Raw genomic sequence first — 72,089 nt, 5'->3', positions numbered from 1 at the left:
GTGGGTCAGGTGGTCTGGTATTCCCATCTCTTCGAGAATTTTCCACAGTTTGTTGTGATCCACACAGTCAAAGACTTTGGCAAAGTCAATAAAGCAGAAGTAGATGTTTTTCTGGAATTCTCTTGCTTTTTCAATGATCCAATGGATGTTGGCCATTTGATCTCTGGTTCCTCTGCCTTTTCTAAATCCAGCTTGAACATCTGGAAGTTCATAGTTCACATACTCTTGAAGCCTGGCTTGGAGAATTTTGAGCATTACTTTGCTGGCATGTGAGATGAGTGCATTTGTATGGTAGTTTGCATTCTTTGGCATTGCCTTTCTTTGGGATTGGAATGAAAACAGCTCTTTTCCAGTCCTACGGTCATTGCTGAGTTTTCCAAATTTGCTGGCATATTGAGTTCAGCACTTTCACAGCATCATCTTTTAGGATTTGAAATAGCTCAACTGGAATTCCACTGCCTCCACTAACTTTGCTCATAGTGATGCTTCCTAAGGCCCACTTGACTTCACGTTCCGGGATGTCTGGCTGAAGGTGAGTGATCACACCACCATGATTATCTGGGTCATCTTCTTCCTGGTAGAGGAAGCAAAGATAAGAAGGTAGGCCATGGTATGAAATAGAATCCTGTCTTACAGTGGGGCTACCTGACCTCTGCTCCACTTTGGATTTTTCCAGCTTCAGGTAACAATAAGTTTTATAGGCATCAGCATAGACATTAGCCCAAGGCATTCTTGTTATAGCACTGGGTCCAACACATTCGTTCCTTCTTCCATTTATTCAACAAAGGTTTATTGGGCATTAACCAGGAGTCAAGCAATGAGCTAAAAACATAAAAACAAATATAGGTTCTCTCAAAAAAAAAAAAAACAAACAGAACAGAAATAGGTTCTGACCCGAAGGAGGTAAACATCTAGTGGGGAGACAGAGTCATATCATAAATAGACAAGTAGGGTCCAATATTAAAAATAAAATCATAGCTCCATGCAGTAACAATTATGAGAGTGTGATCAAGATTGAGGCACCTAATTTAGCCAGGATTACTTTCAGGGAATGATTCCTAAATTGAACTATTAATATTAATGAGAAGAGCTTGGAGCATAAAAGGACCCCATAAGCAAATTGACTACTCACAAATTGACAACTCACATTATGTGTTTAGAGAACTTTATGCAGTGCAGCATTTCTGTCTCATAAAATATTGGGCAAAGAAAATCATGATGAAGAAAAGCAGCCAGTAAGCAACACGGAGGACTTGACATTTAATTGCTCCAAGTATACTCTACCATGAAGTCACATGTGGCTGTTGAAATTTAAATAATATTTCAAAAAACAAACATTTAGTTCTTCTGAAGCACTAGTCACATTTCATGTGCTCATGGTAGTTAGTGGCTCCCATGGAGAGTGCAGATTACAGGACATCAGTGCAGGAAGTTTGGTTGGGCTGTGCTGGCATAGACAGTCCTGAACCCACAAAGTGTTTTATATAGAGAAGTTAGATTTAGATCTTAGATTCACACCGGAAACTTTGGAAGACACATTTGAAAAGACACACACACAAGATGAAGATGGGAGCTCCTTTAGATGGAATGTTTAATGGTCCATGCTTCTGTTCTGGTGGTACAAAAGACAAAAAGTAACACGTAGTAAGAAAAATACATAGAAGTTTTAGAGACTAAAATAAGGAAGGGATAATAGCAGGGGCTGATGATGGGCTCAATTGTAAATAAAGTGATTACAGAAGGGCTCACCAAGAAGGTGACTTTGGACCAAAGACCTGGAAGAGAAAAGAGCATGGTTTAGGTATCTGTGGATGAGGTGCATGAATAGCCTGTCTATTTAAGACACATGTGCATCATGATTTAATTTTTTTATTTACCTCATTGAATCAGTCTGGGTTCTTCAGAAAAATAGAACCAATTCTTGTGTGTGTGTGTGTGGCAGGGGGATGGGGAAGTTGGGGCCACGGGGAGAGAAACTTCCTTGGTGGTCCACTGGCTAAGACTCAGTAACTCTGCGCTCCCAATGCAAGGGGTCCAGATTTGATCCCTGGTTGGAAAATTAAGGTTCTGTATGCCTCACAGTGTGGCCCAAAATGTGTGTGTGTGTGTGTGTGTGTGTGTGTGTGAGTGTGTGTAAAGTATGTATGTACATATAAAGAGATTTGCTAAAAGAATAGTGGTCCATGGGGTCCACTGCAGTCCATGGGGTCGCAAAGAGTCAGACACTACTGAGCAAATGAACTGAATGCAACTGTGCAATTGTGAAGGCTAGAAAGTCTATAGTCTGTTGGGCAAGCTGGAAACTCAGCCAGGAATTGATCTTGCAGCTTTAAAAAAAAAAATTTATTGGAGTATAGTTGGTTTGATCCTGCAGTTTTGAGACAGAATTTCTTCTTTTCTGGTAAACCTCAATTTTTGCTCTTAAGGCCTTTAACTGATAGGATAAGATCCATCCACATGTCTAAATATCATTTTTTTATGGAAAGTCATATATATGTTACATTATATATGATAATCATAGCTACAAAATAGCCTTCAGCAATATCTAGCCGAACCATTACACTTACCTAACCCCCATGTTTCAGATGAGAGAATTGAGGTTCATAAAGACTGAAAACTTGACCAAACTAATTCAAGGAGAACCTAATGCTCATTTAAGTCTCCTGACACTAAATCCAGTTCTCTTTTTCTCTACCCAGTCTAAGTTAACCAGACAAAGAAACCGGAATTAGATCACATAGGGAGCTCCAGATTAAAGGAGAATAGGTTCAGACATGCCTTTATATTTTATGACCTTCACTATTGAACTCTGTTTTTGAATGGAAAATTCTTATCTTTATCTCTTTGAATATTTTCCCATTCTGCAATTTTTTTCTAGTTTGACTCTTTGGTACTTCTGAATATATGTTGGAAATCAGTTTCCCAAGCCCATAATCTCTCTTTCTTATTTTTTTAGCTCTTTGTCTCTCTATACTGCATCCTTAGTAGTTTCCTTACAACTATCTTTCAGTTATGAACAACATTTCCCCTCAGTTGTGTTAATATGCCTTTAAGCCAAACATCCAGTGTTTTCATAACAATTCTTACGGTTTTCATCTCTAGACAGTCTTTTTGGTTTTATCCCATGTTCCGTTTCTTGTTTTCTTTTCTTTTTGATTCTATCTTGGATGCACTGGGTCTTGGTGGTTGTGTTCCGGCTTTCTCTAGTTGCTGAAAGCAGGCGTCACTCTCTAGTTGTGATGCATGGGCTTCTCATGGTGCTGGCTTTTCTTGGTGTGGAGCACAGACTCTAGGGTGTGCAGGCTTCAGGAGTTGTGGTGCGTGGGCTCCGCAGTTGTAGCTCATGGACTCTAGAGCACAGGTTCAGTAGTTGTGGCACACAGGTTTGGTTGCCTCTCGGAAAGTGGGATCTTTCTGGACCAGAGATCAAACCGGTATTTCCTGCATTGTAAGGCAGATTCTTAATAACTGGACCATTAAGGAAGGCCCGGTTGTTGTTCAGTCACGCAGCCGTATCCGACTCTTTGTGACCCCATGGACAGCAGCACGCCAGGCTTCCCATCTTGCCTTCACCATCTCCTGGAGCTTGCTCAAACTCATGTCCATTGAGTCAGTGATGCCATCCACCCATCTTGCCCTCTATCATCCTCTTCTCCTGCCTTCAATGTTTCCCAGCATCAGGGTCTTTTCTAATGAGCTGGCTCTTCGCATCAGGTGGTCAAAGTATTGGAGCTTCAGCTTCAGCATCAGTCCCTCTAATGAACATTCAGGACCGATTTCCTTTAGGATTGACTGGTTTAATCTCCTTGCAGTCCAAAGGACTCTGAAGAATCTTCTACAACACCACAGCTCAAAAGCATCGATTCTTCAGTGTTCAGCCTTCTTTATGGTTCAACTCTCACATCCATATATGACTACTGGAAAAACCAAAACTTTGACTCTAAGGACCTTTGTCAGCAAAGCAATGCCTCTGCTTTTTAATATTGCTGTCTTGGTTTGTCATAGCTTAAGGTCTCTGCTTTTTAATACTGCCTTCTAGGTTTGTCATAGCTTTTCTTCCAAGGAGCATGGGTCTTTTAATTTCATGGCTGCAGTCACCATCTGCAGTGATTTTGGAGCCCAAGAAATTTGTCACTGTTTCATTGTTTCCCCATATATTTGCCACAAAGTAGTGGGACCAGATGCCATGATCTTAGATTTTTGAATGTTGAGTTTTAAACCAGCTTTTTCACTCTCCTCTTTCACTTTCATCAAGAGATTCTTTAATTCCTTTTTGTTTTCTGCCATAAGGGTGGTGTCATCTGCATATCTGAGGTTATTGATATTTCTCCCAGCAATCTTGATTCCAGCTTGTTCTTCCTCCAGCCCAGCATTTCTCATGATGTACTCTGCATAGAGTTTAAATAAACAGGGTGACAATATACAGCTTTGATGTACTGTATATATATATATAAAACGTATAACCCAGTTTTTTTTTTCCAATTTTGAAGCAGTCCATTGTTCCATGTCCAGTCCTAACTTTTGCTTCTTGACCTGCATACAGGTTTCTCAGAAAGCAGGAAAGGTGGTCTCATATGCCCATCTCTTGAAGAATTTTCCACAGTTTATTGTGATCCACACAGTCAAAGGCTTTAGTGTAGTCGATGAAGCAGAAATAGATGTTTTTCTGGAATTCTCTTGCTTTTTCTATGATCCAGTAGATGTTGGTCATTTGATCTCTGGTTCCTCTGCCCTTCCTAAATCCTTCTTGAACATCTGGATGTTCTCAGTTCACGTACTGTTCAATCCTGGCTTGGAGAATTTTGAAGCATTACTTTGCTAGCATGTGAAATGAGTACAATTGTGAAGTAGTTTGCACATTCTTTGGCATTGGCCTTCTTTGGGACTGGAATGAAAACTGACCTTTTCCAGTCCTGTGCCCACTGCTGTGTTTTCTGTATTTGCTGGCATATTGAGTTCAGCACTTTCACAGCATCATATTTAGGATTTCAAATAGCTCAGCTGGAATCCCATCACCTCCACTAGCTTTGTTCGTAGTGATGCTTCCTAAGGTCCACTTGACTTGGCATTCCAAGATGTCTGACTGAAGGTGAGTGATCACACCATCCTGGTTATCTGAGTCATGAATATCTTTTTTGTATCGTTCTTCTGTGTATTCTGTACTTATTTTAGAAAACACTGCTAATTTTATTTTCTGAAGCTTTGGAGAATTTAATCCTACATGTGCCCTCCAATTGTTGCTTACAGTAATGGAGTTTTCCTCATATATTTTATACTTTGAGATTGTGAGCTCATCTTCAGTGGCACTCCACTGGCAGAATCCCTGACGCTTGGGTTAAGGGCATATCCCTCCAGAATTATTTCGCATTTGCTTCCTCCAGGCAACCCAAAGACATGTCCAGCTTGGAACTCACATTAGCATTAATTCTTCTGCTTTATAGGCACAAATTATGCAAGTGATATAATTTGAACATCAAGCCCAAGTGTGACATAAGCCCATGGGAATGAATTTTCAAGAGAGACTTGTCTGTAGCAATAACAGTCAGAAACAAACAAGTTTCCTTGCAATGTCCTTCTGCCAATGGAAGGATTTTTATAACCCAGTTTTTTTTTTACTGAGGGTTCAGATTTTGAGTATTCAGGTGTTTGTATGAGGAGCCTAAGTTCCAAGTCCTTGCTTTACCAGGGCTTGAGGTAAATGAACTCATATTACCTAGACTGACTACCTCACTTTAACCCCTAGGATAGCTAGCTTGATTATACTCTCATTTTCAATTCCCTCTTTGTTTCTGACAGATAAATTAGACTGATACATGCTATGCTAGAAAATATAGTATTTTTAAATATAACTGCCTATATTTTTAATATACCTGACTAGACACATACACAGACATCCCCAACATATGCAAAGGCATGTCATATGCAAATAGTTATAATAATAAAAGTTACAATTCATTGAGCCCTTGGAATGTGACAGGAGTTTTGCACACTCTGTGTGCTTTGTCTCAATACCATTCTAAGTAGTACTGTTATTAGGCTTGTTTTACAGGTAAGTAAACAGAATTAAAGGTCTTGGAAAACTGCTTAAAAGTGACAAACTAGCATGGAAACCCCAAGTTATCTGAGTCAGTGGAAATATTTTTAATTATCATAGTGTGTGGCTTGGGGGCTTCCCTGGTGCCTCAGTGGTAAAGAATCCATCTGCCAAAGCAGGAGAGGTAGGTTTGATCCCTGGGTGGGGAAGATCCCTTGGAGAAGGGAATAACTACTCACCCCAGTATTCTTGCTTGGAGAATTCCATGGACAGAGGATCCTGGTGGGCTGCTGTCCATGGGGTTGCAAAAGAATTGAACACCACTTAGCAAGTAAATAGCAACAACAACACATTGTAGTCTCTGGTAATGGAAAAATATATTTGGGCTTCCCTGGTGACTCAGCAGTAAAGCGACAATCCAGAAGCCGTGGGTACGATCCCCGGGTCAGGAAGATTCCCTGGAGAAGGAAATGGCAACCCACTCTCTCAGGAAATCCCATGGACGGAAGAGCCTAGGAGGCTACAGTCCATGGGGTTGCAAAGAGTCTGAAGTGATTTAGCAACTGAGCACACACAGACAGCATATAGCTTGCATTTATGAGAGAAACAGTCTCAGTGTATATATGTTTTTGTTTTAAAAACTTTTAGTTTAACAAAATATTCATTTTTTAATAAATTGTTGGTGATTACGTAAATATATTCATATTTGTAAACCAAATGACATTTTTGTATTTAAAGTCAGGTTAAAATTTATCATGGTAAAGATACAAGTTAATTTGCTTTTGCAAACTGGATTTTGAAGCTTTCTAACTGTGGTGCTGGAAAAGAGACAGTAAGGAGATCAAACCAGTCAATCCTAAAGGAAATCAACCCTGAATATTCATTGGAAGGACTGATGCTGAAGCTGAAGCTCCAATACTTTGGCCACCTGATGCAAAGAGCCGATTCATTGGAAAAGACCCTGGGAAAGATTGAAGGCAGGAGGAGAAGGGGGCCACAGATGGTTGAATGGCATGACCGCCTCAATGGACATGTGTCTAAGCAAATTCTGGGAGATAGTGAAAGACTGGTGTGCTGCAGTCCATGGGGTCAAAGAGAGTTGGGCACGACTGCGCGACTGGACAACAACAACATTTATGATAACCTTACGTTTACTCTTCATGCTAGGGAATTATCTATCCACCTAAATAACCTCGCAAATTGCCCGATTAACCTTTCATATATGGAATTTTAATAATTTTAGTAGAAATGTTGCTTCCTTCCTTTTATACTGTTACAATTTTTATAAGTGTAGTCACCAACCCAGACTCTTAATTGAGTCCCCTGAGGTTCCCAACAATCATGACTCTTTGGACATTTTTAAAACAAGGCAACCTCAGTGGAACCATTTTGGCTCTATAAACACATTTATATCTTTGAACCAAAATAGGGAGCAATTAGGATATTGTTCTTTTTTCTCCTGGAAGATTCTTCTGCTTGGCTAAATTCGCAGTTAAAGAAAGATTTATGAAGGAGGGCTATTGTCTTATAGCATCAAGAACAAAAGAAATGTGTATATCAGCTTAAGAATGACACCAAACTCCTCAATTTTAATATATGTTTGCTATTGTACATAGAAGAGCAATGGGTACTAAACCACATGAAATATGAACATTTCCCTAATTAATCCATATTACTTGAAAGTGAAAGTGTTAGTTGCTCAGTTATGTTTGACTCTTTGAGACCCCATGGACTGTACCCCGCCAGGCTCCTCTATGCCTGGAATTCTCAAGGCAAGAATACTGGAATGAGTTGCCATTTCCTTCTCCAGGGGGTCTTCCCAACCTAGGGATCAAACCTGAGTCTCCTGCATGCAGGCAGATTCTTTACTGCCTGAGCCACCAGGGAAGTCCTCATATTGCTTCAGTTCAGTTCAGTTCAATCGCTCAGTCGTGTCCGACTCTTTGTGACCCCATGAATCACAGCACGCCAGGCTTCCCTGTCCATCACCAAACCCCGGAGTTTACTCAAACTCATGCCTGTCGAGTCGGCGATGCCATCCAGACATCTCATCCTCTGCCGTCCCCTTCTCCTCCTGCCCTTAATCTTTCCCAGCATCGGGGTCTTTTCCAATGAGTCAACTCTTCGCATGAGGTGGCCAAAGTACTGGAGTTTATATTGCTTAGTTGATACTTATTTCAAGCATTTTACTACACTCTCATAGACATTGAATGTGCTTTTTTGCTAATATAATTTTATTTAGTGAGGTTAAATATTTTTTAAAATGTTCAATAGTGCTGGTATTTCTTCTACTGTGAAATAATTGTCTCTATTCATTCTTCATACAATTCTTTGGGTCTGAATTTTTTCCCTCTACATGTTTTATGTCATGATATTTAATTATTGGTTCCAATTATAAGTCCTTTTATATAGGGTTTTTGGACACACAAAGTCTTCAAATTTTTAGGTATTTTTATAAAATGTATAATATTCTATTTTTTATAATAGTTTGAATACTTTTAATTCCTCTCCCCACTAGAGATTAAATAGATTTCTACTTTCTTTCAGTTTTCATGGTTCTCTTTGTTGACCTTAACATCCACTCTTACTGATCTGGAATTCATTTTAACATTTAGATGCAGTAAGAATCTAAATTGATTTCTTTAAAAAAAAAATAGGTAACCAGTCTTCTGCAGATTAATATTCTTGCATTTATTCTAAATGGATTTATTCTAAATGGATTTCACATGCCTTTTTAAAAAAAAATATTAACCTCTTATGTATTATAGGATGTATCTAGTTTTCCTGTTATTTACTCTAAACAGTTTTTGAGCCAGTTCTACACAGATTTAATTATCAGAGCTTTGTAATATATTTACTTATCCAGTAGACATATTTACCAACCATACACTCAAATGTCCTGCCTTATGATTATTCTCCTCCTCCCCAAATAATTCTGAGTTCTTTTTAACAATTTAGCTCACCATCACATAAAGCCAATTTCATGTGAAAATGATTTTTTCAATATAGTCACAGTTCTTACTGTGAGCATCAAATGTTATGTTATATTGTGATACAATGGTACCCTCTGGACATCACCACTTAAACAAATATTGTGATGTGTTGCACCTAAAAGAATTCTATGAAAAGAACTTTTGGAAAAGAGTGCCTGTTTGACCCTCCTCTTGGAGATTCACAATAAATATGGGCATATAGAAGAGAGAGAAATTTTCTTAAAAATTGCACCATAAAGAAACATGTTTAATCCAGTGTTTTCCAAATTTTCACTTTATTTTGCTTAATACTTACTATCAAAGCATCAAAATGGCTCCTCTGTTTTGTATGTTCTAAGAATGATCTTTCTTTTGGCTATTCCTAGTCTTTTTTTTTTTTTTATTCCTAGTCTTTTTATCATCCTTTTTGCCTGAGATGCTGACCAGTCCCTTAGATACGGAGCCTGTTTCTACACAGGCTTGCCTCGAGCAGGCGGAGATGGCAGGGGCGCTGAATGTGAGCTGTATCAGTCCCTCCAAGACGTCTGCATTGCTTCATCTTGTGGGAGGTCATGGGAGTGACTTCAGTCAAGGAACAGAGGAACCAGACCATGTTGCCTAAGTCTCCTGAAGAGAGGCAGAGTCTCCAGCTAGCCTGCAGCCCAGCGGAAAGTGGGTCACTTCACCACCGAGGCATGGCACTGGGTGGAACTTCAGACCCACTGCGGTGAGGGAACAGACCCTCATTCATCCCGGGGGAGATAGTGTTTTTCCTCCCCTGTGATAGACGCACGCTGGCCCGGCAGCCTTTATGGTTAGGCGTGACTTCCTGAGGGATTTTCTCTGGATTCACAGAAGGTTCCCTGAGTACCAGGGAAAGCCTGACTCACCCACAGGCCTGTCAGGGTGGGACTGGCATGACTTGGATGCAACTTCTACTTGGCCGAACTCCCACGACGGTCATTTTCAGCCTAAAATCAGCTGCCCCAAGGAGAAATGGAAGCACAGGATGAGGAAGAGGCCCCACGGAGGTGCTGACAGGAGCAGTAAAATCTCTCACAGGCTTCTCCCAGTGCCCCAGGGTGACATATGAGGGAGCTTGGAAAATATTTTTTTTCTCTACAACTTCCTTTTCCCCTCCAGCAGCTTCTCCAGCAAGTTCATGTCCCTGCTTCCTACTAGCGGATACATGTCCTAAGAGCTGCTCCTTACATGCTTTGGGTAATTGGATCTAAACTTGGAGCCAGCTTCCCAACTTTGCGTCTTCATCCTTAGCTCCTGTACAAAAAGGGTCAAGATTCCTGGCAATACCCTATCTTGTGTTCTCTATCACTGAAGTTACAAGAGCTACCTTGTTCTGTCCACGGCCACCCCTGGAATCAGTCCTTAAATTCTCACAGGCGGTCACTCAGGTGTCAACACGAGCTCATATCTGATTCCTGTAAACAAGCAGGGTGATGGAGCTGCCTGGTCGCTGAGTCCCTCCAAGTCGAGGGTTTGTTTGCCGTTATTCAAAGCCCACAGTAGCCAGATGCCAGATGAAGAAACCATATCAGGTTCGTGGGGGAAATAGGTTAACAAGTCACAGAGAGAAGAAAAAGAGATGCCTGGAAGGCAATTTACCAAGATCTTTGAATCCCAGGTCTGACTCTTACTAGTTGAGTGACTTCAGGCAATCTGCTTTATCGGGTTTTTAGCTCCCTGTGAAATAGGGATGGTCATGGTATTTGCTTCACAGAAAGGTCATGACAATTAAATGAGATTGTGTGTATATAAACATATCAGTAAAATACATCTGATCTACAAGTATGCCCAGGAAATGTTGAGAATTGTGATGACAACAATGGCCTTTGAGCGGTCAAAGTTGAAACCTTGAAAGTTCAGTGCCATGAGTAACTTTCTGGGGAAAAAAAAGGGTCTATGACTTTCACTACCAGTTACCCCAAACTATTAAAAAAAAGAACTCCTGAAATTATGGAAAACACTCTGAAAACATGAAACAAGCTGAGTTTCACTGAAATAGGACAGTCGTTCCAGACAAAAGGGTCTTTACAACATAAAAATTACCAAATTGTTATCCTTGACTAAAATGCCCTCATTGCTTTTCTTTACTTATTGAAATATCATCTTTCCTCTGAAACTCAGGTCAGCTAACCCCTTGCTGAATACCTGACTGGACTACTTGGCTGGCTCTTGCACAGTTCCCTCTGGACACATTGGTCTTGTTTCTCCAACATGATCCCAATCACTGAAAAGCAAGGATCAAATGTTATATCTCCTTTCCATGCCCAGGGCCATCCTTTGCAGTGGTTACTAACAGCAATTTTAGATCACTGATCATGATATTTGTCAAAGTGTGTTTTTGTATGTAAAGTATAATGAATTTCCTTTAGGTAAGTTCACGTAAAGGACTATCCCCTCTGTATAACACAGCATCCAACATATAAGTGCTTCATGAGTGAAGGGTGAATAAATATTTTTTAAACTGGGTAGCTATGAGAAACATACATTAGAGTGGATACATTAGGCAGGTGAGTTCATGAGGAAGTAACTTGTTCTAACAGATCACTGTATGGAGGATATAACCAATGCTTTCGGCATTTATTTTACATTTTTCAAACATTTGGGGCTTCCCAGGTATTGCTAGTGGTAAAGAATCTGCCTGTCAGTGCAGGAGATACAAGAGACATGGGTTCAATCCCTGAGTCAGAAAGATCTCCTGGAGAAGGAAATGGCACCCTGCTCCGGTATTCTTGCCTGGAAAATCCCATGGACAGAAGAGTCTGGTGGGCTACAGTCCACGGAGTCGCAAAGAATCGGACACAATACCATGCTATATGACTTGTGTACCAAAAATCCACTGGAACACTATTTTCATCAGGAGACCACATTTTAAATTTTAAGAGTCAACCACCCTTCCATTCTGCTTGTGAATGAAGTCCAAACCATCGTTCCATCAGTTTTCCTCTTATGGTCCTCACATGAATTGTTAGGACCCATCCTTGAATTGTACATGTATAGAAATTTCCTAGCACCACCTAGGATAAACAAAGCAGGAAAGGGAAGATATTTAAAGTCAAAAGGAAAACAGCCAACATGGCCACAGTCAGTTATCTTCTGTGGTGATACGGTTAGGAGAGAAAGGCGAGATGTTTGTGCAAAGCAACCACAAAGTGCCATCAGAGCTATTGATGGATAAACTGTTTCTGAAACCCCTGTTTTTAAAGAAACCATATCAGCAGCACCAAACAACTCCTTTGCTGCAGATTTGTCTTCTGTTTTTTGCAAAATGCTGATAAGTGCAACTTAACTTGAGAGAGTAACTATATACATTTTTCATTTAAACAGAGCAAATGGGAAACCACAGAACACATGCAACTATGGAAACAGGACAAATATATGCTTATGAGAGGGCAAACAAAGATACTGGCTGGCTGGGTGGACAGAACTCTAGGCAGGGTATGAAGTTAAAGAAAAAATGGCTGCTGTGAGTGGAGGCGAATCCTTCCTAGAAATTCAGACTGTTGCTATATTTTTTCCAACAAAGGAGCATGTCTGCTCAAATTTCCTTAGGAATCCTAAACTGAAATTTTACAGAGTATTGATTCAATAGGTTCTTTTCTGGCCAATGTATTTTATGAAGCCTAAAGATAGAATTAGAAAAATAAGTTAAACAATGGGGGTCATACTGTGTCTTTAATAAAGCAAACAGTGATGCCAGACTGAATACACAATTAAGTACAGAAGCAGGTCATGGGATGAATAAGGAACATGGAGTCCCGAATTGTTATTTGTGACATCAGGGAACCCTGAAGAACCGCATTTCTCAACGTATGTTGCACAGAATATTCATTCCATTAGATGTGAGCAGGTATTATGTCGATTAATTTTATTTTTATTTACTTTTGAACTTTTTATTTTGTCCTGGGGTATAGCCAGTTAACAAACAATGTTGTGATAGGTGAACAGCATACATATACATGTATCCATTCTCCCCCAACCCCCTTCCCATCCGGGCTGCCACACAATATTGAGTAGAATTCCCGGTGCAGTACGGTAGATGCCTGTATTGGTTATCCGTCTTAAATATAGAGCTGTGTGCATGCCCATCCCAAACTCCCTAACTATCCCTTCCCCCTACCCTTATGGTTGCAGGGTGGCGGGAAGGACAAGGGGAAGGGATAGTCAATTAATTTTATATAGTCAAATCTCTCACTCCCTTGCTATAAAGAAGGTCGTATATACAGACACACATAAAAAACAAGCTCAAAGCCAGAATTTTCTCTTAAGCCTACTTTTTAGATTATAGTTGATTTACAATATTGTGTTAGCTTCAAGTGTACAGCATAGTGATTCATATATTTGCAGATTTTACTCTGTTATGGGTCATTACAAGATAATGTGCATAATTCCCTGTGCTATGCAATATATTGTTGTTGCTTATCTATTTTATATATCATAGTTGCTATCGCTAATCACATACCCCTAATTCATCCCTCCCCTCTTTCTTCTCCCCTTCAGTAACCACATGTTTGCTTTTTATATCTGTGAGCCTGCTTCTTTTTGCATAAATATATATTCTTTTGTGTTCTTTTTGAGATTCCACATATAAGTGATATCATACAGTATTTGTCTTTCTTCGACTTATTTCACTTAGCAAAATATTCTCTAGCTGCATCTACATTGCTGTAAGTGGTAGTATTTCATTCTTTGGATGATTAACTAATATTCCATTATATATACACCACATCTTCTTAATAATCCCTTCCTCTGTTGATGTGCTCTTGGGTTGCTTCTATATCTCAGCTATCGTAAATTGTGCTGCCATTAACATTGGGTTGTGTGTTTCTTTTTGATAATGTTTTCATTTTTTCTGGATATATACTCAGGAGTAGAACCTCTGGATCACATGATAGTTCTATTCTATGATTTTTAAGGAAACTCCATACTATCTTCCACAGTGGCTGCACTGATTTCTATTCTCAGCAATGAAGGTTCCCTTTTCTCCACACTCTCAAGCATTTGTCATTTGTAAACTTTTTGATGATGACCATTCTGATCAGTGTGAGGTGATTCGTCATTGTGGTTTTGATTTTCAAAGCAGGCCTTTTTAATAACATGTTTTCATAAATTTTCCAGGTCATGTCCTATGATTGGTCATAGCAGGTCTATGATGTATTTCTTCTTCTATTCCCATGAACATTTGTTCCACAAAAACTACATAAATACATGCACACTTAATACATAAATAATGTAGTTGGTAAACTAATTTAGAGAATTTCTATACTATATCCTTTTCTTAAAGAATCACAATGTTCACTAGTTCAATAAAAGCTCTAAAAAGTCCTATAACAGTAAAACCCTATTTAACTCAGCATTGCCAAAATTTATTTCATTGTGGAACTCTCTTCTTTTCTTAATATGTTTTATTAATAACTCCTATAACACAGACTCACTTTGGAATATTCTGGCATAGAAAAACATTTAATGACATAAATAAAAATGTACAAATAAAAGTCAAAAAAACAAAGCTATGTACACACTATGATCCTGTCTTTGTAAGACAATTACATATTTGTTTTTCCTATTTTTCTAGAACATATATTTTTGCTAGAAAAAAAGCATGTTATTAATTACATATTTTAAACACTTTATACTGTTTCATTTGGCATGGGAGAAACCTACCAGAGTAGGGACCCATTTTCTAAAGTTTCTAAGCATTCTACTCTCTTGTAGGGTTACAACCAGAGCCAAACACCTTCAGTGAGTGCCGACCCTGTCTTGCTCTGCTGGGTGTTGAATGTTGAATACTGAATGTCATGGGAAGTGCCCCAGGCTCCTATATCTACTCCTAGTTGATTCACCTGAAAAATATCCATTCAACTGAGCTTTGAATGGCCTGCATAGTTAGTATCATATATAACAAGGAGGCCAAATGCAAAGACAAAGTATTCCCATGCTTTTTCCCCCCAAACACCAACTTGAGGCACCTGACAAAATAATATTCCATTTTATCTAGATGTCACTTTTCCTCCTTGAGTGAACACATGACCTGGGTTTCTCCCTGCCTTCAGCAGGTGGGCCAGGGAAGGACTCTGTTCAGCCCAACCAGGGACAGATGGACGATGGGAGACAGAAAAGCTGCGTGGCCCTCCACTTCACATAAAGAAACCCGAAGTTACGGAAAGTTTGCCATAGCAGAGAAGTGTACTACAAAGGAAATGGACCATCTGGAAACTCTGGTATTGTAGAAAAGGAGCTGTGGGGATTAAGAAGGCAGGGGATATCACTTCTGCCTTGAAGGAGCTGATAACCAAATGCTTAGCACGGGAGGAATGAAGTAACAAGATGCCTACATTTGGGCTCTGCTGGGAAGTGGCTCTAAGTTCTGAGCAGTTAAGGAAGTGGGAAGGATTAGAGAGCTAGAGTATAACAGAGTACACAAGAGACCCATCTGGAAAGACAAGGTAAATAGATCAACCAAAAAGTGTGCACACGCCTGCCTGTGTGAAGGTCTCCTGAGGCTCCCTGCTAGAGGTGAGACCAGGTCTGTACCCACAGGAAGCAGGCTCTCTGGTTGGCTAGAGGGCATCCTTAGAGAAGCATTTAAAATCAATCAATAAATACAGACAATACATAATTTGGTTTTTAATGAAGGGGTAGAGCCTGGCACAAAGCCTGGAAAATAGGAACTTACTATGTGTTTATTGAGTTTAATTAAACTTACAAGCTGTTAGAGGGCTAGAGAGGAGATCTTCGCAGAGTTACACAGGAAATAAGGATTCTTATATGAGCAATAGGGCTTCCCAGGTTGCTCGGCGGTAAAGAACCACTTGCAATGCAGGAGACGCAGGTTCGATCCCTGGGTCAGGAAGATTCCCTGGAGGAGGGCACGACAACACATTCATTCCAGTATTCTTGCCTGGAGAATCCCGTGGACAGGAGAGCCTGGCAGGCTACAATCCATAGGGTCACAAAGAGATGGACATGTATATAAGCAATAACAGACAGAAACAATGGCATAAATGGTGAGATGCACCTTTGGAACAAGGTGGAGAGAAGGCAATTAGAAAAGTCTTTAATTCTAAAAATCCACAGATTAACTTTGATCAGAAGTAGACCCTAGAACCACATTTATGCTCTAAGAAAGTATATGACAATGGAAGTGAGTCCTGAGGACCGGAGTTGCTGGTGAGAATGACTGACAAAGGTGCGCAACAACGTCTATTTCTAGGTCTGTGCTACAGCCGTCAGGACAGTATCACTTGAGAACGATCGTCTGGAACTGATGTTAGACTCAGTGCAGTGGATGCAAGAACACATGTGGGGCTCAGCAAACACAGTTCATTTATTCTCAGGTATACTACAGTGGCTACCCATATTTATAATAAAAGATGTAAGATGTTTCATTATTTAATACATTTTGGACTATTAATTCTAGCACAATAAAAACATGTGTGCAAACACATGTGTGTTTGGCAACGTGAGAATCCTGACATGTACAGAATCCAGGAAAATCAAACAAGTATTAATATAGGCTTGAATAGCAATAGTCTGTGGAGAAGGAAATGGCAACCCACTCCAGTGTTCTTGCCTGGAGAATCCCAGGGACAGAGGAGCCTGGTGGGCTGCCGTCTATGGGGTAGCACAGAGTCAGACACGACTGAAGCGACTTAGCAGCAGCAGCAATAGGCTGAATAGACAAAAAGATATCCATCACACTGGGATCATATTTTTATTTTTAATTTATTTTATTTAAGTACAGTTGACTTAAAATGTTGTGTTAATTTCCTGCTGTACTATAAAGTAGTTCAGGTATATATACATTCTTTTTCATATTCTTTTCCTTTATGGTTTATCATAGGATATTGAATCTAGTTCCCTGCACTACACAATAGGACCTTGTTGTCTTGGCATCATCTTAGCAAGGACAAGGACAAGGCTGAAGCTTCTGTTCTTGGTACATTTTCTAAGTGATCTGCATCCACATGGGAGGTGAGCCTTCGCAAAATGAATTCTCTTTCCTGGTGCCTACAAAACAAACTGCCATGAAGCCTGACTTAGGACAGTTGGGACCACATGGTCGGGTCTTGTAGGCATTAACCTATTGCTTAAATACAAATGCCCTATGTAGCTCTCTTGGCTGTCAATGCCAAAGACCATGCAGCATGCACATCAGAGATGAGTAGAAGAGATGGTTGCCTATCTTGTAACTCACATCCTTACTTCCTCACAAGCAGAGCCACAAATATTTCCAAACCACAAAACAAAATTCACTTATCTAAGCTATAAACACTTTAGTTGTGTGCATTTACATGTGTTAGGCATAATTGGATGTGTTTGTTCTTTCACATATCTGTTCCCTTCAGCTCAATGTCAAAAAGTATATGGTTATGGCTTTTTGCCTCAGGTTATTGTTTAGAGTGAAGATGTGAAGTACATTCTGAACCAAAGGCTTTGTGTAAGTTGAGTTATCAACTAACTACCTAGTGCTAAAATCTCAAAGAACAATGTGCAGTTAGAGGAGTGGAGAAAGGCAAAAATTGCTTCTGTTTTCTATGATATTTGTTATTTAGCTAAGAAGCTGCCCATCATCTCTTTCAACCTAGAAATTTTGAAAAAGGAGAAGAATATAGGACCTTCTACTTTCAGAATGATTTCCATGCATTAAGTTTTACCACTCGTTTAATTTCATAAAGGCATTTTTGTTCTTGAAATAAATGCTTATTCCAGATAAGAAAATCTCCCATCACAACTATGTAAAATCAGACCCAAAGAACACATTTTGGCCGTGTCTCTTGACCAAAGAGTGGGGCTCAGTATCAGGACTTGTTTTTCTCCCCAAGACAGATACCACCAATGTTAGACTGCATTCGCAATGGAAATCATTGCTTGGGCACTGAATCCAGCCACAGAGGATTTGGCAAAAAGGCTGTAACCTCTTCTTTCTCCTCACCAGTGAGAATCCCACCACAGTTTTCCATCCGTTGGTGACCTCCATCCTGGATTACCTCAATGCCCTTTGCTCAGGGCTATGGTTAGAGACCTCCCAGAAGCACCAGCTGTTGGTAGAGAATGCATCAGTTGTCTAGCTGCTAACGGTCATACGCTGACGTGACTGGAGTGGTTCTGAATCCCCAGGGCCCATCTGGCTTAGGCTGATGGCCCCAAGCCCTTTCATCAGCCTGAGTCACTGGGTTTTTCAAGAAGTATATTGGGCTCGTTGACATTTCGCGACTTCTAAACCTCCATGGACGTTCACCACTTCTTGGCAAGGAGATGGACTGAATATAAGTAATGATAGTTGATTGAGCAGTTTCTTAGTCTAATTAACAAATATCATGTAAAATAGAAGCAATTTTTGCCTTCCTTCACTCCTTCGACTTGCACATTTTTCTTTGGAATTTTAGCCCTAGATGAACAATTGATAACTCACACAAAACCTGATTCAGAATGTATTTCAGAGTTTCACTCTAAGCAATAATCTGCAGCAAAAAGTCTTACCATATACTTATGGATAGATGTAAAAGGAGACACTGATGTTTAACTAACTAACCCTTACCTATGCACAGTGAATTAGGCAAGAAGTTGGCAGTAAAGAAAGTATGACTCTTTTGAAAGGATGCCACGGAATGCATATGCTTATTAACTGGAGGCTACAGATTTACAGCCAGATGGCCTTCCTACCCAGGTCCTAAACCACCACACCACCTAATTAAGATTTTGAAGAAAAATGAATATGAAATAACAATTTTCATCAGGGAATACATACTTGATTCTGCTTCCTCTGGTCTTCAATGAAATCCCAGATTATTAGATAGTATCCCAGGTCTGTTGACTATGGAAATATGATTTGACCAAAAAAAAAAAAAAAAGCAAGGCAAAATGTCATTGGTTTTAAATGCTTCACTTTCAAAAGTTTGCTTTTATAAAACACTCACCTAGAAATCAGAATTGGAAATCGTTGCACCAATTATATGAAAGTCTCTGATATACTCAGTTGTTATTTAGGTTCTATTATTTAGGGTTTTGGACTAATCAGTTTATTTAAAACTGGGCATTAGGAACCAATCTTAAAACAGTAATTGAGGTTAACTAAAATAACACTGTGTATACACTATATGAAGGTTTACTAAAATAGCTGTCAGGCAACTGTTATTTAGAGAACTTCTGTTCCACTCAGAGGGATAAGTTTTGATGGTGACGGTAAAACTTGACTTGGGCTTGAGGAAGACAATCCTTATGCAAATCCTTACAGCACAATCAGTCGCTCATGCTGTGACAGCAGACCCTTCTCCAAAGAAGACACCCAGGTGGCTAATAAACACATTTAAAAATGCTCAACATTGCTCATTATTAGAGAAATGCAATCAAAACTATAATGAGGTATTACCTCACACCGGTCAGAATGGCCATCATTAAAAAAATCTACAAACATTAAATGCTAGAGAAAAGAGAACCCTCTTGCGTTGTTGGTGGGAATGTAAATCGATACAGCCACTGTGGAGAACAGCATGTAGACTGCTTAAAAAATAGGAACAAAAATTACCATATGATCCAACAATCCCACTACTGGGCATATGCCCTGAGGAAACCATAATTTAAAAAGACACATGTACCGTAATGGTCACTGAGGCCCTATTCACAATAGCTAGGATATGGAAGCAACCTAGATGTCCATCAACAGATGACTGGATAGAGAAGTGGTGGTGCATATATACAACGGAATATTACTCAGCCATAAAAAGGAACACATTTGAGTCAGTTATAGGTGGATGAAACTAGAGTCTATTACACAGTAAAGTAAGTCAGAAAGAGAAAAACAAATATTGTATATTAATGCATATATATGGAATCTAGGGGGCTTCCCTAGTAGTTCAGCTCGTAAAGAATCTGCCTGCAATGCAGGAGACCATGCTTCGATTCCTGGGTCAGGAAGATCCCTTGAAGAAAGGATAGGCTACCCACTCCAGTATTCTCAGGTTCCACCACTCCCTGGTGGCTCAGATGGTAAAGAATCCGCCTGCGATGTGGAAGACCTGGGTTCGATCCCTGGGTTGGGAAGAGCCCCTGGAAGAGGACATGTCAACCCACTCCAGTGTTCTTGCCTAGAGAAGCCCCATGGACAGAGGAGTCTGGCAGGCTACAGTCCATGGGGTCACAAAGAGCTGGCCGTGACTCGTCGAGCAACAAAACGCAGCGCGGCACATGGAATCTAGAAGACGGTGCTGGTGAACCTGTTTTCAGGGCAGCGATGGAGATGCAGACATAGGCAAGAGACCTGTGGACCCAGTGGGAGAAGGAGAGGGTGAGATGGATGGACAGTGTAGCATTGAAACCCACACATCATCATACGTGAGTTAGAGAGCCAGTGGAAATGTGCCGTATGACACAGGGAGCTCAGATCAGGTGCTCCCATTCAACCTAAAGGGGCTGAATGGGGTGGAAGGTAGGAGAGAGGTTCAGTAGGGAGGAGACATGTGCGTGCCTCTGGCTGATTCATGTGGATATATGGCAGAAACCAACAAAGTCTTGTAAAGCAATTATCCTCCAATTAAAAATAAATACAAATTTTTTTAAAATTCCAGTGAATAGGCAGAATGACCTACCCAGGCATTAGGGTACAATCATCCACTATCCAAAGAGAAAGACAGCCCATAATAAAAAATGTTAAGTTAATGGACTCTCATAAGTTGAGAAAGTTAAATGAATTAGCTAGATTGATACAATGAATTCCCTGAGTGTTGTTTCATGTTAGTCTGTAGAAATCGTTACTATCTGGATTTCAGACATTCCCAGGAGTGTCAGCAAAGAGGAGCTTAGGACAAAACGGCATATTCAATGAAGACAATTACATGAGAAAATTCATGTTAAGTTACACTGACACTGATGCTATTCACGTGTTACAGGGATACGGCTCATACGATATGTCTCCCTAGAAAGACCTGGGGGCAAGCCTGCTTCTTCATGAAGCCCCCTTCACAACACCAGTTACCAGTTAACTTCATCCTGGTCGCACAGTGGCTCAGCCAGTTACCAGCTACTGGGCCATGTGTCTGCCCACACACTTGCTACAAATGTAGTGATCCTGCCAGTAGCATCACCATTTAAAGACTCTGCCCCTAAGGCAGATGCATATTGCCTGACATTACATCAGGATCCATTTCCCTTCATGTTCCCTTCTTACACTTAAAGATACTTTGAATTCAATGCCCTACAGACATTCCTTTGGTTCTTCTCTGGGTCACCAACCTTCAGAGTCAAGAACCTTGCTCCTAACATTCCTGGCTGCCTGAGATTTTAAAAGCCAGTCCAATGATCAGCCTTAGCCTGTATAGAATGTTCGCCAGTGTGCAGCAGAAGTTAGGAGAGGAACAAAGGGCAAGGGAGGGATTTGTTTTTCTCCTAAATGTAAACAGATACTTTGTAAAGGCTATCAGTAGCTTCACTACACATACTCCTTATTTTTCTACTTTTTGGTGTTCTTTCTTCTGAAAAATGATGGTCATTGATTGACTGTAAGTTTTCCTTAATGGTCTGACTTTGCTAGATATAATATAATATAAGCTAAATATTATACAAGATGAATATCATGTTATTCCCTCTCTTTCTTCCTTTTTTCTTTGTCTCTTACATTTTTTGTTCATTTTTTATTTCACTGTTTTGTTAAATTCAAATCTGTGAAAAAAAAATGGGGCATCTTAAATTCAGTGGTCACCAGGCTGTATTGATGAAGTGTCAGTGTCCACCTTGTACTGATCATGTAGTTACACTCAAATCTGTTCAAAGTGCGCTAAAATCTACCCCTGCACATTATCAGTGTGCAAGGAGAAATTCTGTATTTTCCATGGCAGGACTCTGGTAGGAGTATCTGGAAAGAAGGAGAGAGAGAGAAGGGAGGAAGGAAGGCAAGAATGAAGAAAGGAAGGAAGGGAAGTAGGGAAATGAATGGGACAGGAAGACAGGGAGGGAGGGAGGAAAGGAAGAAAAAGAACAAAAGAGGAAAGAAGGGCAATTCTGTTAGTACTGTGGTCTCTCATGCTTTCCATTCAAATGTCCCCTCAAGTCAGGCTTAGCTTTGTTGCTATTTACAGCTGATTGGAGACATCATCTCCTGCATAAGGTGTAGGTTTGGTCTGAACACCCACCAAGAGAGTAAAATCAGTGGGTCCAGGGAGGCTGCAAGTCACTTTGACTCCAGCAAACTCCGGAGTAACTGGGTCACTGCTGTGACAGTTCCTTGTTGACAGAATAAATCAGAGAGTGGAAGCTCATGGAGGAACATAAAGAGATGCAGCAACCCGGGGGACACCCTGCTCTCCCCAAAGATGCCAATGCAGGAGACAAGGAAGAAGGTCAATGTCCCACCCCAGCCCTGTCCCATCCCACAGTCATGTCAGTTTACCATTGTTCACTTTCTTTACCCATAACAACAGAAGATTAAAGATGACAGAATATAGTGAACCAGGCCTGTTTGAGCCACCTGCTAGGCACTGAGGACAGGCGTGCTTCCCAATCTGATTTTGCTCAGTCCCCCTCAGACAGTGCCCCAAAAGTGAAGTGCTAGATAAGACACTATTGAATGCCTGTGTATGTGCTAAGTCACTTCAACCATGTTCTACTCTTTCCGAACCCATGGACTGCACCTCACCAGGCTCCTCTATCCATGGGATTCTCCAGGCAAGAATACTGGAGTGTGTGGACATGCTCTCTTCCACGGTATCTTCCCAACCCAGGGATCAAACTCGCATCTTCCTTCTCCTGCACTGGAAGTTGGGTTCTTTACCACTACCACCATCTGGGAAGCCCCAAATACACTATTAATAGTTTCTATATATGAGGGGCTATCAACTAATACAGGACTTCCCGAGTGCCGCCAGTAAAGAACTGGTAAAGAACCTGCCTGCAGGAGACACAATAGACACAGGTTCGATTCCTGGTTCAGGAAGATCCCCTGGAGAAGGTATAGGACACCCACTCGTATTCCTGAGCTTCCCTGGTGGCTCAGATGGTGAAGAATCTGCCGGCAATGTGGGAGACCTGGGTTCAATCCCTGGGTTGGAAAGATCTCTTGAAGGAGGGCATGGCAACCCACTTCAGTATTCTTGCCTGGAGAATCCCCATCTGCTTTTAAGATACACACATATATAATAAAGATATAGTCAAGCAAGAACAAATGCTTTTGGAGAAGGGCATGGCAATCCACACCAGTATTCTTGCCCTGAGAATCCCATGGACAAAGAAGCCTGGCAGGCTACAAGTCCATAGGGTCACAGAGAGTCAGACATGACTGAAGTGACTCAGCATGCACACAGAAAGAGAAATCCTTTCTCTCTACAATAATATATACCTCAAGGCACCTGACACATTCCTATTCACATTAATATCAGAAAAAAAGGTAGGGATATCATTATTGCCTCCATCATTGAGGACTATTTGGAAGTTTTAGCCAATTGATTCAGATATTAAGCTTAAACTAGATAATTCACTCCGGAAAGCAGAGGCGATCCTAATTTCTTAATTATCTTAATTTCTCATATGATTATCTGTCTTTAAAAAGCCAAGGCAAGTAATTGGTAAGCAATTAAAGTGAATAAAAGAATTAGACCAAAGGAGAATGGACATTAAAAAAAAATACAAAGTCAATGATTTTAAAAGTGATTAAATTGCTAAAAGGATTATTTAGAGAATTAGCAGCATGGGAATGGAAGTAGGCTTTGGTGGCTGGTTATTATTAGTTAGAGAGGCAGACGGGGATTTCCCCCACCCCCTTTGCCCTCCCCAGTGAAGAAGGAAAAGGAGCAAAGACAGGGTATCATACAGAGTGAAGTCAGAAAGAGAAAAACAAGTATTATACATTAACACATACATGTAGAGTCTAGAAAAATGGTATAGATGATCTTATTTGCAAAGCAGAAATAGAGACACAGATGTAGAGATCAAACATGTGAATACAAAGAGTAAAGGGGGTGTGGAAGGAATTGGAGATTGGGATTGGCATATATACACTATTGATACAATGCATAAAAGAGATAAATAATGAGAACACCCTGGTAATGCACAGAGAACTCTGCTTGATTCTCTGCGTGAACCTGAACTTGAAGAAAGTACAAAAGGGGGGGAATATACAGTATGTGTAGCTGAGTCATTTTTTTCTGTACGGTAGAAGCTAATACAACATTGTAAAACACTATAATAAAAATTAATTAAAAAAAGAAATCAAGACAAGGGCAGTGAAGAGATTGGGGTGGGGTTGAGTGGGGTGTTTAATTAAAGTGGAAGCTGAGGGAAAATGCAAAGGAGGGGACAAATTGGTTTTTCAGAATCTTCAAATCTATGCAGAGAAATCTAAACCTGATTTAGGAAGAAAAGAGACCACAGGAACTAAGAGAAGAAAAACAATGTTGGTACTGCTGATGATTCAAGTCTGTTGTCCCCCTCCTTTTCCTCAAATTTCTGTTACTTTACGGAAAGATTGGAGACTTCTTGCAAATATCTTTAAACTGTGCTTACTGGTTAAGATTACTTTCTTCCATAAGCTTTTGTTAGCAATCTACCTGGCACTGGGTATGCAGCAATCAAGAGGATAAATTTCCCACCATCTGAAAATGGAAAGGGTACCGTGTCTCTAGATAATATTGTGATTTAGAAATTCTTCTAAAATAAAAGTTTGGGTCTGATACATTTCTAATCTGAGTGGGGAACATTTTTCATGGGATAAAAATCAGTGGAAGAAATAAAGTGTGTGTGTGTGTGTGTGTGTGCATGCATCACTTTGTGACCCCATAGACTGTAGCCAGCCAGGCTCCTATGTCCATGGGATTTTTCTGGCAAATACACTAGAGTGAGTTGCCATGCCCTCCTACAAGGGATCTTCCCAACCCAGGGGTCGAATCTGAATCTCCTGCATTAGTGACAGATTATTTACTATTGAGCCACCAGGCAAGCCAGAAATAAAGTATGGATAGATTCAAACACAGAAAATCTTTTAACACCTTGTCAAAGCTTCTAAATTAAAAAGAGAAAAAAGGAGAAAATCTATGCAAACAGTTAACCTAAATGTTTATACAAATAATTAAGAAAATGGAAAGCAAATAGAAATAATGTTTGCAACAAACATGTATATTCTGATTAGGAAAGGCACTGACTTGATAAATCCAAAGGATGTGATCTGACACTGCTATGGTCTGAGTATCTGTATTGCCCCCAAAATATGTTGAAATTTTAATCCCAGAAGATGATGGTTTGAGGAAGGGGGACCTTGGGAAAGTGCTTAGATGATGAGGATAGAACCCTCAGGAATGGGCCTGATTCCTTTATGAAAGAGGCTCCAGGGAGATTCCCAGCACCTTTCACCATGTCAAGACCCAGCAGCCATGAACCAGGATGAAGGTGCTCACCAGAGAATATGACCATGCTGGTGCCTTGATCTTGAACTTGTCAGCCTCTAGAATTGTGAGAAATAAATTTTTGTTTATAAGTTATCTTATCTGAGATATTTTGGTATGGTAGCCTGAATGGACTAAGACAGACACACAACCATAACTGCACATTCTGAGAAACACCAGATTTTTATCAGTTTAAAATTAAAAAAAAAAATTAAAAAAATAGATTTTACTAAAATAATTGACTGTAGTAACATTTAAAAAGTCTGTATTTTAAGGATGAGATGTGTCTAATAAAGATTTAAAAAGCAGCTCAATTCACTTTGGAAACATTCTGTTCCCCCCCACCCCACTTTGCTACAACTTTCAATTCCTTTGTTGATCTTATTTGAAATGCTACTTTGTGTCACTCTATTATCCTAATTATAAATTAAACTAGATTCCTGAGTTGTCTGATTCAGGAACATCTGAGCTTTTTCTTTATATCAAATCCTCTTTTCTTCCACTCTAAGTGTAAATGCTAACTCTCTTATCAAATGTTTCCTACATATGCTTTCTCACCTAATTAGGTAAGAGATTACTTTTGTCCAGCTCTTTCCTGGAAGTACAAAGAAATCTATAAGGAGATTAGGCAGAACATCTCCATGTCAGCCGTACAGACTTAGCTGCTTTTTCAAATCTCCAGGTCTGTCTCAATTTGTCTGCCTCTCTTTATTTTCTGGCTTCAACTCAATTATGCTGCATTTCCTGGACTCTAAGAAACACATTACTTTTCACATTTTAATATTTCTAAAATTGGAATTTTGATTGAATTTGCCCAAGTTTCTTTGTTACTTTTACTCATTATCTTAATTACAATGCAGGAGTCCTTTTAAAATAAAGATGGTAGCTAATATGCAATGTAAAACTTGCAAAATATAAAGCATATTGAATACCAAACTATTTTCTCAAAAGATGAATCTCACCCTCACCAAAAAACAACTTTAAATCACTTTTTAAAAACTTAGTAAGATGTTGTTAAATTTTTTTCATTACTTACACTTTAAATAATCCCTCTCTCTCTCTCTCTCTCTATATATATATATATAAGCTATCATTTATTTACCAATTTCTTTAATGGATATTAGGGTTGCTTTCAATTTTATTTTTACAAATAACATTGTGATGCACTTTTTTGCTTTTTTAAAATAAGCTTTGTGTTTTCTTTTTTTAAAGATGTATAGTACAATTTTTTTCCCCTGGCACTTTTATAAAAGCAATTCTGGAAGACTTGGAGAAACAGCAAACAACTCAGAAGTTGGGAGGAACATTCTTCTGCAAGGAGACACCTGCTTTATTGAAATAACTGGGCTGCTATTCAGCTGATGCACTGACAAGGCAAAAATGAGCAGGAGCATTTGATTGCTGAGTGCCACACCGCACTTGGCATCACACACATTGTAAGTCACCCAGTTGTGTGTGGGTGGGTGTTTAACACCTGCCTTTCTGGGGGGAAGGGCAAGTCTTGATGTGCAGCGTCTCTAATTCCCCTGATTTCCCACCACAGCCAATTTTAAGTTATCAACATCACTGAATTGGGGGTTGGGAAGAAATGCACACAGACTTTCCTAGTAATAATAGATTCCAGCACCCATCTGAACTGAATTCCCAGAAAACAAACATGATAAGTTATTGCAGGGTTAAAGAAAGCCTCAGACCAGTACCTAGACTTACTGAAGGAGATGAAGTATGCTAGGGGAGCAAGGATAGGAATTTGGGTGAGAAGGGATAATTGAGTCAGAGGTTAAACATATTTTATTGGGAAAAAGTTGTCTAATGGTGGTTTTTTTTAGGTCATTTATTGTGGGTATGTAAACATCTTCATCTATTTCATCTATGAAGTCTTTGTAAATGCTACATTGCTCACTGATGCTTTGGGATGAGTTTTGGTTGAGGGGAGGTGGATGCAGGGAGTATGAATTGCAAAAAAGTGCAGAATCCTGCTTCAAGATTGGTGCAGGACTAAACCTGAAGCTACATATTAATAATAACTTAAGAGGACAAAAAATAGAAGTCAGCGAAGGTGGAAGCTTTCCAAGAAAGAAATATACAGGGGTTTTTTGTTTGTTTGATTGATTGGTTATTTTTCCTGCTAGTGAGTTTTAGTTTATATGGCTAGCCATAGAGGACAAGAAAGAAATGGCAGAGGAAGGGACAGTGTAAAATGCGGGGCTTTGGGGACTGTATGGCTAAGCCAACAGTGTTTTGACATCGTTAGCAAAAATTTCTATGTTCCCATGATGAAAAATTGATCCAATAATTTTTGCAACTCTTTTTTGAAATTTGAAGTATAATTGATCTTTCTGTTTTTTAATTTTGGAGGCTCAGTGGTACAGAAATTGCCTATTGTTGCAGGAGATGCGGGAGACGCAGATTTGATTCCTGAGTTGAGAAGATCCCTTGTGAAGGAAATGGCAACCTGCTCCAGTAATCTTCCCTGGGAAATCCCGTGGACAGAAGAGCCTGGTGGGCTACAGTCTATGAGGTCACAAAAGAGTCAGACATTACTTAGCGACTAAACAACATAGTTGATTTACAGTTACAATTTAGTCACAAGTGTACAGCAAAGTGATTCAGTTATACACACATACATACACACACACACATATATAAGAATATATATATTCTTTTTCAGATTCTTTTCCATTATATGCAATTACAAGATATTGAATATAGCGACCTAGGCTATACAGTAGGTCTTTGTTGCTTATCTATTTGGTATATAATAGTGTGTATATGTTAATCCCAAACTCCTAATTTATCCCTTCCCACACCCCCTCTCTTCCCTCTGATAACCATGAGTCTGTAAGAATTGATCCAATTTTGATACAATCTGACATAGCCTTCTAACCACAACTCATCCTTTCAAGTCAAGGGTTTAAGAATTTCTTCTGGATAGAACTTCTTAAATTGCACTTTCTCAATTCTTTTCTCAGACTTTCACCAGAGACAATTTCACAGTAAAGTCTAATAGACCCTATGAGATAAGACGCCCACACATTTGACTTCCTTATCACCATCTCACATAGACTGGGAAAATGGGAAGCAGTGCAATTGAAGGGAAGTGTCCTTGAGCATCTCCTTTGTCAGAGGGTAGTCCTGGAAATAGAAGCCTGTGTTTGGGCTTCTGATCCTGTTCTCTTTCTTCCAGATGTTATCTCTGTGACTGCCCCAAGCTCTTGGGGGCACAGAATCCACCAGAAGCAGGGACAGAGGGCATGGTTATACTCTGGTGATGCTTTGCCCATCACGTGAGAGAAGATTTCTACGTTGGTGCCTTTCTGAACTGCGGAGAAAGTGGGGAGAAGGACTGGATGAGGCTGTTCTCTGTGTGGTCCAGAGGCCTTTACTGCAGGAAGTGGGCCCTTCCGGCCACACTTCTACCAGGAATCCTTCTTTCCCCTTATAGCAAACCCCTGTTTATAAATATACATGCACCCATACACAAACATATACATCCCTCAAACATCCAGAGCGGCTCTGTATCCACAAAGATAAATACACAAAGAAGAAGCATGACAGAGACGGATGAACAGAGAAGTATTTTTAATTTTTTAAGAAAACATTTTCTTGCTTTCGGGGGAGAAACAGTTGGTTCTAAGGGAAAGGAAACCTGTACTTAGGCTAAACTTCCTCAGGATTAATTATTACTGTATTTGAAATCCAAATGACTTGACCCATCATTAGTGGATAAGTGTAGGCCAGGGAATAAATATCCACTGTGTCCACAATAAGACAGGTACCCGCACCGAGTTCAAAGGCCCCAGGACGCTACCACACACACGTTGAGGCCATCTTTAGAGTTGTGAGGATGACGAAAAGCTGGCTGGACTCTGAAAGCCCAAGGAGGCAGCCAGCACAACCTCAGCCTAATTAGCAGAAACCACAGGCCTAACCAGCTGCTGGGCCATTCACGTAACCAATCCTGGAGCCAGATGCCACTTGTGGAAAAACATACCTCAGCGCCCCTCGTTGAAATTCCGTCCCTAGGCTCATAAAGAGGGTACTGTGTGAGCCACACAGGCCTGGCTTGGGGCAACTGGGGCCATTCTGTGAGATAGAGCGAGAGGCTCTGCTCTGCGTTCCAAACGGCCCCTGATTGTAAACAGGCTGCTCAGCGCGCCTGGAACCCAGTGGAGGCCCTGCCGCTGTTTTCATGCACGCCTGGGATTTTCACTGTATTCCGACTTGTGTAGGAAAAGGATCAGAAGAGCCTAAAATCCTCTATGAAGTAAATGAACGAAGAAGTGTTTTATCAATAAAGTTTCATTTACACCTCGCACGCGTATCGCTTAAATGACAAAAGCCCGGGAACACCTCACATCTTCTTTCGAACATATGTCTTTTTTTCTCTTCATAAACAGAGTCCAGACCTCAAACACTTGTGTACTTCATAAGTGTTATTTGAAGATGGTGGCATTTGTTGAATTGAATTCAGGCACTTGGCTTACAAAGGGTTCTCTTTGCTCCATTCTATTTAGTGTAACTACAACTACCAATTTTTCCCATGAAGGAAACGTTTAATGATATAAATGGATTTTAAAACAATTTGGTACCCTCACCTATGAATGTTGGCACTCAACGTTTTTAATAGGTGTAAGGTCATAATTCAGTCTTAGTACACTATCTCTTATTTTGAGCATTTTCTACAGAAATATCTATCCTGGAGAGCAATATAAAAGCTTTGTTTAGCAACATATCCAAATGGATCAGGTCACAATAGAAGGGTTAGTTATAAACACCTTTTTGCTACTCAGGACAAAGAAAAAAAATGCGTAGAGCATATAAAAATTGGTGTGATATCTTTTCAGGGTATGGAAGATGAGTTTATTTAAAAAGAAAACAAACCCAAACCAAACAAAGGCAAAAAGGATAGAAGAGCTAATAATATAATTTCATGGTTTATAAAATATTGGTGAAGTTTGGTGGTGTGTCTCACATACCTTAAATTTGCCAAGACACACTATCTATTCTCTTAAACCCTTTACATCCACATTGAGCTTTCCATTCATATTTCTCATTCTCTACATGATTTCCCAAATTATTTCTTTTGTCTGTCATGATTTCCCATTGTTTAAGTCAAATCATCTAGTGTTCATGATAAAGCAATACACAGAGATATCTTTGCAGATAACTAACATGCCCTGATGTCCTGGTTGGAAAAATATTGTTGGGATTATGAGAATAAATCAGAGTTCATGAAGAAAAATTAATTCCTCCCATCTATGCTGCCCACTTTGACCCTCTCACTTGTCGTAGCCTCATAGCCTCATGCTCCAAGAATAGGGGAGCTTTGTGTGGACTAGTATTCAACCAGAAACTATATCTTCAAAAGAAATTGCATACATTATAAGGCATGAGTAGTACAGTAAAAACGAAAGGTGGATAAAAAGGGAAGGTGTTGATATTAAGTGTTCCAAAGGAAAATAAGAAAAGGTAACAAAGAAAGCAAGTAAAGAAAAGGGAAATTTCTACAAAGCTTTCAGATAGGCTCCAAGGCCAGTTACTTGATCCTATGAGTGCTTTAAATATTTCTAATGCATTTATGTACTCAGGCAGCAAACAACTTAGCTGAAAACTGGGCTTCCTAATATTAAGGAAGGAAAGAATTTTGATAGGCAGTGAGAACATCTGCCACAGACGGCAGTTACACAGTACAGAGTTTATTCTTTAACTTGAACTAAGAAAAAAGGTGAAAATATTTACTGAAACGCGTTTCTATTCCAAAGCTTTTTCTTTCAGCTTAAATAAGATATTGCACGTGGAAACTGTTGAAAGGAGTAAAATGACTAAATAATTCTAAAGAGGGATTTTTTTGTTTCCTTCTTTTATGGTGAGTGGCTTTGAAAGTACCTGTGGTATCCGGATATTAAAGAATCACTGAATCATGAGCTAAAGGACAACTTTACATAAGAGAGTTAGAGATGTTTAGGAAACACAGTTAAGCTGAATATCAAAAGGATCTGACATCAACTTTGATGGTTAAAAGTAGGCACTTTTTGAGGCTAGCAGAGAGCCATAATTTTTGACAGAGTGTGCTTTTATTTTCTGAAAATGTGGACAAATCTATTTTGTTCTTTCACAAGGCCAATAATCAAACTCATTCAGTATTGTATATAAGAAAAATATATACAAGAAAATATGTATAAGAAAAAATAGATAATTAGCCGTGTGTTTAATGAAAAATAGCATTAAATTAAAAAAGAGAAAAAGTACATTTGAGTCTTTGTAATGTAAGCAGGTTCTAGAAGGAGTCAAAAGCTAGTAATAAAGAAATACAGTAAATTGTTTCAAAGAGTACAGTTGACCTCTGATCCAGACAAGATAGTGTAGACCCATTTTTCCCTATTTCTCCTTGCTAGGTACAACTCTCACCCTAGAAATGGCAGAAGAAATAGTGAAGAAGGACTTTGGAATGTAGTAGGAAGAAGGGGAGTTCCTTTAGAACCTCAAGGCTTGAAAAACAACACAGCAAAAGGACGTCTTATGTCCCCTCACCCAATGAAAGAAGTCTACACAGACCATCATTTCCCAACACCTGACCCAACAACAGAAGGTAATGCCCCTGAACTGATGAGACGCCCTCTGACAACATCAGGTGAGATCAAAAAAAGCTGTAAGGGCATTGACTGAGAGGTTCAGGAACAGTAAGCAGTGAGGAAAAGTCTTCTCCTCTCCCACCAGGACTGAGTCTCAGGCAAGAGGGACTTGGTGTCAGTGAGATGCACTCAGCTACAAAAGCAGCCCAGTCCCTGGAAGTTTCTTGTCCCTGTAGTCTAAGTCCATCCTCCCTAACCCAGAGACACCAGAATAGTCCAGAGGCACCAAGAGAAGGGCCCCAACACACCCTCATCAACTGAGACATACCTGGAAGCCAGGCCCAAAGAAATCCCTTATTTCCCCTCAGGAAGCACCAGCAGAAACTAGTGGAACCTCAGTGGCAACAGATTAACCAATAAGACCAAAATAACACTGTTATTTATACTGTTATTATTATTACATAATATAAGAATATACCAAAGAGTATGTTGCTTTGATAAAGAATCTGAGAATTAAACTCCCAGTGAAATAAAAGCCCACAAAAGTAGGACAGAATCCATATATGTTAACCTTAAATAGCATGACTCCCAGCTAAAATAAAAGATTTATATGAAATCCAAAGTCTCCTAACATAATAGATAAAAATATTCAGGATAAACTAGAAAGTTATCTGTCATAGAAAGAACACGGAAAGTCACAACCCGAATGAGAAATGACAATCAACTGAAATCAACAATGAGTTACATTTTGGAATTATTTGACAAAGATTTTAACATAGTAATCATAAAAATGCTTAAACAATCAATTAAAAATTCTCTTGGAACAAGTGAAAAAATAGAAAAATCTCAGCAAAGAAAGGAAAATCATATTTAAAAAATCAAGTGGAAATTAGAAATAAAAAAACTCACTGCATGGACTAAATAGTAGAATGGAGATAGCAGAAGACAGAGTCAGTAAATTTTACAACAAAAGTGTAGAATTTACCCGATCTTGCCAACACAGACAAAATAGCCTGAATATATATACATACACACACACAGAGACACACAGATAGAGACTTAGGGATCTTGAGACAATAAGAAAAGAGTGGTGTTGGAAGAGTATCTAAATAAATGATTACCGGCAACTCCCTCAAGTCACCAAAAGACACAAACCTACAGATCCAAGAAGCTGAGTAAATCCCAAACAAGATAAACTCAAAAAAAGTTGGGCCAAGATTTCATAATTAAACTTTTAAAAACAAATAAAGACAAAAAAAATCTTTAAAACATCTAGAGAGAAATAACACATTACCTGTAGGGGAAACAGCAATTTAAATTACAGCAGATTTCTGATCTGAAACTATGGAGGCCAAAGAGAAGTGGCACAATATTTTTCAAGAGCTGAAAGGAAAGAACTGTCCACCTCAAAAAATATATCCAGTGAAACTGTCCTTCAGAATAAAGAGATAAGTAATATTTGCATACGCCAGCCAACCTACCATTAAAGATTGGCTAAAGGACTTTCTTCAGACAAAAAGGAAATGATAAAAGAAGGACTCTTAGAGCACCAGAAGAGAAGGAACAAAGGAAAGAGCAGAAATCTGTATCCAATAGACTATTTTTTTCCTTATGAATTTTATAAACCAAAGTGGATACTTCGATGAAAAATTATAACACTGTCTCATATTTAAGACAGGGCTTCCCCAGTGGCTCAGAGATAAAGAATCCACCTGTAATGCAGGAGACTCAGGGGGCACAGGAGATGCTGATTTAATTCCTGGGTTTCGAAGATCCCCAGGAGAAGGAAATGGCAACCCACTCCAGTATTCTCGCCTGGGAAATCCGATGGACAGGGGAGCCTGGCAGGCTACAGTCCATGGGGTCACAGAAGAGGAGGGCACGACTTAGTAATTAAACAACATACTTAAGACAGTGATATTTAAAAGTGAGGAAGCTAAAGGGACCTAAATGGAAGTGAAGTTTTCAGTCTTTACTTGAAATGGTAAAATGTTGATACCAGTAGACTGTGATAAGTCACCTGTGTATATTTTAAAAACTAGAGTTGTCACTATGAAAACTAGAAAAAGAGATAATACACAAAAACACAAGTGAATCAAAATGGAATTTTAAAACATTTGCCCAAATAGCTCACAGGAAAACAAGAAAAGAGAAAGAGAAGAAACTAAATCCATAAAAAACAAAGAGAGCCGGGCGCGGTGGCGGGCGCCTGTAGTCCCAGCTACTCGGGAGGCTGAGGCTGGAGGATCGCTTGAGCTCAGGAGTTCTGGGCTGCAGTGCGCTATGCCGATCGGGTGTCCGCACTAAGTTCGGCATCAATATGGTGACCTCCCGGGAGAGGGGGACCACCAGGTTGCCTAAGGAGGGGTGAACCGGCCCAGGTCGGAAACGGAGCAGGTCAAAACTCCCGGGCTGATCAGTAGTGGGATCGCGCCTGTGAATAGCCACTGTACTCCAGCCTGGGCAACATAGCGAGACCCCGTCTCTAAAAAAAAAAAGAAAAAAAAAAAAACAAAGAGAAACAAGTAGTAAAATGCCCTACTTAAGTGCTAACATATTATTAATTACCCTAAATGTAAATGGTCTAAATATATCAATCAAAAGACAAAATATATCAATCAAAGGACAGAGATTGTTCAGCTGATTAAATAAAATGATCCAACTACATGCTGCTTACAAGAAACTTACTGATGCAGGAGACATAGGAGACAGGTCAAGAAGATTTGATCCCTGGGTCAGAAAGCTCTCCTGGAGATCTTGGTCCCCTGGAAACAGCAACCCACTCCAGTATTCTTGCCTGGGAAATCCCACAGACAGAGGAGCTTGGTGAACATCACTGCATGACTAACAATAACAACAATTAGTAATAAAAGAATCAACCCATTGGAAAGAGAATCCTAAATTCGTACATACTAAACAACAGAGCCTCAATATGCATGAAGCAAAAACTGATAGAGCTCAGTTCTAAAATGCCCTTTTTTGGTTGCCAGAGGTAGGATGTGAGGGGGTAAGGAAAATAAAATGCACATTTTTTTCATAATATTTCTGGAAACAGAGATATGTCTTATAATGCATGAAAATTCTAATGTGAAAAACTGTTTTTTTTAAACTGTCATAAATTAATAACACATTTTATACTCCAGTAGTCTTAGAAATGAGAAAATGTGATTATTGCCTCTGTTTCAAAAATATATCCTGCTTCATGTTAAGAAAAACAATTTAATAGTATTGATAGGTAGACAAACTCTTAGAATTCTGTTCGTCCCATTAACTAAATTTCTAAATCAAAACAGACACAAACATACCAAGTGATACTAAAGTTTGTCTTGTTAAGACAAAAAGGGTAGAATCTGAAAATACTATTATGAAGTCAGCTTACAAAACAAGAACAATAAATGGCCTTTGTTTTCTACATTGATCACAATTTTCATCCAACAGCTTCATATTACAGTTTACTGCATATTTTGTATTAACTAAACACTGCAAAGGCTCAGACTGGAGACTGGGTTTTGTTTTTGTTTGAAAGAATGAGTAACAGAAAAGCCGAAGTTTGACAGATGTCTGCTGATGCTATGTGTATCAGTTAGTCGACATTCACTTCCAAAATCAGTTTTAGGATTCCCCTAATATTTTGGACAAATGCTTATGTCTGCAACTATGGCTTTAGCCATTCTACTCTGGTTGCCCTTGATTTTAAATTTCTCAAGTCCTGCAATAATTACCGTGTTCTCTTGTTTGAACTTGGGGATCATTGTTAAGTTCAGCCAAGCATTTTAGTAAGAATTTGCACATAAGGTGCAAATGGTTTCATCCATTTTAAAACATACATGCAGAATCTTTATGTGTTTTTCTTTGACTTGCTTATTTCCCCCTAAATTATTTTTCTGAAATTCATATGTTGATATATTGCTCATTTATTTTTGTTGCTGTGCAGTTTTCCAAAGTATTTTCACAGTTTATTTGACCACTCTATTGTTAATTTGTTGTTCAGTTGCTCAGTAGTGTCCAACTCTTTGTGACCCCACGGACTGCAGCACACCAGGGTTCCCTGTCCTTCACCATCTCCGGGAGCTTGCTCAAACTCATGTCCATTGAGTCAGTGATAACATCCAAACATCTCATCCTCTGTCACCACCTTCTTCTACTGCCTTCAGTCTTTCCCAACATCAAGGTCTTTTCCAGTGAGTTGGTTCTTCACATCAGCTGGCCAAAATATTGGAGCTTCAGCTTCAGCATCAGTCTTTCCAATGAATATTCAGGGTTGATTTCCCTTAGGGTGGACTCCTTACAGTCCAAGGGTCTCACAAGAGTCTTCTCCAACACCACAGTTCAAAAGCATCAATTCTTTGGCCCTCAGCTTTCTTTATGGTCCAACTCTTAATAGGTTTTTGGATTGTTCTTATGAACAATGCTAGTATATGTACTTTTATTTGCCTTCTAGGGCTTCACCAGTGGCTCAGCAGTAAAGAATCCTCCTGCAATGCAGGAGACACAGGAGATGCAAATTTGATCCCTGGGTCAGTAAGATCCCCTGGAGAAGGAAATAGCAACCTACTCCAGCATTCTTGCCTGAAAAATCCCATGAACAGAGGAGCCTAGCAGCCTACAGTCCAAAGGTCCCAAAGAGAAGGACAGGACTGAGCAACTAAGCAAGCACAAGCACAAACGTAAGAGTTAATGTAGAGTACATCCCTAGACACTGACTCCTGAGTTGCAGGTATGTGTCTGTAAACTTGATTAGGTGGTACTGAATTGTTTCCAGCGTAGCTGTATTTTTTTTAAATTCTCAACATCAGATTATGAAAGTTTCTAGGTTTTGCTATCCTCACAAATGCTTGGTATTTTCCAACCATTTACTTTTTGCCAATCAGTAGCTATGAAATCGGAGAAGGCAATAGCACCCACTCCAGTACTCTTGCCTGGAGAATCCCATGGACGAAGGAGCCTGGTGGGCTGCAGTCCATGGGGTCGCTAAGAGTCGGACACGACTGAGCGACTTCACTTTCACTTTTCACTTTCATGCATTGGAGAAGGAAATGGCAACCCACTCCAGTGTTCTTGCCTGGAGAATCCCAGGGAGCCTGGTGGGCTGCCATCTATGGGGTCGCACAGAGTCAGACACGACTGAAGCGACTTAGCAGCAGCAGCAGTAGCAACTATGACATAGTTCTTATCTTTCTTTCATTTCATATGCTATCTCTTTAATTATTTTAATGCAATAATTTCATGGTTTGTTTCTATTTTCTTATTAACTTTTCCACAGAGGTTTGTTTCCTCAACTAACTCTGCGACTTTTTTATCGTGGCTTCTTCAGTAGCGAAGTGAAAGTGTTAGTCGCTCAGTCGTGTCCGACTCTGTGACCCCATGGAGCCTGCCAGACTCTTTTCAAGCGGAAGTCCTATGCACCAGGGGTGGTGGAGTAATTTTGTCTTCATATTTGCTGGATTCCATTTGTCCCAAACCAGTCTTTCCATAAATATTTCAGCAAGATGCCTTGGGTCTTCACAGTGTCCACTCCTATGCTTTCTGTTCTGGCATTGAATTCCTTATTTATTTCTGACATCTGGGGATTTCTCTTTCTTTTGTACTGGGTTTTACCTCTGTTGTTGTTGTTGCTGGGTTTTATTTTTGTCAAATAAATGGAATGAAAGGGAGTATTCATGCCAGCTCAATTGGTCACATTACCAGAAATTCTGGTCTGATTTAGAATATTTCTGGTCCATGTAAGAGTAATCTCTCAAAGTAAAGTGGTTTGGGCTATAATTCAGTTTCTAATAAAATTCGACTACAGGAGGAAAATGGACTAGGAGTACTGTGATTCCTGGGCTTCCCAGTGGCACCAGCAGTAAAGAACCTGCCTGCTAATGCAAGAGAACCTGCCTGTAAGACATGCGGGTTTGATCCCTGGGTGGGGAAGGTCCCCTGGAAGAGGGCATGGCAACCCCCTCCAGCTTTCTTGCCTGGAGAATCCCATGGACAGAGGAGCCTGGTGGGCTATGGTCCATAGGGTCGCAAAGAGTAGGACATGACTGAAGTGACTTAGCACACACTATGATTCCTAGGACTATCACTGCACTGCCAATTAATTAAATAGCCTATGTTTTTAAAATGAATCTCATAAACCTCTAAAGAGGAGGATCAGCTCTCAGAGTATACATAAAATCAACTGTCAAAGCTTGCCAGTCTAAGAGCTTGATGCTAGAATTTGACTCAATTTTCTAATATCATAAATGCTGCCCTGTGTAGCTTCTTGGAACACAGCCCGACTACAGGTAATTTTCCCTGGTAATAATACCTCAACTCGCTGTTTGCTGAACAAATATATGTGGTTAATATCTACATGCCTTAGCACGTGCTGAAGCTTACAATACTCTAGTTAACTTTACACATAATCAATCTAAGTTTTCAAAACCTAATTTCAATTGTCTGAAAATTCAGCAGATTATTTTAGCATTTAATTGCCTTATTTATGAGATGCTGTTACTTGTGTTAATTGCTTTCAATTTAGATTATTATTAGTTGACTTCTCAAATTATCTCTTCCTCTTAAAAAACTTAAGATAATTTATAATTCTTAGTGATTTACTAAAAAAAAGAGAAGGAGATTGCATGAAACACATTTCTTAGCGTCATCCTGACCCTAAGAAGTATTTGAATAATTTTATTTAATCAAGAAAAAATGTGGAGTTGATAAAAATGATTCCAAATGTTATATTTTCATGCATTTTGTTTTCTCTTGTATTTTTAAGGTATCAAAGCTTAATTTCTGCCCACTCCCCTTTAAAAAAAATCATAAAAGGCATTCTCTTGCAAGGTAAAGAAATAAATTAAATGTCCTACTTCTAACATCCTTTGGGGGCTAAAACAGAGCAAATTTTATTAAAAAACTGTTTTAAACAATTGAGGAAAAAAGATTAAGTGAAGGAAGTCATTTTAAATGGATAGGAATCAAGTCTCATCAACATCTAAAATTAAATGCACTCTCTCCTTTAGTTTGTCCTGAATATGCTGTGGCCATAAATGAATGCTTAATATCTACATTTTCATGGAAAAGAACATTTAACCCAACTCATACATATGTTCTGCTATGCTGCATGGCTCACCGCTGTCTATTTTCCATGATTAACTTGCTGCCACCGCATTTGCCTTCCCAGGTGGCTCAGTGATAAAAAATCCACCTGGCAGTGCAAAAGACACAAGAGACCAGATTTGATCCTTGAGTCGGGAAGATCCCCTAGAATAGGAAAGGGCAACCCACTCCAATATTCTTGCCTGGAAAGTTCCATGGGCAGAGGAGCCTGGCAAGCTACAGTCCATGAGGTTGCAAAGAATCAGACACAACTGAGCACACACTCTAGTCCTTCAACTTGCACATTGATTGGGTGCCTGTTACGTGAGAGATACCGTGCTAAATGCTTAGGGCAGCAAAAAAATGACCAATATAAGAAAATTTGCTTCCTAAAATCAGGTTCTTCTAAACTGGTGAAAATAATGTCAGGAAAAAAATAATAACTATGATAATATAATATATGCCAGGTACATCATATAATATAAATAATATTATAATAATGATAAGCTATAATCTTTTGAGTGTTTTCTCCACTAAGGCACTTTGAAAGAAAGTATTTTCGTGGAGAAAGATATAGTGCAAAACATCTTAAGGCTAGAGAAGCAATGCAAGCTTTCACTTTGAAATTTTGAGTTATATAATGCTATATAATTGCTGCCTACAGCACCAGTAGGACTAGATTCATAGAATTCACTGAGGTTAAGGAGTAGCCCCATGGACCATTTTCCATGAAGCAAGAGACATGGTTACAAGTTATCATCTAATAGTTCAGTATAAACAAGTATCTGAGAATCAAGGAGCAAACACAAAACAAAAAATCTCACAAAAAAATACAAAGTGGAAGATATATTTGCAATATTGCATACAAACTGTAAACATTATAAAGTTTAAAATTCTTAGTATAGTAAGGGTTCTTATGAATCAGAAAGATAGACAGTCCTCTCAAAAAAGGAACTACAGGCAAGGACAGAAAATTCATCAAAAAAAAGAAAAAAGAAGAGGAGGAGATTGCCAATGAATGTGTTTAAAAAATGCAAACCTAATAGATGTCATTTTTCTCCTACCCCTTTATAGGGGTTTCTTTTGAAAGTAATATGAAATTTTCTTGCCATTCTTGATTCCCTTGCCAGAAAGCACTTTGGTAATTCATAGCAAAAGTTGGAAAATTTTGCATTCATTTCAAGCTATTCTGTGTCAGAATACCTCACTGCCCTCGGCACTGAGGGAAAAACATCAGAAAAGGCCCAGCCCAGTCCCAGGGAAGCCCATAGACTCCCCTGGATGTAAGAACACAAATGCTGTTGTGATGGGAATGAGAACTGCTAGGGTAACTCAGACTACCTTTTGGTTTGTTTGCTTGTTTTGTTTCTTGTTTCTTTTCAGTGGATAAGAGTTAGCAAGCTGATTGTAGGTGGTGAGGGGCAGGGAAGGTTTTCACAAAATTCATCACTAAAAGCTGCCAAAGATCTTTATCGGAAGGAACGTAACTTATATTACTAACCAGCAACTGAGGTAATAGAAACACATTTCTCTTCGGGTGCTGGAAGCCAAGATCAAAAGTGATCCCCAAAGGATCTTATAAACGTGGGGTCAGGGCACAAGCCACTCAGGGGAAGGGCGCATTCTTCAGACCCTCCTGGAAAGGGTGATATTTGCAAAACCTGAAGTCTGCCTGCGTTCTCCCTGCCCCCACATGCCCGGTCTTGGTCACATCACCCCCTGTAGTGCCTGATTTACAGCGTGGTGCTATTAAATTGAAGCTTTTTTTTTTTCCAAGGTTTTATTGTTAGTGTTTAAGTCAAGAGAACTGTGGGCTCAGAGTATTTAGAGAAATTGACTCCATATCCCAAGCGTTGGTCTATATAGGACTCAACTGCAGATTCCAACATTTAAGTTTTCGTTCATTTAACACTCATTTATGGAAATTGTGTTTTGAGACAAAGGTGTAAGTAGTTCACTAGTTCTTTAGATTTATTATCCATTTTTGAGAAAAGCTTTTTTCTTCCTGTCTTTTCCCTTTCTGTGCCTTTCTCACATTGGAGCTTATGTGAATAATCTCGATTGTAATTGTGAGATATGTGGCTTAATGCACACTGTGATGTTTCAAATTGAAGAATTATAAAGGGAGTGTTAATGTATACAATTCTCTGTTCTTAGAACACAGCTCTGGTGAATGCTAAAAAAAGATTTTTTGCTTGCTAAATAAAAGAAAATACAAATATAACAAATTAGATTGACTCTTGTAATTGGCAGGTTTTGGGTTTTCAATGGAGACAGACTGAAAAAGACACTCTTTTCTTGACTTAAAATCCACATAGTGGGGGCTCCTCTATCCAAAGGTATTCTTTTAACTGTCAAAACAGAGTTTCCATCAGTTCTAGCCTAAGGAAGCACTGACTTGGATGGAAAATGCCACAAAGTATTAAAGCAAACTTTAGTTTTATTTAGTTTTGTTTTTTTTTTACTGTCCTAGTATCTTCCCCTTTTCCTCTGAGTGAAGAGTTGGTTCACTGTGGTCTCATTCGGAATATTCCATGAAGAACACCGACAATGTATCAGATTGGTCATGGTATGAACAATTTTCATGGGTGGAAATACAAAGACCAGGGTTGAATGAGAGCCTTTATAGAGGCTTTGAACAGTAATAAATTCTGATGAAATGTCTCCCACCCCTGCAGACCATCTTAATCTTTTTCAGGCACACCCTGGATGGTTTACAGGAGAAGCAGAGCTCCTCTGCAGGACAGAAGGAAGAACAAAACCGGTGGCCTTTCATTCAAGCTGAGAGACAAAATTCACCTAAATTTTACAAAACAGTCTTTGGACAGAAACTAAATGAAAAATTCTTTTCATAGTTGGCCCAATGGCACGCCACCTAAAATGACCGACTTTGCTATCCGTGTTGTCTGTGTGGGCCCACTGGATCAATAAACTGCTGGCTCTTGTGATTTATTTTGTATTGTAACCCAAAGCAAAATGACCTCTGGTATATGAGAGAAGATGGTATGACTTCTTTGAAGCAAAGAGAAGAAAAGGGGGCCATGGGCTAAGTACTGGTGGCGTTAAAACAAAGAGCAAATAACTTGTCACCATCAGGGTTTCCAAAGATTGCAGCCCACGAAAGCTGAACTCTGCTTGGAATGTGATAAGGTGGCCAGGCCTGTTGTGAAATACTTCTTTGGTTGGAGCTCTGGGCTGACAGGCCATATAAAGAAGTGTTGCAGATTCGAAGCTTATTTCTTGTCAACATATCAGGGGTGGTCCTTTTGCAGCCTAGCAATCTGAGCGACACTGAGTCTTGACCCAAGAAGCAGCGGAAAAGACTGGCTTCAAAATAGGAGAAAAAAGAGGGGTTCAGATAACCAGATCTGGATTTTAATTTGCATTCACCACCACCTCCTCAAATTTATGGACAGGTAATATGGAATGAGATGCAGAAGTTAGTAGAAGTAGCTAGAGCTTTGAAGTCAGACAGACCCAAGTTTGAATTCTTTCTTTATTACCTATGAACTGTATGATCCTGGTAAATCTCTTAGCCTTCCTGAATCTCAACCTCCTAGCTGTTGAATGAGCACAGTAATACATACCTCGTAACATTGTTTTAAGCAACAGTGAGGGGTCTGTACCCCTCAACAGTGTTGTAAGGATTAAATGGGATAGCAAACAGGCAGGTGGGCAGAGTAGCTGACTCATCCTGCTTCCCTCTTCACTCATCCCCTTAAAACAAGAACATTACAAAATCAGCCAATGCAATAACTTTTTATATGATAAAGAGCAATTTAAAAAATTTGATTAGGGTGTAGTTGGTTTACAATGTTGTATTGCTTTCAGCTGTAGAGCAAAGTGAATCAGTTATATATATGTATACATATACCACTTTTCTTAGATTATCTTTCTAATACTCATTATGAAGTATTAATAAAGTTACCTGTGCTATATAGTAAGGTCCCACTTTTTATTTACTTGGCTGCACCATGAGGCATGCAGGATCTTAGTTCCCCAACCAAGATTGAACCTGTGTCCCCTGTGTGGAAGTGTGGAGTCTTAACCCCTGGACCACCATTGAAGTCCCCAGAGCAATCTTACCTTGCTAGACACTCTCTTTCACAATTTCTGGCTTAAATATTAACAACTGAATAGTGTATTTTAACGTTATCCTCTTTATTCTCCATCATCGTCTGGTGTGAGAATGGGCCTTGTATTAGTTTTTGTTCCATTTAACAAGTTCTTCCTGAGAAAGTCACACGCTCTCTCTTCATTCATATGTACACTATACACCCTGAATTAGTGTATAGTGTAAAAGGCCAAAGCGTGACACTTGAGTACTAAAAAGAAGAATTAACATTCTGCACACTAGGTATGACTATAATATGTGCCTACAATTAACAAATCATTTCCTAATAGTAAGAGTAGTCAGGCAGACCTAAGTTATTTCTAATCAAGAAGTAACAGAGGATAACTTTCTAAACTAACATTATAATATTGACACAAGCAAGTTCTGCTGGTTGTGTCCAGGCTAAGGGGGAGCTACCTTTAGCTTGTCTAGAAGTGATCAGCAGTGATTCAAAAAAAGAAGGCAAAGAATTTATAACACTGATGACCTTGTGATGTAATCTCAACATTTTACAGAGGAGGAAACTGAGTCTCTCTGAAAGGTATGTTACCTGTAGTTACCAAGTATCTGAGTCTGAACCCAAAACTGTATCTCATCTCAAAGCCCTGGGCTCTTTTTGAGTTGCTGTTTCAGATTTCCCCAGATTCTCCTGCTACAATCACATGCTGGAAATAATCTAAGCATTTCCTAAAGTTCTGAAAATATCACACACTGTAGCATTTTCTGACATGGTTTTCACAGAGAGGTTTAGTGATGGAAAACATGGCTTTTTGCACAAGTGAAGGTTGTGGATGGTTGTTGTGGAATAGCCATCCCAATTTTCAATTCCAGGAGGTATAAATAAGTACAGAGAACTATCCTCTTGTGAATGCTCATCCAGCCCTCTTGAGGTTTCCATCAACACCAGCCATAAATATCACTTAGCTCTTCTACTCATTTGTGGCCTGGTAACGTATCCTACCAGGAATTAGCAATTTCTAAAGCTGGCTTGGCCACCCACTTACTGTGTGGCCATGGACAAGTCATTTAGCAACTTTCTCAATCTCAGTCTTAATCATAGAGTAAGAATCTTGACTTGTATTACAAAGATGGCCCTATTTGCATTTACTAAGGACTCATATTTTCAAAGTTGATTTTAAAAAAAAAAGCGGCACTATCATGCCACATATATTAAAAGACTTAACTATATAGTTGTTATCATTCAAAGACAGCAAGATCAGAATGTAGGTGGGGAAATGGGATAAATCTTCAGCAATTGCAGCTGAAAAAGAGGCTTGGTAATACTTATTCTTCCAAATTATGTTGTTAAAACAAAGCTCCAAAGAGGACTAAATGCCATAGAAATTTATCACTTCTCCATTAAAACAGTTCTCACGTGAAGCTTCTTTGGGAAGTCCCAGAGCCAGAGCCTATGTTCTTAGGCGAGGTTTAGGAGTGGTTTCTCTATGATCTCATAACCTCTTGATTACACTGATGTCATTTCACTTATCACATCATACTATAATTATTTATTCACGTATGTGTGGCCCCCAGTAGACTTTAACTCTCATGGGCAGGAAATATTCATCATTCTATTCCATTGCCTGGACCATGATAGACTTTAAATACAAAGCTTCTTGAGCTACACCATCATGGAACAGTTGGTTACGTATGGGAGAAGCTGTCCAAGTCTATGATGTTTTCCCAGTAGAGTTTCATTTCCTCAACTTATAAAAAGATAATAATAAGGACTTCAGCTTGTATGGAAAATATGTCAGCATCTTCTAACTATATCTATCTTAGGTCCTTGAGACAATAGTCCAAGTATGGCTAGATTCTGTTGATTCTGGTCAGTACACACACACATATTCACACACACTCATATACCCATACATTCACACTTATAGATACACTTACCCATCATATAGCCACACATGCACCCACACTGACATATATTCTTTCTCTCTGTCTCTCTCTCTCTCTGTCTCTCTCTCTCTCTCTCACACACACACACACACACACACCAGAAGACATGCATAAGAATAAAATATTGAGAACTCTTACAGGGTGGCAGGTATATGCTAATCAGAGGAAGACTAATAATTTACCCTGCTCAATAAGAACTCTAGGTTTTATACCAGGAAACATGCTTCCTACAAAATCCTGAGTGACAAGTTAATATATGTGTACAAAGAGGTCAGAGGGCACACAGAATCTGACTCCTGAGAGAAGCTGTTACTATAGAATGTGGGAAGGCCAAAAGGCCCTTGTTCCTCCTTGGAAAGATGCCATTTCTCTTGGGAATTATTAACATCTTCTGGGTGTGAGGGAGCTACTTGCTATGGAAATGTGGGTATAGATGACCTAAGAACCTGAAGAATGCCAACATTTATTAACAGTTGTTTATTATAAATAGTTATATTTGGTTTGTAGATAAATCCAAGACAATGTGACAAATGTACTTTTTCTAAAAAAAAAAAAATTCTGAACATAGTGAATACAAAAATTTAGGAAATAAATGCAAACTGATTCTTTTCACTGGAATAACACTATATTATGTTGGCAATTTTGGTATATATATCCTTTGTGTAGTTTCATGTGATAATGCAAGCTAACACTAGTTTGTTACTAATATTTTGCCTTCAATCATTTCCTTTGTCAAAACAGAGAAGAAAATTCTATCCTAAATCAATTACTCCTAAGGTAAATGGCATGAACCAGTAACACTTCAGTGCAGAGACGAGCAGCTGGTATGAAGTGGAAGGGAAGGCCGTGGGCTCTGGAGCCTGTCTCCTGGGTCAGAGTATGGCACAGCCATTTATCAGCCTTGTGGCCACGGGCAAGTTACTAAACCTCTCTGGGCCTTATTCTACATTTGCGAGTGAAATACCCCTTGACAAAGAGCAGGCACAGTCACAGATCACTCTGGCAGAATTATGAAAAGAGGAAACACTCTGAAAGAACCTAGAGGGGTGGGATGGGGTGGGAGGTGGGAAGGAGGTTCAAGAGGGAGGGGACATAAGTATGCCTATGGCTGAGTCATGTGGATGTTTGGCAGAAAGCAATACAATTTTGTAGGGCAATTATCCTTCAATTAAAAATAAATAAGTTTAATTATTTTTCAAAAAGTGGAAATAGATTGGAGGACCCTAGGACATTCATGGGAGAGAAGATAATCCTTGCCACTCTTTCCAGCAAAACTCAGTGGCAGTAAGCATCATTGTTCCCCCTCCACAGCCACTGACGTCCAAAGATGCTACTTGACACAGCCTGCTTCCACCCCAGGAGATCGTCTCTGGAAGGGTTGGCCTTTCTCAGGCAAGAAAACAGAGGTTTCAGGATGGAGAAGACAAAGAAGGTGGCCAAGGTGGGGAGAATGGTGCCAGAATCTGAGGCCAAGTTAGAAATGGGCAGGAATATTATCTACAGGGTCCCTCCTCGCCCAGATCGCAATCTTTGGAATTTGTTCTTTTTGAAATTCATCAAATGAACCACAACTTTAATTGCTTTTCTCATTTATTACAACCTTTAGAAAATTGCCCTGACAATTTAGGATGAAATATAATTGCATATACCTAAACGGTCTGTATGCTCGTCTTTGGGAGACTGAACAGACAGAATAACAAGAAGTTTGGTGCCTCCCCACTTTGTCTGGATACCAGAAAGGTTGGGGGGGGGAGTGCAGTGCTCAGCATGCTGAGTACATGACAACATGAAGTCCAGGATGCTCTGGGATTTCTGCCTGGGCAAGAGAGGTCATGGAGAAAGCCCAAGGCATGCTGAAGTAGATGAGCAAGAGAAATGGGAACACCAAATCTTCCTACAAGCCTGCACAGTAGCGGTATGTGTGTGCCAAGTCACTTCAGTCCTATCCAGCTCTTAGTGATGCTGTGGGCTGTAGCCTTCCAAGCTCCTCTATCCATGGGATTCTCTAGGCAAGTATACTGGAGTGGGTTGCCATACCCTCCTCCAGGGGATCTTCCCAACCCAGGGGTTGAACCTGTGTCTCTTCATGTCTCCTGCATTGGCAGGTGGGTTCTTTACCACTACAGCCACCTTAGGTAGTGTGGACTGAAGAAATAGGGCAAAGAGCCCATCAATCAGATAGTATGGGAGAGGGGAAGCAAAAACATAGCAAACAATGATGTAAAGACAAGCGACACCCGGAAGTAACAAAGAAGTCTTCATGTGTCAATAGTACCTAAGCCCAACACATTATCTACCAGCCATTTGAGTCAAGCCAGTACCTGCAGAGGAGCAGAGCTAGAACACTGAGGATCTGCTGCCATAAGATCTCTTTAGTGCAGAGTTCAGCACATCACATAGATTTGTTTTTGATCCCCCCAAATTAATTTATTTTGACCTTTTCAGGAAGCATATTGCTCTCGTTCTCCTTTGACTTTGAAGTGTGTTTCCTAGATGCTTACTACCACTTCTGAGCACAATAATTCTCTGAATACAATTTAATTTGCAAATCTAATGACCCCGAAAGTCAATAATTACATGAAATTTATAAAGAACAAACTTATAATGACTTTTGTTCTTTTGACTAAACTATCCATAAACTTCAAACAAGTAGCTGAGAAAAATCTGTAGCCCCCCCAGGTTGGCATGGGGTATGAGCAGTTGGCAATCGGGCCACACAAAATCCATCCCCACCACCATCATCTCAGTAGAGATTCCTATAAAAACGTCAGCTGTTAGTAGAAGATCTGAAACAAGTTTTCCTTATTCAAGAGGCTATAATTTTAAAGATCACTTCTCAATAGCTGGAATTCATGACAACTCACTAGGTATCATGTTTGCCATCCAATTAAGGATGTTTCATAGGAATTTTTCAGTTCTCTTCCCCAACCACAGCTGAAGTACAGTGGTTAAAGAATTCCAAGTTCTAGGATTGTGGCTGACATATATGCACTGCTGCTGCTGCCGCTGCTGCTAAGTCACTTCACTCGTGACCGACTCTGTGCGACCCCGTAGACGCAGCCCACCAGGCTCCCCCGTCCCTGGGATTCTCCAGGCAAGAACACTGGAGTGGGTTGCCATTTCCTTCTCCAATGCATGAAAGTGGAAAGTGAAAGTGAAGTCGCTCAGTCGCGTCCGACTCTTAGCGACCCCATGAACTGCAGCCTACCAGCCTCCTCCGTCCATGGGACTTTCCAGGCAAGAGTACTGGAGTGGGGTGCCATTGCCTTCTCCATCATATATGCACTACTATATATAAAATAGATAGCTAACAAGGACCTACTGAAGGGTGGGAACTCTTTTAGATACTCCGGGAACTCTATTAGATACTCTGTAGTGGCCTATATGGGAAGAGAATCTTAAAAGATAAGAACAGATATATGCACATGTGTAACAGATTGACTTTGCTGTGCCCCTGAAACTAACACAGCATGGTAAATCAACTCTACTCCAGTGAGGAATTTTTGAAAAAAAGGATAAACTAAGGCGTATTAAAAAATCCATCAAAAAAGACAACAATTGAACAAAGGTTAAGATAGGGCAGTGAAAAAAGTAATTTTGATAGATTAGTTTGGAGAATTTGATAATAAAAATGCTTCTATACTAAAAAAAAAAAAAAGAATTCCAAGTTCTCCCTGCAGTAAGAACTCTCCCCAGTTTTCTCCATTCTGCCCCACCAACCTACCCAATCATGAGTCAGTATCTCTCCTGTTTGTATGTCACTCCCCGAAGCTATGTTTTAAGGCACATTTCAGATCTTTAGTCATAGAAAGCAAGGCCCAGATCTTTTTTAAGACTGATTTTTCTCCCTACTTGCCTACTACATGATAAGAGAAGAAATGAGGTGAAAATAAAACTTACAATGGATTGCCAGTGTTATTAGATTATTAGTGTTATTAACTTATTAGTTTAATAGCTTATTCTTTTCAATTATAACAGAAGGAATATACAAGAGAAGAGATAGTATTCAATACTTAAAGACATTTCTCATTCATATTGATATATAAGATGTAATCATTAACTTTCTGAGCATCATAATTTAAAGTGCTTTATTGAAATGTTAATTACCTTTATCTGTTAGATTTAAATCTTATATATTTGTAGTCTCATCCGAGGTGGCACTAGAGGTAAAGAACCTGCCTGCCAATGCAGGAGACATAAGAGATACAGGTTCAATCCCCAGGATGGGAAGATCCCTTGGAGGAGGGCATGGCAACCCACTCCAGTATTCTTGCCTGGAGAAGCCCATAAACAGGGAAGCCTGGCAGGGTATAGTCCATAGGGTCACAGAGTCAGAAGCAATTTACCATGCGTGCACACAAACTGTTTATTAAGACAGCTTTTCTCATGTTTCCTTTCCAATAAAAAAAATATCAAAATTGAAAAAAAAATTGTGATTCATCCTCATTACAAAGTAATTGAAAATTTAATGTGAAATTGAAAGCAGAGATGTGAATAAGATATGCTTCATTCAAGAACTTGAATTCTCTGTTACTGTTAGCAACAAAATGAAAATTTGCAGGAGATGAGGGGGGATGTAGGACATTTCCAAAGCTAATGTATACTGCAGATTTCCCAGGTTTTTCCAACCTAGGAAAACTTGTGGGTCATACATTCATTGGAGCCAAATGTTCTTTGGCTTCAACATAGCCTCTGCCTTTTTCTTCTACTGCTACTTTGCCTGGGCTTTAAAGTCCTCTGCTTGCTTTGAAACAAACCAAGTTACCATTGTGTGGTGTCTCCTTTCACAATTTTCTCTCTCCAAATTCAGGTAACTGGGTCTAGGTGATCTCACAGATTTCATTCAACTATGCCAAAATGCTGGCTTTTAATATATCACCTATATTGCCCATTGCTTTGCATCTTCTTTCTAGAGTGGAGGTCTATGAAGTGGAGCTTTTAGGCCAGATGCTCCCAGTCTTTTTTGGCTCAGGCTATAAGCTAAGAATTTTGTTCATACTTTTAAATGGTTAGAGGAAGAAGGAGAAGAGGAGGAGGAAGAAAGAGACAAGGAGAAGAAGGTAACAGTGGTTGCAGTGGGAAAGGCCACACGTGGCTTACAAAGCCCAAAATACTTTTCAGGAAAATTCTGCAAATCCTCAGTCTAGAAAGGTGGTCAGCCTCACTCATGGCATATGATTTCTCTTTTAGACCATTTAGATCAAGGACATAAGGGAACTGCAGAAAGGAAAATCTGGCCAAATCTGACCCTGATACAAAGGAACTCTTGATTAAAGCCTTCTCTAAATATTTTCCCTTGTGTGGCAAGCACTTTGTTGGTTGTCGCCCCTGTAGACATCTTCTCTCAATTCTGATAAAAAATCAGGGAGCTGTGTGCTTCAGGGGAGCTGGGCCCTTTACATCCTCAGGGAGGTAAGTTAGGATGAACCCAGGTAATATCATTCCATTCCCTTTGGCAGTGATGGATTTGGAATTTGGCACAATTTGTAAATCTGGCCAATAAAACATAAGGGTAAGTCAGCTGGGGGATGCATGAAAACAGTTTTTCTTTGAAAAGGGAAGCCAAAGAAAGAACATGGCCTCTTCTTCCTTTGTTACCTTAGGACGTTGCTGGGTAAAGACATGATGTCCAGAATTACTATAGCCATCTTGTGACCCAAAGGCTGAGGCGTGCAGACAGAGTGGAAAATTGGTACATTCAAACAAACAAGAAACCCCAGCAACAAAACAAACACTATCTACCTGGGAATTTAGTACATAAAGGAATGCAATTTCTCTACTGCGGAGCCCACTTTAGTTGTTTTTTCCCTGCCACACCCCCTTCAATCCAGAAGCATACCAATATACCCTGTATAGGCAACAGCTTGTAGAAAAAACTTCTGGACTACCTTTGTTGTTGCTTGTTGTTAAGTTGCCTAGTCACGTCTGACTCTTTTGCAGCCCCATGGACTGGGATTTTTCCAGGCAAGAATACTGGAGTGGGTTGCCATTTCCTTTCTCCAGGGGATCTTCTGACCCAAGGATTGAACCCTCGTCTCCTGCCTGTGTCTCCTGCATTGCAGGCAGATCCTTTGCCTCTGAGCCACTGGGTCATTGCATAATAGAAGATTAAAAAAAAAAAAGTTGAAATGCTAATCTTATCCTGATGAAATGGGGCAATCTTTTTATTAATCATCCCTGCAGACACACCACTTTCCAATCTGGGCTAACAACATCTCTAGATCCAACTTTTATGACTAATTCTTGATTTAGAAGAATGGTCATCAAGAAAACAGACTGAATCTTCCTAACCATTCATAAATATGTGGTTTTAACTGTGTCCAGAAGGGAAATTAGATTTTTACATCATTGATCAAAGTTTCTAAATATTCTACTCAGTGGTATAAGTATCCTTTCATCCACAAATATTTTTGAATAATACAAAGTGTGGATCACAATAAATGCAAAATGATTGCATGAGATTAATTTAAAAGTCACAAGTAAAACTCCCAAATGGCAGAGCAAATCTTAAAACCCGTGAAACTTACTTCCCAGCCAGTCCCACTGCCTCTCACTCTTCCCCACCCATGTTGACATACCCTGCAGTCCCTGACCCACCATGCTGCTGGCCATGTGTGTTACCACACTACTGAGAAGTTACAATAGTTTATTCTAGATGTCTCGGCTTTTACAGCCTAAATGGAGGCCTTTAGTGGCACTTGGAAATTATTTTTGTGGTTGACTTTTATAGATAACACATTTCCCACCCCTACCCCTTTCTGCTGGCTCTTTCAGAAATTTGGTTGAGGGAAACCACACAGAATTCTGAAATCTGTAGGCCAGGTGCCCACAACACAGTAACTAGGATCACCACACTGGTGGCTTTTGGCAGGACATCAAAGTCTGTTCTTTCTCCTATTATCTTTCTTAACAGGAAATTTGACTCCTGTGAATATATATAATATTTTCAGTAGCTTTAACTCATAACCCATTAATTACTTTTGGTTTTATTTATTGTGTGTCTGGTATTTCTCTTAAATTTAAAACTCTCCAAGAGTCTTTTAATTTTAATATTCTACTATTATTTATGGGAAATTGTAGCAGGGAATATCGGTGATAGTAAGAAGAGTGAAATTGATGAAAGAATTTTGTCACTATCCTCTTCTTTAGATCAGGGGTCCCCAATCTCCAGGATCTAATGCCTGATGATCTGAGGTGGAACTGATATAATAATAATAATAATAGAAATAAAGTACACAATAAATGTAATGTACTTGGATAATCCCAAAACCACCCCCCTCAAGTTCATGGAAAAATTAACTTCCACAAAACCTTTCCCTGGTGCCAAAAATGTTGGGCACCGCTATTTACATCATCAAATCCACCAACTTCCTTTACATCTAAATTGTATTGATTTTAGCCCAGGGTATTTTCTTGCCTGTGTCTCAGCACACCCATAGGCAGGCCCCTTCCTTCAATTACTCACTTGCTCATTATTCCACAAATATTTACTCATTAAGTATAATGAGCCAGACATTTACAAAGGCCCGGGAGGACTCAGTGATGAGCAAGACAAACCCAATCCTTGTCATCATGGAGCTTACAGTATCACACTGGGGACAGATCAAAATCAAGGACAGAAATTATTACAACTGATGGTAAGTGTCATAAAGGAAACCAGGGCAGAGAGGGAAACTCGCTGTTTTTTCCTTTGGATAGGTTGTTTGGGGAAGGCATTACTGAGGAGGTGAGCTCTGAAGGGACGAGGAGCAGTCACGGGAACACTGCGGTTGCCACTGTCCCTAAATATCCTGACTCCGTTCTCTGGTTTTCCTGAAGTTCGTATTGGCATGAACTGTCTATAAAAGCAGATTCTGTCTTATTCTCCAGCAGCTTTCAGCTACAACAGTCTTCATCATCTTCATGGTTCTATGACAATCAACCAGAACCACAGGGAGAAAACTTTTTTCCTTGGAAATCTGAGACAGGTACAACTGACCTCAGACCTCAAATTCTGTGAGTTCAGTTCAGTTGCCCAGTCCGGTCCAACTCTTTGCAACCCCATGGACTGCAGCACACTAGGCCTCCCTGTCTATCACCAACTCCTGGAGTTTATTCAAACTCATGACCATTGAGTCAGTGATGCCATCCATCCTCTGTCATCCCCTTCTCCTCCCACCTTCAATCTTTCCCAGCATCAGGGTCTTTTAAAACGAGTCAGTTCTTCACATCAGGTGGCCAAAGTATTGGAGTTTCAGCTTCAACATAAATCCTTCCAGTGAATGTTCAGGACTGATTTCCTTTAGGATGGACTGGTTGGATCTCCTTGCAGTCCAACGGACTCTCAAGGGTCTTCTCCAACACCACAGTTTAAAAGCATCAATTCTTCTGCACTCAACTTTCTTTATGGTCCAACTCTCACATCCATACACGACTACTGGAAAAACCATAGCCTTGACTAGACAGACCTTTGTTGGCAAAGTCATGTCTCTGCTTTTTAATATGCTGTCTAGGTTGGTCATAACTTCTCTCCCAAGGAGTAAGGGACTGTTAATTTCATGGCTGCAGTCACCATCTGCAGTGATTTTGGAGCCCAAAAATAAAAAGTAAGCCACTGTTTCCACTGTTTTCCCATCTATTTGCCATGAAGTGATGGGACTGGATACTGTGATCTTTGTTTTCTATATGTGGAGCTTTAAGCCAACTTTTTCACTCTTCTCTTTCATCAAGAGGCTCTTTAGTTCTTCTTCACTTTCTGCCATAAGGGTGGTGTCATCTGCATATCTGAGGTTATTGATATTTCTTGCAGCAATCTTGATTCCAGCTTGTGTTTCATCCAACCCAGTGTTCCTCATGATGTACTCTGCATATAAGTTAAATAAGCAGGGTGACAATATACAGCCTTGACGTACTCCTTTTCCTATTTGGAACCAGTCTGTTGTTCCATGTCCAATTCTAACTGTTGCTTCTTGACCTGCATACAGATTTCTCAAGAGGCAGGTCAGGTGGTCTGGTATGCCCATCTCTTGAAGAATTTTCCACAGTTTATTGTGATCCACACAGTCAAAGGCTTTGGCATAGTCAATAATGCAGAAATAGATGTTTTTCTGGAACTCCCTTGCTTTTTCAGTGATCCAGCAGATGTTGGCAATTTGATCTCTGGTTCCTCTGCCTTTTCTAAATCCAGCTTGAACATCTGGAAGTTCACAGTTCACATATTGCTGAAGTCTGGCTCGGAGAATTTTGAGCATTACTTTACTAGCGTGTGAGATGAGTTCAATTGTGTGGTAGTTTGAGCATTCTTTGGCATTGCCTTTCTCAGGGATTGGAATGAAAACTGACTTTTCCAGTCCTGTGGCCACTGCTGAGTTTTCCAAATTCGCTGGTATATTGAGTGCAGCAATTTCACAGCATCATCTTTAGGACTTGAAATAGCTCAACTGGAATTCTATCACCTCCACTGGCTTTGTTCATAGTGATGCTTCCTAAGGCCCACTTGACTTCACATTCCAGGATGTTTGACTCTAGGTGAGTGATCACACCAATATGATTATCTGTCAAGACCTTTTTTGTACAGTTCTTCTGTGTATACTTGCCACCTCTTCTTAATATCTTCTGCTTCTGTTAGGTCCATACCATTTCCGTCCTTTATTGAGCCCATCTTTGCATGAAATGTTCCCTTCATATCTCTAATTTTCCTGAAGAGATCTGTAGTCTTTCCCATTCTGTTGTTTTCCTCTATTTCTTTGCACTGATCACTGAGGAAGGCTTTTTTATCTCTCCTTGCTATTCTTTGGAACTCTGTATTCAAATGCATATTCCTTTTCTCCTTTGCTTTTTGCTTCTCTCCTTTTCACAGCTATATGTAAGGCTTCCTCAGACAGCCATTTTGCTTTTTTGCATGTCTTTTTCTTGGGGATGGTCTTGATCCCTGCCTCCTGTACAGTGTCACAAACCTCCATCCATAGATCATCAGGCACTCTGTCTATCAAAACTAGTCCCTTAAATCTATTTCTCACTTCCACTGTATAATCATTAGGGACTTGATTTAGGTCATACTTGAATGGTCTAGCGGTTTTCCCTACTTTCTTCAATTTAAGTCTGAATTTGGCAATAAGGAGTTCATGATCTGAGCCACAGTCAGCTCCCGGTCTTGTTTCTGCTAACTGTATAGTTTCTCCATCTTCAGCTGCAAAGAATATAATCAATCTGATTTTGGTATTGACCATCTGGTGATGTCCATGTGTAGCATCTTCTCTTGTGTTGTTGGAAGAGGGTATTTGCTATGACCAGTGTGTTCTCTTGGCAAAACTCTATTAGCCTTTGTCTTACTTCATTCTGTACTCCAAATTTGCCTGTTATTCCACGTGTTTCTTAACTTCCTACTTTTGCATTCCAGTCACCTATAACGAAAAGGACATCTTTTCTGGGTGTTAGCTCTAGAAGGTCTTGTAGATCTTCACAGAACCGTTCAACTTCAGCTTCTTCAGCATTACTGGTTGGGCCACAGACTTGGATTACCATGATATTGAATGGTTTGCCTTGGAAATGAACAGAGATCGTTCCGTCATTTTTGAGACTGCATCCAAGTACTGCATTTTGGACTCTTTTGTTGATTATGGTGGCTACTCCATTTCTTCTTAGGGATTCTTGCCCACAGTAGTAGATATAATGGTCATCTGAGTTAAATTCACCCATTCCAGTCCATTTTAATTTGCTAATTCCTAAAATGTCGATGTTCACTCTTGCCATCTCCTCTGTTTGACCACTTCCAATTTGCCTTGATTCATGGACCTAACTTTCCAGGTTCCTATGCAATATTGCTCTTTACAGCATCAGACCTTGCTTCTATCGCCAGTCACATCCACAACTGGGTGCTGTTTTTGCTTTGGCTCCATCCCTTCATTCTTTCTGGAGTTATTTCTCCATTGATCTCCAGCAGCATATTGGGCACCTACAGACCTGGGGAGTTCATCTTTCACTGTCCTATCTTTCTGCCTTTTCTTTCTGTTCATGGGGTTCTCAAGGCAAAAATACTGAAGTAGTTTACCATTCCCTTCTCCAGTGGACCACATTTTGTCAGAACTCTCCACCATGACCTGACCTGACCACCATGGGTGGCCCTACATGGCGTGGCTTATAGTTTCAGTGAGTTAGACAAGGCTGTGGTCCATGTGATTAAATTGGTTAGTTTTCTGTGATTGTGGCTTTCAGTCTGTCTGCCCTCTGATGCAGAATGATAAGAGGCTATGGAAACTGGTGGGAGTGACTGACTGAGGGGGAAACTGGGTCTTGTTCTTATTGGCCATGCTCAGTAAATCGTTAATCCAATTTTCTGTTGATGGGTGGAGCTGTGTTCCCTCCCTGCTATTTCCCTGGGCCTAATTATAGTGGAGGTAATGAAGACAATGCTGACCTCCCTCAAAAGCTCCCATGCACGCACTGCTACACTCAGTGCCCCCAACCCTGCAGCAGGCCACCACTTACCCACACCTCCACCAGAGACTCCTGCACACCCACAGGCAAGTCCGGGGCAGTCTCCTGTGGGCTCACTGCTCCTTTCTTCTGGGTCCTGGTGCACAGGGTTCTGTCTGATGGTTAATCCCCAAATGATAAGTACATGTCTTAACTCACAAAACCTCTAAATGTGGCATTATTTGGGAAAGGAGTCTTTGCAGGTACCATTAAGTTAAAGATCTCAGGATGAAATCTACTAAATTAGGATGAGCCCTAAATCCAATGACAAGTCCCTATAAGAGAAGAAGAGGAAGTAGTCACAGATACACTGGGAAGAAGCCATTTGAGGACAGATGCAGAGACTGGAGTGATGTTGCCATAAGCCAAGGAATGCCAGGAACCTTCGGAAGCTGGAAGAAGCAAGGAAAGATTCTCTCCTAGAGCCTTCAGAGGGATCATGGTTCTGTCAACCTCAATTCAAATTTCTGACCTCAAGATCTGTGAGAAAACCAATTTCTGCCAAGTTTGTGGTCATTTTTTGAGGGGCAATGTGAAATTAATATATCATCTGAAGACTAGCTGATTTTTAAAGGTTATTATTTAAAAGTTATACTTTGCCTCTATTTTAGCATGTTTTACTTTATTTTCATTAAAAAAGCAATTGACAAGGGGTGAAATAGCTTAACTAGAATACATTACACAAACTGTCACAGGCAAGCTCCACCGTGGCTCTAAGACTATGTTCTCAGAGCATAGATGTGTCTCAGACCTGGCCACTCCTTGTGCAGCAGGCCGCAGAGGGCAGCCTAAGATAATGGAAGGACAGCTGAACTGGGAATCAAAAGATGTGGTGATTGCTGTCTCTGATTGTAGACTCTGCATCTTGAGTTTCTATCTTGCCTCTATGGACTTCATGGTGGCACCATCTTGGAATGGAACAAATGAAATAATAATAGCTGTAAAATGAGCTTCAGATAATGATGCACCGTGAAAAAAAAGCTCATACTATTATTAAAGAAGAGAGGAAAAGAAAGAAGATTTGTATGAAATCCTGTCCTGTAGGATCACTGCACCCGAATAAGGAACCAAACCCTCACTCCAAATGGGGCTGGGCGACCTCTGCATAGCCCACAATTTCCAACGCTGCCAAGTCACACGGATGAGTTTCCAAGAGTCACAGGTCCACCACTGTTCCTTCTTCCTCACAGAAAACAGACGTGAAAAGTACAAGTCACGCTTGGCTACCTTTGGGGGATTTAATATGCAGAGAGGTGATAGCCACCTTGCTAGAGCCAAACTCAGAATTAAACACCATTCTTGGCCATCAGTATAAACTGGTATTTTCTGGGAGTCTGTGGAAGACATCTGAACACCATGGTATTACTCAGTCCTACTTGGTGGGCCAAGCCCCTGGATGTTTCAAAAGAAACCCAGAGCAGCCAAGGTGGTGGTTTTGAGGAAGGTCTAGGAGACCCCTGCCGAAGTGAAACCAGCTGAGTAAACTCCAAGGGCAGACCCACAGCTCAGTCAGTTAGCCCAGCTAAGACATGGCCTTGACAAGAGAGAGCCCTGGTTCCATCATGGTAAATACAGAGCTTGTTCAAAAGACTTAGTAGAAGATGCTATAGTCCTCTTGTGCCTCTAGGCACAAAATGGACAGAAGAGGATTTAAGAAGGGAGCACTAGAGAAAGGAGAACACAGACTTGAGATGAACCCAAGTTTCCAAACGAGTCTTTTAACAGGAGCCCAAAATCTGTTAGGGAGGAGCTGATTCCCCTTCTTTTTCTTCTCACCTCCTATCAAGATTAAGTTATATTTTAAATGACAACATCTTCTTGACGTTTATGATTTACGTGACCAAGCTGCATCATTTAACTATGGTCAGCTATGGTGAAGTAGAAAGAATACTGAACTTACATAAGGCCGTCCCTAAACATGGTTGGGCCTTTCTGGCGGCTCAGACAGTTAAGAATCCACCTGCAATGAAGGAGACCCAGGTTTGATCCCTGAGTCAGGAAGATCCCCTGGAGGAGGAAATGGCTACTCACTCCAGTATTCTTGCCTGGAGAATTCCATGGACAGAAGAGTCTGGCGGGTTACAGTCCATGGGGTTGCAAAGAGTCAGACATGACTCAGCGACTAACAATCATTTTCAAACATGGTCACCAGAAAGAGCTGGCTAAGAGGCACATTGACCCACCCAAGCATCAGTTTCCTCAGTTGTAAAACATGGGAGCACAGTTAGAATTTGAGTCCCCTTCTTAAAAGCCTATTTGGAGAAAACTCAAATCATCAAAAGAGCAATGATTACTCGAATTTGTTAATAAGTTACTTAGGCTTCAGCAACTTTGAAATCCACTAATAATAAAAACTCTCATAGAAATCACTCCTACTGACGCTTATATAGATCGCAGGACTCACATACTAGAAATGTGTCTACTACTGTGGTAAGGTTTTGCCCAGGAATAACTTAAGGTGGGACTTTCTTTCAACATATAAAGATGCAATGGAAATAAATAAAAATGATTCTGCAAAACAAATAAATATAAAGCACAAAGGATGAGAATCTGAAAGATGCCAAATAAGCATACTTACTAGGTTAACATAAAAAATTCACACTGTAGAAGAAATAGGCAAGAATAGAATCAAAATAGCATTGTGCATTCTCAGTCATGTCTGATACTTTGCACCCCCATGGACTGTGGTCCTGCAGGCTCCTCTGTCCATGGGATTTTCCAGGTAAGAATACTGGAGCAGGTTGCCATTTCCTCCTCCAGATGATCTTTCCAACCCAGGGATTGAACTCACATCTCCTGCATTGTAGGTGGGTTCTTTTACCACTGAGCCATCGGGGGAGCATTATATGTTGGCAATTTTGAGCAAAAATCAGAGAAAAAAGATCAAAGAATAAATCCATCTCTATGAAAACTGGGTTTGTGGCTTTTTATCATTATACAGAATTCCTGATGGCTTTTGCACTCGGTCTTAGGATTGATCATTTTTAGCTGAGTTTTTGTTTTTGCCTTTTGCATGTTCATAGAATTCACCCACAGAGGCACATTGTCAGAGTCCTGAGATCATGAGGGAAGTGGTCAGTGTCCTTAGCAACAGAACCAGCCAAGGAGAGCTGCCTTCTTTACCCAGCACACTGCAAGCTACTTGTGTTCCCTAAAGAACCTACTGTTTAAAAAAAGAAAGAAAAGAAACAATGAAGACAGAATCAGAGGCCCAAGGGACTGGATGAACATGAGCAAAGCAAACCTGCCACTCTGAGGCTTCCTCTAAGTCAACCCTCCCACTGAAGGAGAAATATCAGGGGCCCCAGGTGGGTGTAGGGGGCTGCAACTCCCCCCCCATCACCTGCTTCACCCTTCTGTGGTCATTTTCACCAGTCAGCAGGGGTCAAGGGAGGAGGCAAAGCCTGCACATTGTCAAAATAACCGAGTAGTCTGGCCAAAAGGAAATGTGGTCTAAGAACTCTAATGAGAGGGTGAGCAGAGAGCCGCTGCTTACCAGCAGTGAGCTGTGTCCATGCGCGAGAGAACAACAGCCCTGCTGGCCCTGGGACAGTCCAGAGCCTTAATCTGTAAATCACTGTGAAGCCCAAAACTTCAAATTAAAAAAAAGTGGCCACCCCTTGAGTAAAGGCATAAGGCTGCAGAATAACTCCCTGCTCTCACCTCTTGTGGATAACCCATGTGAAAACACGAAAGAGCCCCAGCATCCAGGAGAGGAAAGGGTGGCTTGCCAGAACCTAATTACATTTAATCAAAATGGCAAAAAATGCTGAGCACGTGTCCCGTAATCCCAAATAAGACACACACACATCTGCGTGCACGGACACACAAGCACACACACACGCATGCACACACACATACACGCACACGCACACACACACACACACGCACACACCCCAGTGCTAAGAACTCTTGACTGTACATTCTCTCCTCTCTCTTTATAAGCCTACCCTAAAATTTCTGGCACGGGCCTGAAAGTCATTAGTAATTTAGCTGAAACGTAAAATTTTACTGTGGCGCATTGGTAGCTATTATGAGTATAAATCTGCGCAGCTCTGGCAGGTTGAATTCCCTCCTACACCCCTTCAACAGGCTACGGAAAGCATTTAGCTGTGCTGGGGGTAAGAGACTCACATTTTGGAATTAAATTAGAGACATGAGAATACTAAAATACCCTTTCTTTTCTAGATCCACACTAACCATTTTGAACTGCTTTCCTGGGACACGTCCCACTAGAAAAAAAAAATGCGAACTTCTTTGAGAAATTTGGGTTCAGCCAACTGCTTTACAAAAACTGCAGTGGACAAAATCAACAGGGCCACCAAAATCTGTGCTTATTTGGCTGTTTTATCATATCTACCTGGGCCCCTCATGGTCAGAGGTCACTAGACAACAGAAGTATCTCACTCATTAATTCCAATGTGTGTGTGTGCTAAATAGCTTCAGTCATGTCCAACTCTTTGTGACCCTATGGACTGTAGGTTCCTCTGTCCATGAAATTCTCCAGGCAAGAATACTGAAGTGGGTTGCCATGCGCTCCTCCAGGGGATCTTCCTGACCCAGTTACTAAACCCTGCTTTGCAGGCAGACTGTTTACCAACTGAGCCACCAGGGGAACTAAATAACTTCTTTCCCTTATTTTACTCTCCTAGAAGATTATATTATATCAATTACCAGTTGCTTTATTAGAGTTAGCAAAGGAAATTAAACATTAAGTGAAATGTCATCAACATCATTAAACGTTTATTTAGAAATAACACTGTTTTGACTATGACTTAAAGCAAAATAAATAGGTATGTTTTCTACTAGCTCAGTGCTCGGAGTTTGGAATGGAGTAGTCTAAAATACAAATGAATGTGGTTATGGGGTTTCCTGTAGCTACGGTCCCTTCAAGAGGGAAAGCCCAGTCATCTTATCAATTTTCTCTAATTCTAGTATCATGGCAATTTTTCTTATCTGTTTAAGGTAGTAGTACATTTTTATACTGTGTTAAGAATGTTACCGGGGATGCTGGTCATACTTTATATCTTTGCTAGTGAGAATACTTTCAGTAAAATGTAGCAGAAAATTTGTCTCAATGTGTTTAAATTACAAAAGAGGATTCACTGACTCATGTAATTAAAACTATCAGAGGGAGGGTAGGCTATTGGTAAATCATGACTGAGCTACTCAATTATGTATCCAGGATCTTTTTTTTTTTTTTTTTTTTTAACTTTCTGTCTATCTGCATAGGATTCATCATAAGACTGGTTCACCTCATGGTCCCCAAATGGCTGCAACTGCACTGACAGTAACATATTCCCTTGTTAATTTCTTCAACAATAGCATCAATATTCCAACATTTCTAGGAAAAGAAAATACATTTAATCTGTTTGGATTGTTTCAATTAGATGGCTTGAAATATATGTCCAAATTTTAACTAATTATAACCTGTGACTAGAAGGCACTGATTAGACTGACCTAAGTCATGTGCTTACCTTAGACCCAGAAGTATCATCATTTTTCTCAGGATCACATAGATATTAGATGCTGTTATGGAAATGGGTGAAGAAAATGATGCAAAAAAAAGTAGGCTAACAATGATCTACCGTAACAGTATTTCTTCCTGATGAACTGAGACAGAAACTCCAGTGTGATCTAATAGGCAAGAAAAGCTTTTAACACCCTGAGTACCTGCTGTGTTTTATCTTATTGATAAAATGTAGGACTCTGTTCAAAGAAGTCAGATGGTCCATTCTTTCTCACAATGAGTAGCATGAGGTAAGCAGTGGGCAAAGAACATTGGGGAACATTAGGAATGTCTAGAGGGGAGATCGATAATCAAATTAAATGCACTAATAGCTCAGGGCAAAAAATCCTGTAAAGAGTATTCTAAGATAGTTAAAAAGTAAGTCTTTTTAAGGTACTGTTATTCAATGTCAATGGTATGAAGTTTCTACATAAAATGGACTCTACATGTTCCATAGTGACTTAAGTGACAAATGTGCTGTCATTATAAAATATAATGCCTTCCTCAGAATTTCCAGTATCAGTCCTTAAAGCAGTCCTCCTAAGATAGTTGATCATGTTTTTAGTGTAGAGAGAATAGGAAGGAAAAGGATACAAAAGACAAGCATTGATTACATTTTTCAAGAAAGGGAATTAAGTCTATTTGAAGTTAGGGAATTGGCCACAAAAATGAAATGAAAGTTCTTTTAAATGAAAAGAAAAAGATGCAAAGTAAAAATGACAACAAATGTTTGGTTTATTTTCCAATATTTCTTGGAACATCAAGGCTCATGATCAAAAGTTAATGGTATATCTTAGAAAAATAAATCAAATTGTGGCCCATCAAAGAGAACCAGGAGAGAAGGGTATTAAAGAACTAAAAAGAGGTTTTCAAACATTAGTGGTCTAATAAGGCCATTTAGATTCTCTTTAATGCATGAAGTTTCTCTCTGTGCTGACTGAAGTGAAACTGACTTACTTCACTGTCTGACTAGCCTCTTCCTGCTATCTTAGATGTGTTGTCTTTCAGACCTGGACGGCTGAATGGTCAACCTATTCCTAAAGGCCTGGCATCTCAGTTCAATTGCACAGCGACAACTCAACTAGAGGGGCAGCTAGAGACAGGAGGGCCTACTGCAAGCTAAAACCTAAAGTAAACAGAACAGAGGCACTAGCGGATACTTAAAAAAGGAATTTATGGCCCATTTCCTCATTTCCCCTAGGATTTTGCTTGTGAAAATAAATTTGATATTTTCAGCATTAAAAAAATATATATTTTTCAAAAAGAAAACAGGTCAGAGTTTCACATGTCTAATCTACCATTCCAGCAAGACACCCAAAGTGTAATAGCATCAGTGGGACCCTCCAGAGGTCCACTGGGTCTGAAGTCACCAGTCTGTAGAGCCACCCACACCTGAATACACGGTGAAGGTGACCTGAACAAGCCAGGCCTGCTTGCTGGTGTCAGATGACTTATTCTGGGACACCTTACCCATGGCAAAGTGGAGAACTGCGATGAGGGCATTTTATATTAGGCTAATAGTCTTTCCCTGATTGTGAGGAGTGTATTTCTCCGCATTCCTTCCCTCCTAGGGAATACAAATGGTGACGTCAAGCACGATAAATCATGGTGTCATAAAATAGATCCCATTTATTTAATGGCTCTCTGGCCTAGCCATGTTGCAGACTTTGAAATTCTGTATGTCATAGACTTAGTATTTCTAACAAGCCTTAAAAGCCCGCTCAACTCCCCCCAGCTGTCGAGGACAGGAAGTAAAGAAAGTAAGACTTTTCCTGCTAATCCTTCTAAGAGGAGCTGAGAAAGCCAGCAGAGCCATTTTGGACTTTTGCTGGGAAACAAGGATTAGCATCTCTAAGAGACACTACAAAACTGTTTGATTAGTGTTGCCGGGTTATTTTAGATGGGCTCCAAACAACATGAACTTGAGGTTAGACAGTGGGCGTTTCAAAACTTGCATCTGAAAAGCTATCCAAAGCTTGTTGACCATCCACTTCTCATATCCATTCCTAAAGACATTGGACAAGGAATTTGAGAATTAGAATGCTGTTAGCCCATTAATTACTTAATTAATTAATTGGAGAAGGAAATGGCAACCCGCTCCAATATTCTTGTCTGGAAAATTCCATCGATAGAGAAGTGTGGCGGGCTACAGCCCATGGGATCACAAAGAGTCAGACACAGCTTAGTAACTGAGCATGCAACCCATTAAAGGTATTTATTTCAGTCTTTGAACTTTGAAAAGCATATTCCTTAACTTTCCGGGACTCATTTAACACAACAGCAAAAAGATTAAACTAGAAAATGTGAAATCACTGAGAGGCTGGAGAACTTCTCTGTTGGGAAAGATGCTTGTCAAAGATACAAAATTTCTCGGGACAATAAGCAACTCCTTGATCAGGGAAACATCTGTCTATTCAGCTTCCTGTTTACTGTGTTGACTGGGGGAAAAAAGAAAAAAAGCACAACATGAGAGTTGTGAGTTAAGTTTTATTTGGGGCAAAATCAGGACTATAGCCCGGGAGACAGCATCTCGGATAGCTCTGAGGTCCCGACTCAAAAGAGGTGGCTGGGGGAGGTCAGGGTTATACATGATTTTAATGAAGGGGGTATATGCAGTCACACAGACATTTTAGCAGAGGCTTGCTACTAGTCGTGAGGTAAATATGGAGCCAATAATGATTTTAGTGCTTTTCTAGAAATAAGAAGATGCAAGACTTGAGCTCATAAAATCTTCTCCTGAAAAGATTTATCACCAGTTTTTCCCACGCCGCTGAATGCCTCATTCCTGATCTCCACATTGAACCCCTTTCAGAGTATGTAGAAAGTTAGCAACTACAATGGCTAGTGACCTGATCCTTGTAGAGGCAGATGTCAAGTGCCAATTTTTAGTTGGCACCTGTATTTAATAGTATGTGACACGTAGTACATGTTCAAGAAATGCTGAAGGAACAAATGAATGCATTAATAGCACTTTTTTTCCCCAAAAACTCCTTCTTTAAAACATTTGTTTTGTCTGTTGGAAACTAAGTATGTATTTGGATTATTTCATTGTTAATCCATGGTTTCTAAGGTCAAGAATTTTTTTTACATGTCATTTATTCATTTATTAATTTAGCAAAAACTTATTAAAAAATATTATGTACTATGCACTAAATGAAGTGCCATAAAGTACTCTCCCATATTTAAAAATATCATATATAGTACACGGGGGCTTCCTGGTTCCTCGATGGTAAAGAATCTGCCTACCAGTGCAGGAGACATGGGTTTGATCCCTGGTGGGGAAGATTGCCTGGAGAAGGGAATAGCTACCCATTCCAGTATTCTTGCCTGGAGAATCCCATGGACAGAAGCAGGCTAGAGTCCACGACGTCACAAAGAGTTGGACATGACTGAGCAACTAACACTTTCACTTTTTCACTTTATTTGGTATATACATTGATTTTACCTGCTTTGACTATTAATTCATCCCAGAAATTTTAGTCTGTATGAAGTCAGTAGAATCATTAAATGAATAATACCGGTCTTTATAAGTTAAAAGACAACCTCTTTCTGTATGTAGTGGCTCTCCACTCATTTGCTATGTTTCGTTTTCAAGTATTTTTTGAACTCATCCTTTACCAACAAGCTGCTATAATTCATCTACTCTTGTTCAGAGCACCCGAAACTTTGCCACCGAAGAAAGAAAACTATTAGAAAATCTTAACTTATGGTGTTACCCAACTCTTGAAGTGGGTTTTTTAAGAATTTGATTTGGATTCAATTCATAGTGCTTTGGGGAATCACAGGTCTTATCCACAAAGCTGGGATTGCAAATTGGATTTTCATAATGTAACAGCGCTGTGCCACATGTCAAGCCTCAGATCTCTCAACAGCCCTCTTATTTTATTCCATCGCAATTGACCCTTGAGATACAAAAGGTTGCTTCCTTGCAGGTTGTCCCCACTGCCCCTTCACGTTTCATTTCTCTACATAAGCCTGAAGCATGCAGGAAAAAATTAAGGATTAATTGATGGAGTTTTTGAACAGAGAGCCCACTGAAGATTTTAAATCCATGCTAAAAATGTCTCTTTTTCTAGGTGGTTTTTTTTTTTTTTTTTTCCGCCTTAAAGTACTTAGATAAGTACATCAGCTCTTCCTTTTACTCTGGTTGACAGTCTAAAAGTGCTCATCTCAGTTGGGAGTCTCCAGAACTTTCCTGAACCATCTTGTCACAGTACCAGTGGGTGGTCTTACCTATGGATTAGGAACTCTGGTGGTTAATCCACCACCCAGGCCATCTGGTGCAGCCCTACCAATTGCTTCACAAGCTTTCCAAGAAATCTAACACACCGAACAGCGCTCACGCCCAGTTAATTTCTACTGTCTCTTCATCAGCAATATTCCAGAAGATGTTTTCCACTATTAAATAGGTATTTTGGAAAGTTCACCAGGTTGTTTGCACAGGATTGACATTTACACCACCATGAACACGAGGATACTTAGGATTTCTTTAGAGAACCTTTATCCAAGTGTTGACCTGGTTTAACCCTACTTAACCTGTAAAAAATGAAGGGATTATAGGAGAAGGTAGATGGCTATGGGCCACTGATGAATTAGACTTGCCCTTGGTTGTGTTTCTTTAAAGCCTATGAACTGTGGCTTGAGTACAATCTTCCTTAATATTCCCTCTTGTGGATCTTGTTTTGTTACAGTAGCTGATCTTCTGAGGTTAGGAAAATGGATAAAGAATGTGTTGGGCTTATTTTGCTTATAAATGGTATGCTTTTTAAGGAGCGGAGGAGTTTCCTTTCTAACATTCTGGGAACATACTTACTTGTCTACAACTATATGAAGTATCTGGAAGCTTATTTTTAATTTTAAAATCTAGTGCTGCTGAAGGGTGGAGAAATAAACCCTCTCACACATTGCTTCCTGGTGGGAATTATAAAAGCATACATGCTCTTTGACTTGGCAATTCCAATTCTAGAAATTAATCATAAGGAAATAAGAAGGATGTGTACAAAAATTTAATCACTAGCATAGGCATTGCAGTATTGTTTATGGTATAGAAAACTTGAAGATACATGAGGGTAAAACAAAATTTATCTGTATGCCTATAGAATGGAAAAGTAGGCAGCCATGGAATAGTATATATCGCAATGTGTGCATGCATGTTAAGTCACTTCAGTTGTGTCCAACTCTGTGATCCTATGGACTGTAGCCCACCAGGCTCCTCTGTCCATGGGATTCTCCAGGCAAGAATACTGGAGTGGGTTGCCATGACTTCTTGCAGGGGATCTTCCCAACCCAGGGATTGAACTCAGGTCTCTTACATCTAACTTGCATTGTCAGGTGGGTTCTTTACCACTAGCACCACCTGGGAAGCCCATGTATTGCAAATGTGCCTATAATATTGACTTTAACAGACTATATCAATGTGTTGGCAAATTAAACAAAATAGTTCCAATCTATACCAAATGATCTCATTTTTTGTTAAATATATATATATACACATACATATATACATGTATGTATATACACATATATTTTAAGGTAAATTCTGCCTAAATGTGTACATTTCAACAATCAAAGCAGCAGGATAGTCCCTAAAATACAAAAAGTTATGTGGCAGAATTATGGGTGGTGGCTATTTTCTTTGTTTTCTTATTTATATTTTCTAACTGTTTTTCTTAATATCACAATATATACTTGTGTAGTGTATGTTCAGGGCAAGAGGAGAAGGAGAAGGGGGCGACAGAGGATGAGATGGTTGGACGGCATCACTGATTTAACTGGCACAACCATGAGCAAACTCCTGGAGATGGTGAAGGACAGGGAAGCCTGGAGTGCGGCAGTCCATGGGGTCACAAAGAGCTGGACACGACTGAGGGACTGGACAACAACACACTTGTGCAGTAATAAAAAATTTCTTAAGTTTGGGGTTTTTTTAGGGTAGGAGTTGTTTTATTTTGCTTCTCAAGTACGTGAAGTCACATGAAGCTTGCAAGTCAGTGGACTGGTAGAGCTCGCCTGCACATATGGGGAGATGGGCTGCAGAAGGAATTTTGGACTTGGCTTCAGGCTTGAAATCCAGGCTTGGCTCTGCCCTTCTAGTCTCAGCGCGAATCAGCAAATCCTTTTACTTTTCTGAGTTTCACTTTTGCCACCTTTAGCTGAGGACAGCACTGTTACAATATAGGATCACATAATCTCCCAGGATTATGAGCATCAGGTAACATAATACAAGTAAAAAGACTTGGAAGAGTTAAGCATGTCTAGTGAGTAGAAGAACCAGGAATCAGCAAACAATACAAACAGCAAATCACAGGATGGTCCGACTAGCTGAGGCACCTTCCTGACACATCCATCTTGACCTGCTCCAGCCTCTCTCATGTCCTAACAAGGAATTCTGCCTGCCAGTTTTATTTTTTAATTTAAAAAAAAAAAAAATGCTAGCCACACCATGTGGCATGAGGGATCTTAGTTCCCCAAGCATGGCTTGAACCCATGCCCCCTGCAGGGGAAGAGTCTTAACCACAGGACCACCAGGGAAGTTTGGCCTGCCAGTTTCAGAATGCAGCTGGCTTCTCCCTTTCTGCCCCTGAATTCAGCACTAGCAGATGTGTGCAGAGCCAAAACCCCAGCTCCGTGTTTTCCTACACTCATTTCCAGTAACCCAGTTAGCCTGCTGCTCACACCACACCTGCAGGGTGTACTTCCTCAGACAACTCCACTGCACTTTGAAGCTCTTACGTGTCAATGTTGAATATGCCATGGTAGACACAGTGTGCTCTGGTTTTGTTTTTCCACAAGAATATCACAATAGCCACATGAAGGAGAGGTCTTACTTCCCAAATCCATGATACCCTGAGTCATCATTCTAGAAAATTCCCTCCCACAGCCTTGACTTGAGAGAGTTCCTTTATCTTTAGATTTCCCTCTGCTTATCTAGCTCCTGGTCCCTGGACTGATTAAAAAAAAAAAAAAACAAAACTGAAAGTTTAAGGCAGACTTTGTTATGTCTGAAGATTTACTTGCCCACGCTGTGGGGGCGCACGGGATTCGTTTCCAAGTCACGTTTCTTGGCTTTCAAGCCTGCAGAAAAGAACTTGGACTTACGTGAGGGAAACAAATTTTCTCAGGTAGCTCGGAAGGAGGATGCTGTTGTCTGCTGGCCCCCAAAGAGTCTTTTATTTCCTCTTGTTGTTCAGTCGCTAAGTCGTGTCTCTTTGCAACCTCATGGACCATAGCACGCCAGGCTTCCTGTCCTTCACTAGCGCAGACACTAAACTCATGTGTGAGTTTGCTCATACTCATGGCCATTAAGTTGGTGATGCCATCCAACCTTCTCATCCTCTAGAAAATAACAAACCAAGTTATCAAGTGGGACATCTGCCTAGTTAGAACCTTCCAGGATCCCTGCCATCTGACCTAAGAATGATCAGGATAATGTCTAATAATTCTTACTTTAAATTGGATATTCTCCAAAATTTTAGAAAGCACTTGGGACCCAGTGTATATCTATATAGGGACAGGCAGTTCCATTAAAAAAAGGGGGAGGGGGGCGTGTTTCATGACAAATGCCAGGCATTTATTTACCAGGTTAGGTAAGAAGGTGGGATCTTGCTGACAAGAGATATAAAAGTGGTTTGAGGACAACGAATCTGTGTCCTCAAGACTCCTGCTGAATGCCCGGCAGAGAGTTTGGCTTGCCGTAAGTTCTGATAACCAGAGACTGCTTGGTTCCTGGCCACGTATCCGGGGGCCCGCTGCACAAGACTTAGATCGTTTCAGCCACAAGTGACAGCCCGAGGAACAGCTTCGACCCAGAAGAGACAAAGGGATGGTGTTGGAGGAAGAAAAGCAGCGGTATTCTCGTTGTATTTTGAAATTAATAGAGTCAGTTATAGTTTCTAAGTTCACTTGGAATTCCAGGTGCCAGAGAATGGGTTTGAACACTGAAAGCCCTCTTTAATCCGCCGGGGACCCCAGACAGGTAGCGGTGCTCTCCAGCGCGCAGGGCTCAGGTCGCAGCAGGGAGAAGCCAGCCAGCAGAGCCTGCCAGGAGGCTTCAACACTGTCCGCGGGGAGCGGCCTCCACGCAACGGGCCGCCTTTGATCTCTGCTGAGGCTGCTCGGGGTGCCAACGGTGCGGTGGGTGTCCGAGAGTTCATTTTACAGAAACCATCAAAGCCGCTTTCAGATGGTAAAGACGAACAACCTGGCCTCTATTTGAACAGCTAGCAGCGCTTCAAACTGTCTAATTCTCAGAGCCTATTAAACAGAAAGAGAGCTAAGAAGTAGAGCGAAGGTTGAGTATTGGAGAGAAGCAAAGGGGGAATGAGCCAGCCAGACTGGGGGTGCTTCTGACTCCCACCGGCATCCTCTACATATCAGTTCCTCTACCTTTAAAATCAGGGGCTTTCCTGCTGGCTCAGACAGTAAAGAATCTGCCTGCAGTGCAGGAGACCTGGGTCAGGAAGACACCCTGGAGAAGGGAACGGCAGCCCACTCTAATATTCTTGCCCGGAGGATTCCATGGACAGAGGAGCCTGGCAGGCCACATACAGTCCATGGGGTCGCAGAGAGTCGGACACGACTGAGTGATTAACACACACAGACACCTTTAAAATCAATGGTTTCTAAGCATTACCCCGTCACCGTAGCCAGTTCAAGAGAACCAGGATTTGGCTAATGCTGTGTATTAAACTTTGAAAGAATCATCAAATATCAAGCAGAGATTTATCAGAACATGGGGGAAAAGGAAAACCTTAGAGAAGAATTTAGAGAATATAACAAAAAAGAATCTTTAAAAAGGAATATATATATATATATTTTGCTATATACCTGAAACTAATACAGCATTGTCAATCAACTGGACTCCAATAAAAATTTAAAACACAAAGGAGGAACACAAGTAAATGAGTTTTGAAATCAAATTTAAATCCACAAGAAAGGACATTAAAGAAAGATTATTTAACAAATTGCCATAGTCCTTTATCATCCTTACTGTTTTGACTTAGGAAATCAATGATGTATTTTTATATTATTTTTCATTAATGACACACACACAAAATTGGGAAATAACTGAAATCACTTCTCAATGTCCCTTCCACACCCTCTTTACCTAAATTTCTTTTTGTATGAAAATCATGAGATATTAAAACAATCAAGATGAATGACATAAGAGTTGCTAAAAAAGAGTGATTCTATAGTGGAACAATAATTATCTTTGGAGAACATGATATATTCTCTTGGGGTTGAGGGCTGATGTCTAAAGACTAAACATTGCTTTGTGTCATTAGCCATTAGATAGTCTTTCAATAAAGAATAAAATATATGGTTGAACAAAATAAAAGCAAAAAAAAATAAAATAAAATAAACTACACTAGCACTTCACAAAGGAAGAAATATAATCAATAAACATAAAAACATGCTCACCAGTGCCCAGGAGAACACAGATTAAAACAATGAGATTACATTTTTTCGCCTAGTAAATTAACAAAAATTCCAAAGAGCCATGGCATCTAGTGTTGACAAGAATACAAGAAACAGGCCCTCAAATATTATCGGTGGGAGTGTCAGTTAGAATCACCTCTTTTTTTGGGGAGGGAGGAGGAAAAAATTTTAATGACTATAACACATTTTCAATGCACAAATCCTATAGAATAGATAAGAAACTCAGTAACCAAACATATTTTGCTGAATCACAGAAATGTAATTCTAACCAACTCAGGGCTCCCCTCTTTCCCCTCAAGCATTTCTAAGTCTTGATGTCATGTCAAGATGTGGGGGAGGAGAAGGAGAGGTACATGATCTGCGAAGTCATTTTCACACCAGCATTTTCCAAGGAAGTCATTGGCTCACCCGGTCCTCCGCTCTTATCCCAAACAGATCACTGATGAATGTTTGTTGTTCTTGGTGGCAAGGTCCCTTGATGTCCAGCAACTTTCTCTGCTCCTTTCCTGCCCTGCTTGAGGGCCTGGGAATAATCCTACTGCTCCTCCGCTCGGCTAGAGCCAGGGAATCCTGACAAGGTCGTTTCTGGGCAGATCTGCTTCGTCACAGGCAGGATTTTTTCCTACGGGCCC

The 72,089-nt window shown here is 40.1% G+C and overlaps 1 long non-coding RNA gene across 10 annotated transcripts; it reads left to right on the top strand.

The window, feature by feature from the left end:
* Positions 1-18,109: 18,109 nt before the first annotated feature.
* On the top strand, positions 18,110-60,236 carry LOC122453830. Of its 10 annotated transcripts, none has more exons than XR_006273247.1 (6): positions 18,110-18,132; positions 20,480-20,490; positions 20,537-20,540; positions 34,159-34,366; positions 42,834-42,839; positions 60,225-60,236. It is a non-coding gene; the product is annotated as an uncharacterized LOC122453830 (long non-coding RNA). The 10 variants fall into 10 exon arrangements; XR_006273230.1 differs by lacking the exons at positions 42,834-42,839; positions 60,225-60,236 and adding exons at positions 44,888-44,903; positions 52,755-52,765; XR_006273255.1 differs by lacking the exons at positions 42,834-42,839; positions 60,225-60,236 and adding exons at positions 37,621-37,623; positions 49,279-49,303.
* The last annotated feature ends 11,853 nt before the right edge of the window (positions 60,237-72,089 follow it).

Source organism: Cervus canadensis, chromosome 1 (genome assembly GCF_019320065.1).
Source record: "Cervus canadensis isolate Bull #8, Minnesota chromosome 1, ASM1932006v1, whole genome shotgun sequence".
In the NCBI taxonomy this organism is placed as follows: domain Eukaryota; kingdom Metazoa; phylum Chordata; class Mammalia; order Artiodactyla; family Cervidae; genus Cervus; species Cervus canadensis.
Note: the sequence above shows the minus strand (reverse complement) of the source record. Positions and strands in the feature narration are given on the sequence as shown.